We start from the raw sequence: 72,089 nt of genomic DNA, 5'->3' as shown, positions 1-72,089 counted from the left end.
GAGAAAATTCAATAAACCTACAAAAGAAATGAAGAAAAAATTCACAATTAATGAACTTAGCATCCATTTTAATATAAAAGTAGACAGCAGAAAACAACGAAAGAAATTTAAATAATAATAACTGGCAATTAGAGAATAAAAATACAGTTTGTTTTTTTTTTTTGGTAAAGACTAAAACAATACTAGAAATATCCAAGTGTAAAAACCCAAGAGTAAGAAAAAATAGATAAGGAACAAGAAATATATTTTATGTAATATAGGAGACTTTTACTTCTAATTTGTGAAAAAAAAAAATTTAAAGCTAAGATGGAAAAAATATATTACTTATCTAACCTGATTCAAAATGAAATAGTAAAGAATAATAATCTTGTAATCATTAATGAAATTGCACCTATAGTCAAAATCTTTTCACAAAGAAGATGACAGGCTGAATAATTTTAAGGGCAAGTTCCACCACACATTCAAGCAGCAGATTTTATGTGATCTATTCCCCTAGAACTTCTAAAGGGGGAAAGAAAGATAAACAGAAGTCTAAATAGTTTACATTTGTATCTTGTCATATTTAAGATTAGGATCATATACAAATGCAAACTATTTACACTTCTCTTTATCTTTCTTTTTTTCCTTAGGAGTTCTAGGCAGTTTACTAAGAAATGAATTATATGCATAAAACAAAATTCTAGTTATTTGCAATTGGATTGTTATGTCCGTAGCAAATGCAACAAATTTATAAATAAATTATTAGGGTTAATAAAAAAGTTTATAATGGCTGATTAACCAAAAAATATACATGGCAATAATTATTTCTTTTTTTTCTAATTATTTCCAAGGAGGTTTCCATATCGTGTCAACATCAATATTTTTTACAAGAGCAAATCAAATTCTGAACTATGTTAAATGATGTAAAAGGCCTTTTGGAACAGAGTTATAAAATTTCATCAAACAATATGGGTGAGCTATACCATCAAATATTATAAAGATTCCAATTCTTTCTAGTTGAATCAAAGGATAAGTGAATGAATATAATTTAATACATTTATATAATAAAATATCATAGGGGAATAGAAGTGACTAAACTATAGATGTTTGCATGGAAAACTTCCAGGAGAAATAATAATAGTTTTGAATAATAAAAGCAAATCACAGAATGATACATATTGCAACTGTTTTTGTAAAGTGCAAAAACAGGCAAAATGTTTAAAATAAACACTTTTTTAGGGATATAAGTCTATATTGTTTGTGTATTTTTAGCCGTTTTCAATACTCAAAAGTCCAAATTTTAGAATTTATTTATTTTTCTCATGAAACTCTCTAAAACACGTGGAGCTCCTTCCATTTAGAGACTCCATTACCTCCACAGTCACACACTTCCTCATCCATCTAGCTGAAGGGAAAAAGAGCAAGGAAGAACACGCCCACATCTGGTCCCAAAGTGCGACATATCACTTCCATTCATTTTCCAGTTAAGCTAGAACTTTTCATGTCGCCGCACCTAAATACAAGGGAGCTCGGGGGCAAGTTCTCACGGAGGCAGCTGCTTCACAGTGACCACTTTACAATAATCCAGGGAGCTTACGTTTCTCGTGCAAGTTAAGCAACTCTGTTATAAGATGCAAATGAAGAATGAAAAACATAGGAGGGGATCTATATGTAACCTTAGTGTTATTTTGAGACAAAGTGAGAAACGCAGTCATGGTAAGAAGAGTGGGCCTTTCAAAGATACAGATAATATTATACTTTATGAGTTTGAGGTAAGTATATAAATGTTTATAATATTGTTATTGAAAATGTGCAAAATTTGTATGACTATCATATCTCTATATACAGCCACTCCTTAGTGTTTGGTTCTAGGACCTCCCATGGATGCCAAAATCTGTGGATGCTCGAGTTCGTGATATAAAAAAGCCTAGTATCTGCATGTAATGTATGCACATCCTGCTCTACTTCAAATTGTCTACATTACTTATAACATCTAATACAACATAAATGCTATGTTATTAGTTGCCAATCTATACTGTTTAGGGAATAATGACAAGAAAAACAGTCTGGACATGTTCAGTACAGATACAATCTTTTTAAAAAATATTTTTGACCCAGAGTTGGTTGAATCCTCTGATGTGAAATCCTCTGATGTAGAGGACTGACTGTAAATATGCAAATATAATACACGTATACATATATGTTTGTGAGCTCTGTGTGTGTGTGTGTGATTGACCACAAAAGATGAAAAACAAGATAGAAGTGAATGCACTTGACCCTTGAACAATGCAAGGATTAGGTTCCCCATCTTCACAAGGTCCACACACATGCTTAACCTTTGACTTCCCCAAAACTTAACTGTTTTTAGCCTACTTTTGTCCAGACACCTTAATGATAGCATAAACAGTTGATCAACATATAAAAAGACTAGTATCTACATATATTCATGGGATACCAAACTTTTTCTTAATTATTTTTATATTCCTATGCTGTGCAGTTTTGCAAATTGTCACAATCTTTAAAAGTTGTTTCAATTGATTCATTGAAAAATACCACATGTTAGGGGACGTGAACAGTTCAAATCCATGTTGTTCTTGGGGCAACTGTACAATGTTAATTATGATAATCAATAGTATTTATTGAGTACTACTTAATATGAACCAGGAATTGTTTGAATACTTTAAATGGTTACCTTTGCTAATCATCACAGCACATCTATAATGCTAGCACAGTTCCCACCATCTAAAACATGAAATGATACATAACCTGCCAAGGTCACACAGCTTGGGTGAGCCAAAAATTGCAAAGCTAGTAAGTGACAAAGATAGATTAAAAAAAAAAAATTGTAAAAAATTTAAAAGTTGAAATTCTGGTGAATGTGACTGGGAATGTTCCACATTTTTAAATTTTTATCTTAAATAATTTTGCAAAAAAGAAATACTACAGAGAAAGAATGATTTTTTTTTAGAGAATTTAGAGCAGGACAATACATAGGGAAACTCAGGGGGCTACAGCAAAATAATGAGTGAGAGATTACAGCAAAATAATGAGTGACAGATGACAGTGGTTTATAGAAATTTAGTGGCGGAAACAAAATGGAAAAAATATGGGATATATTTATATCTATATATATTTTATTGCACAAAAAATAAATTTCTGATTGATAAATGGTTATTCAAAAAAGGAATGGCAGCCAAGAATTCTAAGTCTTTCTCAATAAAAACAGGATGTAAGTTTCACTCCTACATAGACATGATGGGAAGAAAATTAATAAAGAATTTTAATAAAGAATAGTATTTGGCTATAAAATCAAATTTTAGTTGGTTCTGAGGTTATAATAAGACAGTAAAGTCTCACAAGTGATCTCAGAGGTAAGTCTGGAATCATGTGCATACACACACACACACACACACATATATATATAAACACACACACATATATATACACACACATATAATATATTTAGATATATAAGACTGGTATAACATGTGTTGTAAATTAAGGAGCCATCAATACACTGATTCTACTTAATTGTCATGGGACAAGATGTGATTTCCTATGTAGCAATTTTAAATACAAATTTTAGATTTTTTAAAGAGCACCCTGGATAAAGCAGTAGGTCATTCTTTAAAAATAGATGCCAGGACAAGAGCAGAGTTAGAAATGGAAAACTGAAAAGAGTCAGCCAATGATGTAGTAAAGAAGCCAAGAAAGTATGTTGGAAATAGAAGGAATATAAATAAATGTTTTCAAATTGTGGTAGTGCTAAAGTATAACAAGTGATACTAAGTGACTGAGTGGGATGACAGCAGAGACTATATTATTAAAGTTGGCAATTGGAAAGTTCTTGGTGACTTTGATAAGACTTTTCGTAGAGTCGTCAGCAGAGAAACCTGACTGTAGTGAGTCAGAGAGTAGGAGATGGCAACAGTAGAGATAGAAATAAAATATGACATCTTCAAGAAATTTTACTGTAAATAACATGGATGCAGCTGTAGGCCATAATCTTAAGCGAATTAACACAGAAACAGAAAATCAAATACTACATGTACCCACTTATTAGTGGACTCTGAACACGGAGTCAGCAGGGACACAAAGACGGAAAAAATAGACACTGAGGATTATAAAAGAGTTGGGGGAGGGAGGATAGAAAGGATTGGGAATCTACTCAGTAGGTACTATGTTCACTACTTGGGTGATGGGACCATCAGAAGCCCAAACCTCAGCATTATGCAATGGAACAAACTTGCAACAGGTGCCCCCAAGTCTAAAGTAACAATTTTAAGAAATATAAAAACAGTAAGTTGTTTTTAATTAGAAAAAGAAAACCAAACACCGCATGTTCTCACTCATAGGTGGGAACTGAACAATGAGATCACTTGGACTCAGGAAGGGGAACATCACACGGGGGCCTATCCGCGAGGAGGAGGAGGGGGAGGGGGAGGGATTGCATTGGGAGTTATACCTGATGTAAATGACGAGTTGATGGGTGCTGACGAGTTGATGGGTGCAGCACACCAACATGGCACAGGTATACATATGTAACAAACCTGCACGTTATGCACATGTACCCTAGAACTTAAAGTATAATAAAAAAAAAAAAGAAAAAGAAATTTTGCTGTAAATTGATATAGAAAATTACAGCAAAATAATTAGCTATAAATGGACAAGCAAATGAAGGTGGACATTGGTTGCAAGGAAGGAATTATAGTTGTCTGCAAGATGACTGGAGTACTGAACTAGGAGGGTGAATTCAATGAGTCATAAAAAAAGAAAGGGTGTTTGCGGAAATGAGGTCATTCAGTAGGCAAAGTGCATGGGATCCCAAGCAGAAGACCTGCAGGCCAGAGTTAGGAAGACTGAGGCATTTCCTACATCATGTGGAAAGACAACTGTGGGCAGAGAGAACGTGGCTTCAAAGATTTAGTGTTAGCTTTTGTCATCTTCCTGCTTCTATTTTCTTGGTAAAGTGAAATTTGAGGAAGGGTTATCAGATGGCAAATAGGAGTATAGTGGAGGCAAATGGATGGGCAGTGAGAATAATTTGCAAAATAATCATCTAAGAAAGTGTGAAAGCAAATTTTGCCAGGAAATATAATAGTCTGTGTGAGAAATAACTGCCAATCTAAAATCTGTGTTCATGATTTTTAAAGTGAGAACAGCCCACATTGTTGTGGGATTTCTTCATCTTGGGTTGCAAACATGGAATGAAGGTGAGTTTGGTTTCACTAATAATCGTTTTGCCAGTAATTATGAAGGTGAGAGAAGGGGACAAGGGAGTTGAGGGTATTTGCAATGACTGATTTTAACAAAGGATCATGAAATCTAAACTGAGTAAGTGAAGAAACATCCAAAGATGGATGAGTACAAGTTAAAAAACAAAAAGAGTAAGATGTATAGATTGGGATGTCCAAATGTATTAAAGAGTAAGTGAAGCAGAGCTATAAAGAGCTAAAAAGATAAGAAGCATTATTTCTAATTAGACTAAATGAAAAAGACAATCTCTTGCTTTGTCTTGAGTTATGAACATTTTATCAGGCAATTCTGCCATTATCAGTTTAAAAGCAAACTATTTGCTGTAATTGTTTTTTAATTTTTCTTCCTGGTTTCTAGTTGTGATTGACCCTCACACCACTCCCTCAAAAAATGTCAGATTCTGTCTTTCAAAGTTGGACAACAATCCTTCTTAGAATTTCTACACATACAAAAGTTCAAAACAGAAAAGGAGGCAACATTTTAAAATTATACTTTAAAGTCGTTTCTTCCTGGTGTATTAAGGGTAGAGATTCAAGCACAATACCCTTAAATAAAAATGTGCTGTGATCGCATTTAACTATCTGAAAGAGGAATTTTTTTCTCTATTTTAATCATCTTCAATGTCCACATGAATATTGTGTCTTTAAGCAATATGTCTTTATGCTAACTGTGAAAATAAATTTCATATTCTATATTGACATGTAGAGCTTTTAGTAAATGGACTAAGAATAAAATTTAATACTATGATTTTAAGAATTGAAGAAGAAAGAAGCATGAAAGGTGGCTTGCCAGTTATGATAGGTTTATTTTAGAGAAAATAAACCTGAGAGGGGCATCTGGCTGAGTTAGGTTAGAGGCACAATCTCTAACGGACTAACAGTTTTTCAGGATTCAGGGTGGGAGAGTTTATTAGAAACTTGCATTGCTTCTGTGTTTTGTTTTTTTTTTTCTGTGTTTTGTTGTTGTTGTTGCTGTTGTGCTTATCTGGGAGGGAGAGTTGTGTGTTTGTTCCCATACGTCTTTCTGCAGCTGCAGGCACACCCCCCAAGTCTGCTTTTAGCTTCCCTATCTTAGTGCACCTGAAGAGAAACAAACGTGCTTATTAAGGCCCACTGTTCTACTGGGGCCCGTTGTATGAGGGTGAAGTTTGACAGTTACCCAAGAGACTTTCCTCCCACCTTCCTCTGTGCCTGACGTGTCTTATCTGTGTTTTACTGTCTGCTCTTTACGACTGCTTGTAATTAGAAGAGAAGTGGTTTCCTTGAAATGCATGAGGCTAGAAAGGGAGCTGGAATTCAAAGTGGCGGGGTTTGTCCAAAATGACAGCGCCCCTGCTCTAACAATAGTAAGTGTGAAAAATGTTACTTTTTTTTTTTTTTTTTTTTTTTGAGATGAAATCTTGCTCTATCGCATAGGCTGGAGTGCAGTGGTGAGATCTTGGCTCACTGCAACCTCTGCCTCCTGGATTGAAGTGATTCTCTTTCCTCAGCTTCCTAAGTAGCTGGGCTTACAGGCATGCACCACTATGCCTGGCTAATTTTTGTATTTTCAGTAGAGATGGGGTTTCACCATGTTAGGCTGGTCTCAAACTCCTGACCTCAGGTGATTCACCTGCCTCGGCCTCCCAAAGTACTGGTATTACAGGTGTAAACCACTGCACCCATACACATCTGCTTATTAAAAGCATTTCAGCTTTCTTTCAATATTTGCTAGCTTAGGTTTAGGGAGAAACAGTGATGATTTAATTGATAAAGAGATCACATAAATATTGTATTATTGAATTGTGAAGATAAAAGTAAATTTGTAACTTATCAAACAAAACTCCTTTATTTATAGATAAGGAGTCAGAAAACAAAAACTTTTCTTTAAGGGGTTTGTTGAAAGGCAGTGAGTGCTTACATTCCTACATCCAAGTCCACTGAACTATCTTCTATTTTATGATGTTCTTATTTGGTACTTATTGTTATTTGTGGGGATAATATGGTGTAAAAGAATAATAAGTAACATGACCTATTAATTTTTAAAGTTGGACTTTTCTTCACAATATAATTCATAAAATAATTTTAAGCAGAGATGTATCAGTATAGAAATTTGTTTTCCAAGAAAATTCAATACATAATACATTCCTTACTTGAATTTTATCACAAACTTTGCAGTCTGTCAAGCTGTCATTTAAAGGCATACCTCATAGATATTGCAGGTACAAGTATAGACCACCGAGATAAAGTGATCATTACAATGACATAAGTCATACAAAATTTTGGTTTCTCAGTGCATATAAATGTATGCTTACTACATACTGTAATCCATAAGGGTGTATTAGCATTATGTCTAAAAACATGTACATAGTTTAATTTAAAAATATTTTATTGCTGAAAAATGCTAATGATAATCTGAGCCTTCAGAGAGCTGTAATCCCTTTGCTGGTAGAGAATCTCACCTCAATATTGATGGTTGCTGACTGATTAGGGTTCTGGTTAGTGAAGGCTAGGGTATCTGGGACAATTTCTTAAAATAAGACGATGAAGTTTGCCACATTAATTGACTCCTCCTTTCACAAAAGGCTTCTGGGTAGCATGCATTGTTGTGCGATAATATGTTATCCACAGCAGAATATTTTTTCAAATTGAAGTCAATCTTCTCAATCCCTGCTGCAGCTTTATCAAATAAGTTTATGTAATGTTCTACATTCTTTTCTGTTATTTCAACAATGTTCACAGCATCTTTACCAGAAGTAGATTCCATCTCAAGAAACCACTTTCTTTGGTCAGCCACAAGAAGCAACTCCTCATCCACTCATGAGATTGCAGTAATTCAATCACGTTTTCAGGCTCTGCTTCTAATTCTAGTTCTCTTGCTATTTCCACCACCTCTGCAGTTGATTCCTCCACTGGGGTCTGGAACCTCTCAAAGTCATTCATGAGGGTTGGAATCAATGTCTGCCACACTCCTGTTAATGTTGATATTTGGACATTGCCCCATGAATCAAAAGTGTTCTTAATGGCTTCTGGAATGGTGCATTTTTTCTCGACAGCTTTAATTAACTATGACCATATTAATCAGAGGAATCATTATCTACGAAACTTCTAGCATTACGAAATGTATTTCTTACATAATAAGACTTGAAAGTTGAAATTACTCCAGGATACATCTGCTGCAGAATAGATACTGTGTTAGAAGGCATGAAAACAATGTTAACCCCTTGTATATCTCCATCAGAGCTCTTCCGTGACCGGCTGTATTGTCAATGAGCAGTAATCTTTTGAAAAGAATCTTTTTTCCTAAGCAGTAGGTCTCAATAGAGGGCTTAAAATATTCAGTTAACCATGCTTTAGACGGATATACTGCCATCCAGGCTTTGTTTTTCCATTCCTAGAGCACCGGACGAGTATATTCGACATAATTCTTAAAGGCACTAGGATTTTTGAAATATATAAGCATTGTCTTCATCTTGAAGTAATCAGCTGTATTCACCCCTAACAAAACAGTCAGCCTGTCCTTTGAAACTTTGAAGCCAGGCATTGACTTCTCCTCTGTAGTTATGAAAGTCCTACATGACATCTTCTTCCAGTATAAGACTTAGTATATATCGAAAATCTATTGGTTTTGCCACCTTTATCAAGTATCATAGCCAGGTCTTCTGGAAAATTTGCTGCAGCTACTCCATGAACACTCATGGCTTCATCTTGCTCTTGTGTATTATGGAGACAGTTTCTTTTCTTAAACCTCATGAACCAACTTCTGCTAACTTCAAACTTTCCTTCTGCAACTTCCTTACCTCTTTCAGCCATCATAGAATTGAAGAGAGTTGGGGCCTTGCTCTGGGTTAGGTTTTGGTTTAAGGGAATGTAGCAGCTGGTTAGACCTTCTATCCGGAAGACTCAAATTTCCTCCGTATCAGCAATATAGCTGTTTTGCTTTCTTATCTTTTGCATGTTTGCTGAAGTAGTAAACTTAACTTATTTCAATAACTTTTCTTTTGCAGTCACAGCTTAGCGAACCATTTGGTACAAGAGGCCTAACTTTCAGCCGATCTCAACTTTCGACATGACACTGTGTTTAATGATTTCTAGTTTTTGATTTTTGAATTAAATCAAGAGATATCCTTTTACTTAAACACTTAACAGGTCATTGTAAGGTTATTAATTAGCCTAAATTTAAAATCATTGTGTTTCAAGGAATGGGAAAACTTGAGAAGGACAGAAATGGGAAAAGGGTCAATTATTGGAGCAGTGAGAACACACATTTATCCATTAATTTTGCCATTGTGTATGGGCTTGGTTTGTGGCACTCTCAAAACAATTACAACAATAACATCAAAGATCACTGATCACAAATCACCATAAAAGATACTATAATAATGAAAAAGTTTGCAATATTTGGATAATTACCAAAATGTGACACAGAGACACAAAAAAAGCACATGCTGTTGGAAAAACGTCAGCAATAGACTTGCTTGATGCAGGGCTACTACAAACCTTCAATTTGTAAAGTGCAATATCTGTGAAACACAAAAAAATGAGATATGTCTCTACTGTACATGTTTTAATATAGTCTCAATTCAAATACATTAATTTGACATTAGATGAAAATCCTATTTTCCAATTTGAAATCAAATTTTGAACAGCGGTTATCCCTTCCTTCAAATTTTATAAAACATAGTCTACCTTATTAACAAGGACATTTTCAAAGGTTATTTACTAATGACAACTTAGATACAGAGCTATGCTTCAGTAACAGGTATGTTCGTATAAAGCATCTCATTAAAATGTTATCACCATTTGTGTTATGAATTATGACAGTAGTAATATTTTGGGATATTTTAAGATATTATGGCTGATATGGTTTGGCTGTGTCTCCACCCAAATCTCACCTTGAATTGTAATAATCCCCAAGTGTCAAGGGCAGGGCCAGGTGAAAATAATTGAATCATGGGGGCGGTTTCTACCATACTGTTCTCGTGGTAGTGAATAAGTCCCATCAGATCTTATAGTTTTATAAATGGGAGTTCCCCTGCACAAGCCCTTTTGCCTGCCACCATGTAGATGTACCTTTGCTCCTTGTTCATCTTCGACCATGATTGTGAGGCCTCCCTAGCCATGTGGAGTTAAACCTTTTTCATTTTTAAATTGCCTCATCTCAGGTATGTCTTTACTAGCAGTAGGAGAACAAACTAATACAGTAAATTGGTACTTGGAGTGGGGTGCTGCTGTAAAGATCCCTCAAAATTGGAAGCGACTTTGGAACTGGCTAATAGGCAGAAGTTGGAACCATTTGCAGGGCTCAGAAGAAGATAGGAAAATGTGGAAAAATTTGGAAATTCTTAGAGACTTGCTGAATGGCTTTTACCAAAATGCTGTTAGTGATGTGGAATGATAAGTCCAGGCTGAGGTGGTCTCAGATGGAAATGAGGAACTTGAGAACTGGCGTAAAGGTCACTCTTGCTGTGCAAAGAGACTGGTGGCATTTTGCCCCTGCCCTAGAGATCTGTGGAACTTTGAACACGAGAGAGATGATTTAGGGTATCTCGCAGAAGAAATTTCTAAGTGACGAAACATTCCATAGAAAGTAGAGCACACAAGTTTGGAAAGTTTGCAGCCTGACAATGCAAGAGAAAAGAAAAATCAATTTTCTGGGGAAAAATTCAAGCCAGCTGCGGAAATTTGCGTAAGTAATAAGAAGTCGAATGTTAATCACCAAGACAATGGGGAAAATGTCTCTTTTGGGCATCCTCTCCCAGAATAGGCCCAAAAGCATAGGAGGAAAAAATGGTTTCATGGGCTGGGCCCAAGGCCCCTCTGCTGTATGCAGCTTAGGGACTTGGCATTCTGCCTCCAAGTTGCTCTAGCCATGGCTAAAAGGGACCAATGTACAGCTGGGCCTTGGCTTCAGAGTGTGCAAGCCCCAAGCCTTGGTGGCTTCCATGTGATGTTGAGATTGCGGGTACACAGAAGTTAAGAATTGAGGTTTGGAAACCTCTGCCCAGATTTCAGAGGATGTATGGAAATGCCTGGATATTAGGCAGAGCTTTGCTGCAGCAGGTGGGACCCTCATGAAGAACCTCTGCTAGGGCAGTGCAGAAAGGAAATGTAGGGTTGGAGGCCCCACAAAAAGTGTCCACTGGGAAACTGCCTAGTGGAGCTGTGAGAAGAGGGCTACCACCCTGCAGACTCCAGAATGGTAGATCCACTGAGAGCTTGTATCGTGTGCCTGGAAAAGCCACAGACACTCAATGCCAGCCTGTGGAACCAGCCAGGAGTGGAGGGCTGTACCCTGCAAAGTCACAGGGGTGGAACTACCCAGGCTTGGGAGCCCTCCTCTTGCATCAGCATGACCTGGATGTGAGACAAGGAGACAAAGGAGATCATTTTGGAGCTCTAAGATTTGCCTGCCCCACTGGATTTCAGACTAGTTTGGGGCCTGTAGCCCCTTCGTTTTGGTCAATTTATCCCATTTGGAATGGGTGTATTTACCCAATACTTGTACAGTCATGATATCTAGGAAGTAACTAACTTGATTTTGATATAGGCAGAAGGGACTCATAGGCAGGTGTCGTCACTTAAATCTCACCTGGAATTACAATAATCCCCCTATGTCAAGGGCCAGCTCAGGTGGAGATAATTGAATCACGGGGCCATTTCCCCCATACTGTTCTCGTGAGAGTAAATAAGTCTCACAATATCTGATGGTTTTATAAATGGGAGTTCCGCTGTATATATGAGAGTGCCAAAATGCATTTTCAAGTTGAATACTAATGGTTAATTGTATTATTTAATATTATGAAATTTTGTCCTATAGAATCCTTGCTCACCTCTAAAACCTCTTTCACTTAATGTGCACCCGCATCCAACGAAAGAGATGCTATCCATGTGGTATGGTTATCTAGAAAGAGAAATATAGATTATAGAATGCATAAATGTAGCATAAATGAAATTTATAAATAACACAATGTTTGAAAAGCCATCAATTTAGGCAAAGTTAATTAAAAAATGATACTATCTATGTGTAAGGCAGCATATATTTTTAAAAAGTTATATGAGGTATAGTCTCAGTCTATAATCTGCTGCTATAACAATTCCACAGATTGGGTAATTTATAAACTACAGACGTCTAAGTGTCTGACATTTGTGGAGTCTGGGAAGTCCATGAGCATGGTGTTGGCGTCTGCTGGAGGTCACCCCATGGCAGAAGGTGGAGGACAGAAGTGAGCACATGAGACAGACAGGGAAGCGAGTTGAACTCAACCTTCTTATGAGGAAGCCACTCTCAATGATAATGGCATTAATCCATTCACAAAGGCAGAGCCCTCATGTCATAATCACGGCTTTAAAAACCCACCTCCCAATAGTGTTACAATGGCAATTAAGTTTTCAATGTATGAACTTTCGTGGTATATGTTCAAACTATAGCAGGCAAAGTATCCACTTTTAAAAAGAGGGTAAGCTAAAATTAAATTTTGCAAAGTCTAAATCTGCAAAACTAATATATTTTTACATGAGAGATAATTTTTGGACATAAATCTAATCATTCTGGAAACGTAAATCAAAGTCACGATGAAATATTACCTTACACTTTTTAAGGTGACTATTACAAAAGACAAGAGATAACAAATGTTGGCAAGAATGTGGAGAAAAGGGAACTCTGTTGGTAGAACTGAAAATTGATGCAGCCATTATGAAAACCAGTACGGAGGTTCCTCAAAATTTTTAAAAAACAAACTCAAACTACTATGGGATCTAGCAATGCCACTTCAGAGTACATAAAGGAAACAAAACCAGTATGTTGAAGAGATATCTGCACCCCCATTATTGCAGAATTATTCACAATAGTCACTACATGGAAAACAACATAAGTGTCTGTTGAAAAATGAATGAATAAAAACAACATGGTAATATAGACAATGGGATATTATTAAGCCATGAAAAAAGAAGGAAATTCTGCCATTTGCAACAGCATGAACAAAACTAGAGGATTTCATGCTAAGTGAAATAAGCCAGACAATGAAAGATAAATACTGTCTCACGCATATGTGGAATCTAAAAAAGTTCAAACTTACAGAAGCAGAGAGTGGAACAGTGGTTTTCAGAGGTTAAAAAGGGGGGGATGGGGAGATGTTGGCCAAAGAGTACAAGCTTTCAGTCATAAAATGAATATGTTCTGAGGACCTTATGTACAGCATGGTAGCTAGAATGAATAATACTGTATTGTATTGTACACTTGAAATTTGCTAAAAGAGTAGATTTTAATAGTTTTACCCTTCCCCAAACAATTAACTATATAAGGTGATGAATGTGTTAATTACCTGGATTATGGTAATCATTTCACAATTTTTACATATGTCAAATCATCACACTGTACTCTTTAAATATATACAATTTCATTTGTCAATTATAAACTTAATAGAACTGAAAAATTAAAAAAACTCAAAGTGCATTAATGAGCAGAAGGCTCATATCCAGACTGCAAACTGTTTCGGAGCTTCATTTCTTCTTTTACCTCACCCTTCACTTTTCTGAGAGCTTGTCCCATTCCCTCTTCTATGTATAATGCTACTCATCCCTTTACTATAATAGAATCTCTTGTCATAAACAAACACATATTATTTATTTTGAGTTTCTTGCTATTGACCTCCTCAAAACAGAAATATCTGCATTTGGAAATAAGAAATAGACACAGAGATTAGCACACTGGCATTCATAAGGTCACAAAGCCATTGTATTCTTTAGCCTAGACTTAAATACAAGCCATATTTCTGGCCAATTCAATAGTTTTAGTCAGACAGTGTTGGCCAATCTAATAATATAACCATGAAGGTGGAGGCTTAGGTTCAAACATCATTTGCATGAATGCAGGTACAGGTTGGGGAAAAACTATCATGATTGCGGTCACTTTGATAGCACTGAAGGGCTGAGTGTCCAGAATGCATAACACTGTAATCATTCTGAACCTCAAATCTGGTTTATTATCACTGGTGGCAGAATTTAGATCATTTTACTTAATTATTGAGAAGCCAGTGTTATTGGTGATGGCTTTGTCTTTCTAGCCCACAAACTGAAATACATAGGTTATTAGAGGAAGGACAAGCCCCAGAACCTCTCCAATGTCATGGGAATGATGAAAATTTAATCACCTTTGCTGATAGAAACTTTTGATTGTCTCCTTTGTTTCACCACCTTATTCCTATTTTCCTTCAAGCCACAATATCACAACAGAAACATAGCTATTTGTAAGTATTTCTGTAAGCTCTTCCAAACATTTTTTCCTGTTTAATTGGAATAATATCACTGAGTATACAGCCACCACCATCCATAAATCACAGAAGGCTTCCCAAGACATCCACAAGATATTGAATTTATTTCTTAGTGTGCTAATACTCTTTTAAACATTATAAAACTTGGACTTACTGTTCTTAACCTTTCTTTCCTATTAGGAAATCTTTCCAAAATTATGCTAATGATGGTAGAAAGAAACAGAGACACATAAGAGTCCAGACTGAGTAGTCTCGTGGCTGAAAATTCTTAATAATTAAAGCAGTCTGGCATCACTAAGTTTACATTAGAAACACAAGGAGTTAATTTTTAAGTATAGAAGATACCACTTCAAATATTTCCAGTCATCCATGAATGTCATTCTGATTACTTAACAAACAAAAGTTAGAGTATAAATGAATAATGTGCAAAATATATTTTACTGTTGATGGTAACAGCTGTTAACATTTCCCTGTAAGAGACAGCTCTGTGTATATGTGTGTAGAAACTTTTAAAAAAGAAATATTGCTGTATGAGGAATATTTCTATCAGAACTTAAATAAAATTCTTTTGAATCTCAAAAAATTAATCAAAAGTGAAGATAAACTCAATAAATGAAAACATAGAAGAAATAATGAGAAATTTTTTGCTTGTTCAATTATGTTAAAGTTTTCCCTTTGATTTCCTTTTGATTAAAGGAGAAATATTAAGATTATGTCAACTATTTGAAACATACACAGATCAACAGGCATGATATATAACGTCTTCCTCTCATTTACTGAAATGTTTTACAAATCAGATAGAACTCTGATTATTTCACAAATCAGATGGAAATCTTATTACACAATTTCTGTAAATACATTGATCAATCACTATTTGAAATATTTATTTTTAATAGACTCACTGTATATTTTATAAATCCCAGCTTTAAGATAAAAATAATTTTCATGAACTTGAAAAACATCAAATGAGAAGGTTTTAATAATGTGAATACGTTAAAGAAGGTACTTTTAAAAATATTTGCTGCTAAAAATTTCACTTTTTTTTCTTTTGAGATGGAGTTTCATTCTTGTTGCCCAGGCTGGAATGCAAAGGAACGATCTAGACTCACCGCAACCTCCGCCTCCCAGGTTCAAGTGATTCTCCTACCTCAGCCTCGCAAGTAGCTGGGATTACAGGTGCCCGCCACCAAACCCAGCTAATTTTTGTATTATTAGTAGAGAGGGTTTTCACCATGCTGGCCAGGCTAGTCTCAAACTCCTGACCTCAGGTGATCCACCGCCTCGGCCTCCCAAAGTGCTGGGATTACAGGCATGAGCCACCATGCCCGGCCAAAAATCCACTTTTTACATGAAATATTGCATTAATAACATTTAAGAAAATATTTATAACTATTAAGAATAAATTGTTTCACAGTATAAGTGAATTCCAACAAGTATCGTAGAAAAAAGAAAGTATGGCCAAGTGATCTATCTAATGATGTTAACACACATGAAAACCCAAATTTCACACTGCATTTGTGATTGTATAAATTTGTCTCCTACCAATATAATTGTTTCCATATGAAGTCAATAACATAAATTTCATTAGTTATTATATAGCTCATCCAGATCTCATAGTACTCCCTGAATATCCCTCCATGGACATTGAGATAATAAGCTATACTGACATTTCAAATATTCTTTCTTTTTACAATGACATATTTCAAAAATAAAAGCAAATATAAGGGTAACTACTCTAACTCTATATCCATCAACCAGTTAAAAACAAATCTGATCACTTTTTATATTTCTCTAAGATGTTTTTTACAAAAATGAAAGAGTAGTTAAAGTCAGCTTTTACTTCCCATATACTCTGCAATTTCATTCTTATCCATTTCCAGAGGAAATCTCCATTTTGTGTTTATTGTATGCAGTTTTTATACAGCTATATTTATACATACACACAAACACTAATATTGTATTAGTTGATTTTAATTGAAATTCTAACATAAACAGAATTACACTGAACTTATATTTTGTGAGTCTTGCTTTTTGAAATCTCCCAATGTTGATATTTGTTCATTTAATTCAAATGCAATGTTTTAATTTATTGTATAACAACATCTCCATTGAATTCCTTATTCTTCCTTTAGTGGCTATTATGATTTCGACACATTGTTAATGATATTAGAGTCAATGACATATATATGTTTGAGTATCTATCCAGAATCAGAATTGCTGACTTGTAACCTATGCATCTCTTCTGTTTCCCTAGATTTTACCAACTTGCCTTCCAAAGTGATTGACAAATTCATATTCCAATCAATGTGAGAATTCTTATATTTCTATGTATTGGGATAAATAACCTTTTGAATTCTTGTCTAAGGGAGGGATTTCATTTTCTTAAATGTGCTTTCTTTCTTTCTTAATGAGATTAAGCATTATTTATGTGCTATAGATACAGCACATAAATATTTGAGTGACTTATTCATAGTATTTGTCCATATGTCTATGAGTGCTTGTTTTTTATTATTACTCTTTTGGCATTCTTATTTTCTGTTGTCTGTTTCTTTATTAGTTACAAATGTTATAAATACATTCTTCCATTCTCCACTTATTTTTCCACTTTTTTATTGTGTCTGAATTTTAAATGTTACTCTCTAGATTTTCACCTTTTCTCCTTCTGAATACATTTATTTATCAACCTGAAATTATTTTTTAATTTGAACAATTCTCAATAGCAATAATTGCAAACTCTTTATAATAAAAACTTCAATAATTACTCTCTGACCACCACTGCTGTCTTTCCAACTCCGTCCCCAACGCCAGCTACCCTTTTTCCTTCCTGGGGATCCTTCAAGCTCTCTTCCTTTATATACTGTTTTACCATTGATACATTCTGTGATGTCCAAGATCCCCTTTTGTAATAAATTAATTGTATATATCCCTAACAATCTTGCTCCTCTCTCTTTTCATGTTGGTTGTTTGGGTAAAACACAACCATAGTTAAAATCCAATTCTCTAGCTGAATGTGGCTAGAAAGAAATGAAAAATCATGTTAAATATCCTCACTTAAATGAAAGACAAATAACTTCAAGTTGACTCTCCATGGGTTTTATATTGTTTCCAAATATTTGCAGATTTTCTAGATATCTTTATGTTATTGATTCATAATTTAACTGCATTACAGTTAAGGAACATGTTTTGTAATAGTTACATCACCTAAAATTTATTGATTTTATGGCCCATAATATAGTCTGTCTTGGTAAATGTTCTGTATGCACTTGATAAGAATGTGTATCCTACAATTTTTTAGCGGAATGTTCTATAAAATGTCAATTACAAAGTGTTGGTGGATAGAGTTTTCAAGTACTCTATATCCTCACTGCTTTTCTGTCAAATGTTCTATCAATTATTTTGAGATTAGTGTTGTGGGATTGTCTATTTATGCTTTCAGTTTTATCAGTTTTTGCTTTATATATTTGAAATTTCTGCTACTTGTAAGTAATGGTTAAAATTTCTATGTTTTCCTAATAAATTGGCCACATTTTCATTATCCTCTTTATCTCTGTTACTATTGTTTGTTCTGAAAAACACCTTGCTATTAATATAGCCACCTCAAATGTTATTTTCATCGGTATTAGCATAATGTATCCATTTACATTCTTACACTTTTTGCATCCTTACACTGTTTCCATCCAACCTATTTGCATCTTTATAAAGTAGAAGTAGATGCCTTACAGCTAGTTATTCATGCTTGCTTTTAATTTCAATGTGACAATCTTTGTGTTTAGTTGCTTAGACCATTTACCTGCACTGTAATTATTGACATGGTTGTGTTTACATTTATCAACTTGTTTTTTGTTGTTTTTTTCTTTGTCCCATCCATTCTTTGTTCCATTTTCTCATTTTTCTGCCTATTTTGGATTAGTATTTTCTTATTACTCTGTTTTATTTCCTGCATTGACTTTGCAGGTATGAGTCTTTGTATTATTTTAGTAGTTGCTATAAAGTTTAGGGTATACATTCTAACTTCTCACAATCTATTTTCAAATATACTATGCTACTTAACATACAGTCTATCTTTACAAGAGTATACCTCTATTTAGACCTTCAAAGCTTTTATACTGTTGTATATTTTATTTCAATAGATGTTGTAAATTCCACAATACATTGTTTTATCCTTTTTGTAAGTAGTGAATTATATTTTAGTTATTTAAATAATAAAAATATATATATTTACTCATGAAGCTACTATTTTTGATATTCTGTGTTTCGTTGTCTATACACATTTATATCATATAAATGATCCATGTGGTATCATTTTCCTTTTGCTTGAAAGACTTAACATTTCTTTCTGTCTTTCTTTTTTTTTTTTTTTTTTTTTTTTTTTTAATTTTATTTTTTCGCCCAGGCTGAAGTGCAGTGGCACAATCTCAGCTCACTGTAACCCCCACCTCCCAGGTTCAAGCGATTCTCCTGCCTCAGCCTCCCAAATAGCTGGGACGACAGGTGTGCACCACCGCACCCGGACTTAACAATTATTTTGATGAAAGTCAGCTTGTGATGAAGTGTTTTAGTTATCTATGTTTGTATAAATCTTTGCTTTGCCTTCATTTTCTAAAATTTATTTTCTCTTAGTAAAGGACTATAAGGTGACTTTTCCTTCTTGCCCCAGTACTTTAAAGATGTTGTATTATTATCTTCTTATTTGCATAGGAATATCTTTGGCCATTATATATTTAAATGTATCTACCCAATTCCTCCCTCTCTATGGAACTCTAATACCCACATATTTGGTTGCTTGCAGTTGTTCCACACTTTACCAATGCTCTGCTTATTTTGTTTTCATTCAATCCTTTTTCTTTCCGTTTCCTTTCTGATAGATTTTTTTTTAAACTATGCCTTCAATTGTATTACTTCTTGCTTCTGACGTATCTCTTCTAACCTTTATCACCTTCAGTGTACTTTTCATCTCAGATATTATAGTTTTCATGTCTAGAAGTTTAGATCTTTGTAATTTATTTCATACCTCACATTAATATGTTTATTCTTTGATCTAGTTTCTTGATGGGATATAGGATACAGTTAGTTTTTAAAGTCCTGATCTAGTAATCCTGCCATCTGTATCATTTCTGAGTCAACATTAATTATTTTTTCTTCTAGCTATGGGTTATAGTTTACTGCCTTTTTGACTGATTCATAGTTTTTGATTGGGTGTCAGATGCTATACATTTTACCTTGTATGTCGCAGATATATTTTGCAGTCCTATAGAAGCTTCTGAACTTTATTTGCTAAATGCAAATGGGAATATTTTATTCTTTTGGGTCTTTCTTGTGACCATTCTTGGATCAAAGCAGCCTTTAATATAGAGTAATTTTCTCTACTACTGATACAAGATCTTAGTACTCTATTCAGTGTAACATTAATTATGGCGATTTCCACTCTGGCTGGTGGGAACAGGCATTACTTGAAACCTGGTTTGTGTGTCGGGCACTGTTCACCCTAACCTATTCAAGTGATTTGTTTGGCAGTCTCCATTTGTTTTCTCACACACCTGTAGTGATCAGTAGATATTTGGACTTGAAGGGGATCTTTTGCAGATTTGGGGAGTTCTTTCCCTATGCAGCTCTTTTTGTTCTCTAGTACTTGGTTTGCACTTTGAGGACACCCTGACTTGCCTGCATGCTCAGTTCTGTGTCCTTAAATCAAGGACTCTGTGGATCTCTGCCTGGATTCTCCCACTGTACCCCATAGCTTGAAACACCTATTTCTGAGCAGTAAGCTAGAGAATTACAAACTAACCTTGTTTGTTTATTTTCTGCCTCCAAGGGATCACGGTATTTCATTGCCTGATGTCTAATTTCTTGAGAGCAACTGGTTTACATATAAAGTCTGAATTTTCAGTTGTTTCAGGTGGGGATGGGGTGTGTGGAAATTCAGTTCCAATTACTTCATTTGCAAGGAAGTCAAAACTTGAAGTTTAGTAAAGTAATTCCAGTATATTTCTTTTAGCTCCATTCTTTTAGCATTAATTGTAGTGGTAAAAACTGTTATATACCTATGATCTTTATACTAGTTAATATATTTTGTTTCTCTGATATTTATTTAAAATTATTTCTTTATCCCTGTTGCTCAGTTTCTCATCTTGTGACTGTCTGTGTCTCCATTTATTTACCATATCAATATACTGGGTACTGTTTTAATATCATGCTTTTCTGAGAAAAGAGATTATGTTAAAAATACTGAGTTTTAAGTATTTGTGTATTATTTGTTGCTATTCCCTTGACTTTCTGTCCTTGAACTATTCTTAGAAAAAATCATCTCCTGAATTTATCTTTCTTCTACTTACCATTTTTTTTCATTTTAAACTTTTGAAGCAACATTCTATAATTTTTCTCAATTTTATATTCCAACTTACTATTTTCATAGGGGCTACAGCCTATCCCTTGCACATATTTTTAAATTTCAAACACTGATTTTCATTTGGAAATGTCATTGTTTCACTTTCAAATTCTTATTTACCTGCTTCATTTGATCATGTTTTTATATCCTCCATTCGTATTTTTTGCAGATGTAATTTCCTTATTTATTTCTTTGAAGGTAAATTTTAAATATTGAATACCACTTTATTTTTAATTCATGAATTATCAGTGCTTTGTTATAATTTTATCATTGATCTTTCATACAATTAGATTTCAAATTTCACTTTCTATTTGTTTTTGTATATTAATTTGAAATAAGAAGTTTTCACTTTTTTGGTTCATTTGTATCTTATTTTTCTCTTTTTTTCCCCTCTGTGCTCATCCTTTTTTTTAAATAATGATTATGTGGCTAGCTTGCCCAAGGACAACTATCCTCCATGCAGGCCATACTTTGCCAGTGTCATGGTGATGGTGATATTTTATAGACAGAATCTCTGTGACCGCTGAAAATTGTTGGTTTTCTCTGTAATATACTGTCCTTCCTCCCTAGGCTCAGAGTTTCCCAGCCATGGGCTACTTACTGAGAGGTGTTGCAACCACATCCCAGCTTCAAGCCTTAAGACTATCTCTGGTCCCAAATCTAGCATGGAGTACTTCTATACCTCTTTATCCCTCTAGGGTCAAACCACCACCACTCTTTCCTGCTTTCATAGCACAGAAAATCCAATGCTCATTTCTAATCATCACTTTATTTAGTCCTTCTTTTTCTAATCTACAAAGATATTGTTTCTGAATCTGGCTATTTAAAAAAAAATATTTTGCCTACAATTGCTGTTTGAAACAGGAGTTGTATCAAAATATACATTTGTTAGGCCACAATTTTTGTAAAATCTTAAGCCAAGGGTATTTTTATCCTAAAAAGGACATCAATTCATAATTCTTTGGACAACAGAATTTACAGAATTTTAGAATTTATAGGGTTTTTAGAGATTATTCATTCTAAAAATACAACAGGAAAAAACAGAGAAATTGACAATGTTGACTTTCTAGCTTGTCTTTGTGTCTTTGAGAGGAATTCATCTTGCAAACTGATAGACATTAATTTTTCTTAATTGAAATAACATAATTTCTAAAACAATTTTTAAACAGAGAACCATAAAAAGGTCAGCTGTTTTGTGAAATGCAAAAATTAGACTGAAATACCTCAGTCAAATAGATGTCTACTTCTAAAGAATTAGTTATAAAAGTGCTTCTTCAAACTTCTCACTTAGAAAGTGTGTATCCAATTAACCATTGCCTTGAAGGCTTTTATACTCGCATCTCTTGAAGTAGAGGTCAAACAGAGGGTTAATTGGAGATTTCAAAGTGGAATTTTAGGAAAAATTAAAGTATTACTCTCAGAAATTTGATTTTTTAATAGATATCTTGTAATTTTCCTGAAGCTACATTCACCAATGACTTCACGCAAGTAGTTTTGTATTGACTGAAAACACAGGGTACTAAAAGATATATTAGTTAAATTACCTCATCAAATGCATTTTCAATTCAGTAGCAGTGCTTAATCATGGATTGAAAGTGGAAATATTTATGGCATTGAGAAAAATGGTATCCTTGTTATTTAACCTTACCTACAAGATCATGTCAACCCCAAGTACAAAGTTAACCATATTCTGATATGCAGTTCAGCTGTAGGCTACTATTTAAAAGATAACTTTTGGATGCCCTAAGACTATTGTTAGCTTGAATAATTTATTACCACCAGCTTCCTGTATTTCATCATATTTTACTCTAAAAATCACCTTTTCCAGAGAGGACAGTGACATTAGCTTGCTTCCTATCATTTAGTTACTGCTAGAATCTCTCAGGGACCCTACACAAATATACAAGAAAAGCAACTGAATCCTCTTGTTAAGTGTGGACTCAGGTCAAATTGGAACAGGATGAAAAAACAGCCTGACTTTCTGTAATGGTTCTTTGGTTTTGGGGCGTACACTTTCCTTCTTACTGAAAAAAAAAATAGGGAGAACATCCCTAGAGAAGAGTCCCATTTTTATGCTACAATTTACTAATATGATTACCTTTGTAGAGTATAGCTTCCCAGATTTGTGTGGACTTATGCTAAGCCATAACTATTACGATGAGACACAGACAAGAAAACCCCAGATATCAAATTATCATGCTCATGCGCGTGCACACACACACACACACACAGATTCGTGTGGACTTACACTAAGGCAGAAGTATTACGATTAGACAAAAACAAGGAAACCCCAGGTATCAAACTCTCTCTCTCTCTCTCTCTCACACACACACACACACACACACACACACACAGACACACACTCAAAGGTATTTTTAAAATGATATTAACATCTCCGGCACTGGGATTCAGTTCAGTAAGTAGTGATGGTTCAGTGCAACTTATAGACCTTCAGGCCCAGAAAAATGTTTCTCAAAATTTCTTGCCCATTATCTTCAAACAAAAATTTACTATGTTCAAATGCCATGACTTTTGTATTTTATGCTTCCACCCTTGTTGAAGATAGACTCTGATTTGTACTTCAGGGAGGGATTTAGCAGCTAAAGAGCTTAGTAAGATAATCTTTCTCTCTGAATGAATGAAATAGATCTTTCTTAACAAAGTATTTTTTTCTTAGAATTGTTGAAAGTCCATTTTCTTATTCATATTTGTGTTTCAATGTGTGATCCTGAGGGCATTCAGAAATTATTGAAGTTCTGTGCTCAGTTGGGCTTGGTAGCTGAGAAAAAAATTATAATACTTAGGAATCAAATTTCTCTTTTATTTTTTTACAGACTGTAAGTTATATCAGTAAGATCTATGGATATTTTTGGATGCCATATAATCCATTCACTTTGCCACATAATCTTGCATTATTGACCCACTATCCCAGTGTTTATGCACCTGCTCTCCTATTTTAAGTTCTTCCATACTTTGGTTCTGTGGAGAGTGCAGCTATGATCAGTTTTGTAAATGTCTCTTTTTTTATATGTGCAAATGATAGGTGACAAAGTGCTAGCAGCCCTCACTCTCAGCGCCTCCTTGGCCTCAGCGTCCACTTTGGCGGCACTTGAGGGGCCCTTCAGCCTGCCACGGCACCGTGGGAGCCCCTCTCTGGGATGGCTGGGACCGGAGCTTCCTCCCTCTGCTTGCGGGGTGGTTTGGAGGGAGAGGCGCGGGCGGGAACCGGCGCTGCGCTTGCCGGCCAGTGTGAGTTCTGGCCGGCGCGGGCTCGGTGGTACCTGACACCCGGGCCAGCAGCTGCTGCGGTTGTGCCGGACCCCCAGCAGTGCCGGCCTGCCGGCGATGCACTCAGATTCTCGCTAGTTTTGGCTGCCTCTGTGCGGGGCAGGGCTCGGGACCTGCAGCCCAGCCCGCCGTGTCCTAGCTCCTCCCCCGGCGGTGGGCTCAAACGTGGTCTGAGCTTCCCCACCCGGCGCCGCCCACTGCTCCCTGGCGCCGGGTTCCATCCACAGCCCAGTGGCTGAAGAGTCCAGGCTCCGCTCCGGGCTGGTGGGCAGCTCTGCCTGCAGCCCTGGTGCAGCATTCACTGGGTGAAGCCAGCTAGGTTCCTGAACTGAATGGGGACTTGGAGAACTTTTATATCTATCAGGAGGATTGTATGTGCACCAATCAGCACTCTGTGTCTAGCTCAGGGTTTGTAAATACACCAATCAGCACTCTGTGTCTACCTCAGCGTTTGTGAATACACCAATTGGTACTCTGTATCTAGCTAACCTACTGGAGACTTGGAGGACTAGCACTCTGTGACTCTGTGTCTAGCTCAAACATTATAAATGCACCAATCAGCACTCTGTATCTAGCTCAAGGTTTGTAAATACACCAATCAGTACTCTTTGTCTAGCTCATGGTTTGTGAATACACCAATTGGTACTCTGTATGTAGCTAACTCTGTATCTAGCTTACTAGCACTCTGTGACTCTGTGTCTAGCTCAAGGATTGTAAGCGCACCAATCAGCACTCTGTCAAATCGGACCAATCAGCTCTCTGTAAAGTGGACCAATCAGCTCTTGTAAAATGGACCAAATCAGCAGGATGTGGGTGGGGCCAGATAAGGGAATAAAAGCAGGCTGCCCGAATCAGCAATGACAATCCGCAGGAGTTCCCTTCCTCGCTGTGGAAGCGTTGTTCTTTTGCTATTCGCAATAAATCTTGCTGCTGGTCACTCTTTGGGTCCACACTGCCATTATGAACTGTAACACTCACGGCAGAGGTCTGCAGCTTCACTCCTGAAGCCAGCCAGACCACGAATCTACCAGGAAGACCCAACAACTCCAGACACGCTGCCTTTAAAAGCTGTAACACTCATCGCAAAGGTGTGCAGCTCCACTCCTGACAGCAAGACCACGAACCCTCCCGAAGGAAGAAGCTCCAGACACATCTGAAGGTCTGAAGGAACAAACGCCAGACACACCGTCTTTAAGAACTGTAACAGTCACCGCGAGGGTCCGAGGCTTCATTCTTGAAGTCAGTGAGACCAAGAACCCACCAATTCCCGACACACAAAGATTTCTCCCAAGTATTTATTTGTGATTGAGACTGCTGAAATAACACACTGGTAGTATAATTCCAGTTCTTGATCTTGGGAACTAGAGGGACATTGAATGCTAGAATTGTCTGTTTAGGTTTTATAAAATACTCAGTAAGTTTAATTAAATGTCAATTTAACTTTTGCTGAATTTTATTACGTGCTCAAACATAGTAAGTTTTATGGATATTGACAGTGAAGAAACAGGAAACTGCGGTGCCGGGGCTAGGGGGGAGGTTGTAACTACAAATAGATTGATCAGAGGAGGCCCTGGTAAGATAACCCCTGATCTCATACTTGCACGTGGGGAGACAGTGTCCATGAGGAACCTGAGGGAAGAGGGAACAAGGCTCTAACGCAGTGGTGTGTCCAGAATGCTTGAGGAACAGCAAACAGCAGGGAAGGTAAAATGATTGCAGCAAGGTGAATGAGGGAAGAATAATAAGAGATAAGTCAGAGCGGTAACAACCAAGAGAGCTGCTAACCTCATGAATAAGTCATTGTTAGGTAGGACTTTGGTTTTTGTGACTTAGGCTTTTTTTTTTTTAATGGAGTCTGGGCTCACTGCAAGCTCCGCCTCCCGGGTTCACGCCATTCTCACACCTCAGCCTCCCGAGTAGCTGGGACTACAGCACCCGCCACCACTCCCGGGGTTTCACCGTGTTAGCCAGGATGGTCTCGATCTCCTGACCTCGTGATCTGCCCGCCTCGGTCTCCGAAAGTGCTGGAATTACAAGCGTGAGCCACTGCGCCAGGCGTGACTTGGGTTTTTAAACCACACTTGCGAAGAAATTATAGCACACAGAGTGGTGCAGAGGAGGTGGAGATGGATAGCTCCTGTCGGGGGCCTGCTGTCTCTGGTCCTGAGGGATGCAGCTGACATATCAGACAGGACAGCATGCAACCCAGAAGCTTTGCAATGCATGTTTCTAGGACCCAAGTTATGTAAGTAGGAGAAAAGTTGGGCAGATGTAGGATGAGAGACTTAGTAACAGTTTTGAGTACTGGAGTTATCATCTTCAACAAAGGATACCTTGCCACAGAGAGAACCATAAAATCTCTACAATATGGTCCGCATCATAGCAAAAGCTGCTGGTGCCGCAGATGGACTGCTGACATTGGCGTCACAGCCAAAAGCAGAAGGGAGGAAATAGTTTCACTCACCTTCTAATGTCCTGCCAGTACTTTATAGTGGAATAACCTAACTAGAAACCAGCAGCCAAGCACTGGGAAGTGAAATTCTCAGGCTTTCAGGCCCATAAATTACACAGGCAAGCACATTTAAGAGTGGCAGTAGAGCTGTGGTCTAATCCACAAACATCTAACCCACTTAGAGTTACCAGCTTGATAGCTACTGTGTCCGGAACCTCCAGAGGGAATCCTTTAATGACTCTTCTCATCTTTCTCAGAGTAAAAGTGAATGTAAACAGGATACATTTCACTATATTCTTACAGCATCATCATGATGGAGAGAAAAATGGTGCAACATTCGAGGAGGTTACTCTGAGAAGGCAAACTTAAAGAGTAAATACCAAACCATCAGCTAAAAATGCCTGCAAAGAAGTAACGCCATTAGGCTAAAAATGCTCTTAACCGATCCCATCATTCCGGAAGCGCCACACGCTATCACCCCTTCCAAGACTGTTCTCAGTCTCAGTTAAGCAAATCTCCTCTTTGTCATGAGCGGTAATCTATCTGTGCTATCCCCAGAGTCGAAGAGATATATATTAATAAAAGTAACAAAATTAAAATATACGCATCTTTTGTCAACATATTTCTAAACCGTTCATTGTAAATCTGTTTCTATTTTGCCTGAACTGCAGGTAAATCTCTATAGGCTACTTGACATTTCATTTGATAGTTTTTATTTCAAAACTGATAACTACGTAGCCAGCAAATTATGACTTGTGAACCAAATCCATCCCACTTCCCATTTTTGTAAATAAAATATTATTGGAACACAGTCACGCCTGTTTATTTACTTGTCTCCGGCTTTCTTCATCCTAGAACAGCTGAGCTGAGTAGTTGCAATAGCTAATTTCGGGTTCACATTTAGCAAAACCAAAATATATACTATCTGACTATCCAGGAAAGAACTTGCCAAGCTCTTTATCTGTGATACTTTACTTGGTATTTCATTCCGGGTAACCATTGTTGGTGACACCTTCCATAAGGACCTGGGTAGAGTAATCTTCTGCTCACTGTTTTCTTTTATCACAAATTTCCACCAGCCTCCAAATTTAGTGATTTTTAAATAAGATTAAGTTAAATCTTTAATGCTGCTTCTTTGTCTTTTTTCAAGTTGTTTCCACTCCGTCTCAATTGCTAAAATAATGTCATAGCTGAGTTATTATTCTGCCTCCAGTCAAATCAAATGCCAATAACATGATTTTTTAATGCAACTCCTTGCTATAAAGCATCTGTGCTTCCCCAATTGACCAATAAAGGTGAATCTCTTTCTCTGTCTCCCCACCAATTTCTTTTATCCTCAAACAATACCTCTCACCAGTCACCTGCAGAAATGCTATACATCATTCAGGAAACCCAAGAAAACCACATCACTATTTCCCAAGTAATATGTACTTAAAACAATGATGATTCCAATAACATATTATTGCCATTGAAAACTATAGAAATTATATTTAACTTTTCTATGCCTCAGCGGATATTTGTTCCAGACATCATCCACTGAGGCATAGGCAAGTTAAAAAAACACGAAACATCTAATTGACTGGGACGTGCACATTCGAGAAGATAGTGGAGTTTCACTTTATTCCGTTAGAGGGAACAATCCATTGAAGCTCATATTTGTAAAAGAAATTAGAATCCTATTTTTATAAAAAGTATTTAATATATAATGTGATTTTATTAAAAATCTACCTTAATCATAAAACTATTTTTCATGCCTAAAAGATGACCCAAGAGTATTTAGGGTTCAAACATATTGTTATCTGATGATTGACTGAAGATGTCCTTGGTCATGAAAGGGGCGAATATTGAACTGGGAAAAATGTGGTGTAATCTTCAAGTTCTCTGAATTTATTATTGCAGTGTAAAAAATCTCTATTTTGCTTCTTAATCTAGGTGATATTTTTCTCCAAGGTCTGAGAAGAAAAGCATTTCCTGGACTCTCATACCTTTCCTAAAGCATTTTTCTCTTTTCTTTTCTTTTTTCAGAGGTCATTGTCAAAGTTTTTGTCCTTGAAAGGTTAGCTACGTCTATAGATTTCTATTTGAAGTTACAAGTGCTCTTCAGAATTTCAGCTATAGGTGTCTACTTCTGCAATGGTATGAGACATTGCTCTTGTAAAAATTTCAATCTGTATGGTGGAAAATTTTTGAAAAGTATTGTCAAGTGTATTACTTTCTGCCAAAGGTTAATCAGATACTGCTGAATGATGAAGTTGATTCTTTGAACAGTTAATGCTATTCTCAAGATTCTATTTGATACAAATAAAAATTACAATAAAAAGTTTAAAAAACAGTTTGAGAAGCCGAAAGTGTCAATCTATTCTTTTATAATTTAATGGAAAGTAAAAAATATGCATACACAATCTTTTAGGCAGTTTCATGAGCTATTACAAAGTGGAAGGGAATATTACTATTTATTGAGTAGTCACGAAGCTAACTTTCTTTAAAAAATATTAGGAAAGGGTAGAAAAATTAATATCACTTTAATAAATAACTGTTCTGTGATATTAGGTACTTACATTTCCCAACTATCATCTCTCTCTCTGTCTCTCTCTGTCTGTCTCTCTCTCTCTCTCTCTTTCTCTGTGTCTCTCTTTTCTTTCTCTTGCTTACATGCAGGATATAGACATGAGGAAAAAAGTAGATAGGGACCCTCAGAAGTAAAATCCATAGAAATAAGCAAGACTTTGAAACTCTAAGTAGGACCATTGGTTATTAAGATATTGCCCGTATTAAAAAAATAAGAAATACCTATAAATGATTGGATGCCATGCTGACATAAAGAAAGCACAGATGTTAGATATACCTGGCACTCCTTCTGTGTTCCTCAGGCAATAGTCACAGAACTGCTGAGACCCTGAACAAAATCCCGAAGTTCTGTCCAGAAAAGAATGAGGTGATACTAGGCAACTGCTGTCAGCAACCAACACAAGGGATTTAAGTATCAAGCAACTCTTCATCTCTCCCTTTTTCTTTTTTCCTGTTTAACAAAATTCTGTAAGTTAATTACAAATTTGACAAACAAATGAAGGAATGATCACACAGGCATTCTAGGTGGCCATCTAAATTCACCACAAATTTAGTATCCCCAAACCTACTGATTTGTGTGCTATGAAAAAAGAAAAAAAAAAAAAAAGAGAGAAAGAGATATATAGTTCTGGAGAGGACATTTTCTTGTACATAAGGGCTATTTCTGTTTAGAAAAATCCACACTGTGAACTTTGAATCCGGGCATCTCCTCTCAGCTAGGGCACTGGCAAAGGATAGAGAAGGAGCCGATAAAATGCCATCACCCACGGTGACGACGCCAGACGGTGGGAGACAAAGAGGCAACAGCATTAGGTTTCTTCAGGCATCTCCGTTAGAATTGAAAACAGGAGTGACATTGACAAATATACAGTAATGGCAATGACAGTAGAAGCATTCTGACCATGCTGTGCTGAGCTGTTTAACCTCTGCTTCCTGATTCTAGTGAGATTTCAGAATCTACTTCCCTAGGCTTCTCATTGTTTTTTGTGACCCAGTTATAAATTTCTAAATTCATTTTCTATGTATGTGGCCAGAGTCATTTTCTAACATCTATAACTAGCAGGCAATAAAGATGACTTATGCAAGGGGTAAGGAAAGTTTCCTAGATAGTGACAACTCTTACTTATAACTTGCCAATTTTAGAAGCTTTTAGTTTTTCAATTTAGAAAAAAAAAAAAAATCTGGTAATATAGTATAGCAATTATGCAATATTTTCTTGAATAATTTGACCCAGATTTATGATTGTATGGCATGGGTAAAAATGAATTTTATTAAGTAATATTGTATTATTCTTCAACATAACGATTTTGGGGTGATTCATTCTAAATTGGTTTCTCACAGTTAATCGAGTGCTCTTGTGAATTGTTTAATAACATATAATTTCACAGTTGGAAATTCTTTTTTCAATTTTGAGCATTTAATAAGTGAAAATAATCTGTACTTTATTTTGAGATAAATTTATTTTTTAAAAAGAGGAAAAGAGCTATTATATAAGGAAGAAATAATATTTTCATCTTCTTTCTCTTCTTTGACTTTCAAACATCTTAAATTTGTGGACCAAGTATCCACAAACACCAGGGAGACCTGACCTTTCTGTGACAAGTATGGAATAAGTGAGTGAACCTCAGGGGGCAGATTTGAAAGAAAATATCCTTATCCTAAAGATAATTAAGTACATTTTTCAAACTAGGAGAAAATGCCTGTGTGGGGCATATTTTTAGTTAAACTCATTTTTTAACCTAAAAATGCAGGAGAAAGATTACTTTTGCAGGTTTTCAATAGAAATTACCTTGAGAATCCTTCTTTTGAAGCATTTCTCTGAGTTGCATAGAAAATTTGCAATAACAAAGTGATTATTATGCTGTATTCATTTTTCATATTTTACATACCGTGTAAGTGAACCTATACCAAACTAAGTACAGTTACCCTTTAGCTAAAGTTGTACTTTCACCTTTGCTTAAACCAGAATGAAGAATTTAAATTAATGAAATGGTCAGATCCATATAGATAAAAGGAAAGGTTGGAAACTAGGGCATCTTGGATTTCCTAGTTCAAATCCCACCTGATCTCTTCTTTTGCTGTGGTACAAAAGTTGGCCTTCATATGACCAAACATAAAACTGACCCAAATCTAAGTAGAATCTAATTTGTAAAATGAATGTTAAACTAAAGCTCTTGAGTATATGAATTACAAAGTTGCCCTTATGACCACTTTTCATGGATGGAGACAGTGCAAAAAGAGATTTGGAATAGAAACAGTTACCTGTGACATACTTTGTTCATCCCATGCAAAATGTGCTGGCAACATTCAATGTCAAGATGTTCTTCTCAGAATGTTCGAAGTATAGCTATAAATATGTGCTATATCTTTTTAATCTTGATTTTTATTGCCATTATAAACAGAAGAGTTGTGAGTTCACCAGGGATTTGTGTCACGTTTAAACATGTCCTTGAAAATTTTTAGTAAAAATGGAGTTACCCAAGTCCAAGATACTGAGATGTTTCATCAAAATCTGCATTGAATTGAAATAGATTACAGCATGGCCTGTGATTCAGAAATGCCGTAAGAGAAGGTAGCAGAGAAAACGTAATTGAAAAGATATTTATCTAGTACCAAATTATCAAGGTGGTATCATATAAATGGAAATAGCTACTTTAATTAGCTGTTTGTATCCATCAAACAGGAACTCTTACTGACCTCTTAGTTGACAAAATAACCAAAGTTCTGACATTTCTTATCAGCTTTTATTAATTGGTTTATTCAAATTATATGTGTTGAGTTCCTACTATATGCAGTGTGCTGTAATGGATTGTAAAGTTGAAATGAATATGAGTACTGATTCAAAATAAAATTATATTTTGGTAATAAGCTGATATGATACTGTATATTGAAAGCCAATTTTATGCTTAATTATTCACTGTACAGTTGAGACAGCCAATCAAACTATTGCCATTTTAGTCAATATATAATTATTTGAGTATTTAAGCATTTAAAGTTAAGCAGTTATGAGGGCAAAGCTATATATCTTGAATAGAAAATATAAACCTGAAATATGTCTCACTAATAACCCACAACAAAATTTAAAATTTCCAAATATATAAATGATAGGTTTTGTTTGCTTTACAGCACACAAAACATAATGCTTGAATTAACATATGAATCATTTAATGTAAACATTTTTTTAAATTAATGTTAATGATGCACTACATATAGAAACTTATGGTCTGGTGAAAAAAAGTCTATCATTGAAAACATATACAGAATGCACATAATATAAATTAAATTATTATACATAAAATTTATTTTGATGTTCATTTATAGATTTTTATATTCTAATAATTTGAATATCTTTAAAAAGGTATAATAGTTAAAATGGTTTTGATTTTATTAATTGTACATTTCTCCTTCATTTTATAAACAAGAATTTAATTCCTTTTCTCACCACCCCTGTGAAACAGATAAGAATTATTGCCATAATTAAGATGGCAGTAGAGAAGTCCAAAGGTTTTGGCTGAGACTATTGATATAATCAGTGGCCCACAATAAGGAGAGATATTTACAAGTAACTTTGTTGAAAAGCCATAGGGCAAATCTAAGTGACTCTATCTCTTTTTCTACTTGTGAATTTTCCAAAGTTTTAAAGGATAATTGTACAATTATGTTTCAAAGTAGTTCTTTGAAATTAGCATTGTAAGAACATATGATGTTTAAAAAATAAAAAACACAGAATATACGTCAAGAAATGCTTAAAGTATCTGATCTGTATTGTGTGAATTAAAAATATATACATTCAAGCCCTTGAGTACAATTTTAATTGGGATCTCATCTAAAAATGATTCAAACATAATACTTTGGAATTACTTTTTAATAGTTCAGAAAAATTGTCATTAGGATTAAAAATATCCGGTGTGCATATATGTGTGTGTATAAAATGTTTGTGTGTGTGTTTGAAGAACATCATGAAATACATGAGATAATTCTAAAATTTCTGTGATAATTAAAGATATGGAGAAATTTATGGTGACTTTGTCTAATTTTTCTAAGTGGTTTAAAGAAATTGAGACATGTTAAATTTCTTTTTGACAAAGAATAAATTTAATCACATCACTTTTCTTTTTGACAAATGATTATTTTTCAAACAATGTTAACAATACAAATTACATTATGTCAGCTTACCTTACATCTGCTATCCAAAGCTCATTTTTAAATTAAAATTCTCATGAGCTACTGGCAAAGTGAAAATTAGTGAGTTGGTAAATTGAGGTGACAAATTCTTCCAGAAATGTTTAAGAAGGAATAGCTAGAAGGAAAATATGAGAAAAATAATTACTCTAAAGGATAGAATTAGAAGAAACAGTTTCTCTTTAACGGAGCTTTCGAAGAATGGAAATGGAAAGGAGATAGTATTTATAGAAATAATATTCAGTAGAGTTTCTGGATGTATAGAAAGACATAATATAAATTTCACAGTTTTATTTTCCCCAGAAACAGCACCTAAAACTACCACCTCATGTAGGTGATTCCACGAAGCACAAGTGAAGACTTGAATGAAGCTAAGGAGAAAATGGCTTGTTACTGAGCAATGGTGGCGGATTCCTGCTGGAGACTCTGAGGGCCCAACCTAGAACAGGTATCCACTGTCTCCAAGGATAGAGTCTTGAGGTTTATTATTGTTATTATTATTATTATTATACTTTAAGTTCTGGGGTACATGTGCAGAACGTGTAGTTTTTACATAGTTATACACGCGTCACGGTGGTTTGCTGCACCCTTCAACCTGTCACCTACATTAGGTATTTCTCTTAATGCAAGCCCCCCGCCCCTTGGCAGGCCCCCGTGTGTGATGGTCCCCTCCCTGTGTCCATGTGTTCTCATTGTTCAATTCCCACTTACGAGTGAGAACAGAGGCCACAGAACAGAGTCTTGGGTTTTAACTCCTTCAACTTTTGTCTGCTCCAGGCACCCTGCATAAGCTAATTCCTGACGGCAGAAAAGCTGAGAGATGCAATTGATATCTGAGGTGAGATGCTGCCAGAAGGCCCAGGACACTGTCCACCACTGTGACTGCTGAAACACAGGGGATGCGGAAATGTAGAGGAGGACGTGCAGGGCTCAAAAATAAGTCTAATGCAACTTAGACTGAAAAGACTGGTTCAGAAACATCCAAAACGAAAAACAAGAAATTACCGGCACTAAACACATGCTAGTGACATTTAAGACTATCGGTGACCATCTCCCAGAAAGAAAACAAAAATAGTCCTCATACAAGTTAGGAGCATAAGATCAACATAAGCTTTTTCAACTACAACACCGAATGGAAGAAAAAAATGAAATAATCTTCCTAAATTACCACAAGTAAAGCATTTCACACGATCATAAATGCCAAGGTGCTACATAAAAGACTCCAGGCATTCAAGAGCCAGAACATTTATTGTACATACAATACATCTGGAAGAAAAATATTTAATAAATAGACAATGACATAAAAATAAACATGAGATTTTGGAGGAATACTAGAAAAATGTACAAGTTTTGCTAAGTTTTTAAAGTTACTTGGGGAGTGAACATAATTGTTAAGTTTTAACATTGATAAGAAAAACGTAGAAACACAGGTCAAAGAAGATAGGTGTAAGCATTAGGAGAAAAGCATAACATGTATAAATATACCTTTCTAAGTTTAAAAATTGCAACTATTCTCCAGGTGTGGTGGCTTAGGCTTGTAATCCCAGCACTTTGGGAGGCCAAGGCGGGAGGATCATTTGAGTTCAGGAGTTCAAGACCAGCCTGGGCAAGAGAACAAGACCTCGTCTCTACTAAAAAAAAAAAAAAAAAGTATCCAGATGTGGTGGCGCACACTTGAGGTTCCAACTACTTAGGGGGCTGGGGCGAGAGGATCGTTTGAGCCCAGAAATTCAAGGCTGCAGTGAACTATGATCATGCCACAGCACTACAGCCTGGGTGACATAGGGAGACTTGTCTAAAAAAAAATACTAATGTTGTAAAATTTGTCATATTTTTAAAAGAAGAGCTAGCCATGGTGGCTCACACCTGTAATCCCACCCTTTACAGAGACTGAGGTGGGAGGATCACTTGAGCCCAGGAGTTGCAGATCAGCCTGGGCAACATAATGAGACACAAAAAAAGAAACAAACAAACAAAAAGACAAAAACAAAGACAAAAAAACTGCATGCACACATGAATACACATTTTAATACAATTAACACACACGTACTCCACTCCCAGATGATGAGCTAGAACATTAAACCTTAAATTCATTTGATCCGGGTTCATTCCTCTTCCTCCCATCTCAACATCATCATATCATGAATTCTTCTTTTCTTGGTTTCAAAGTTTTATTGCCAATCTATTTATCATCTGTAAATTGTTTTTCTGCCTTTTTGTCCTTTATACAAATGGAATTGTCTATTTTATAAAATTTTAAATTCATATTGTATTTTCAGAATCGATAATGTTTATGCATTTAATCGTTTGTACTACTAAATAATATTTTGTAGTATGATTCTACCATAATTTAACCATTCATTCTACTATTCTCCCATTAATGAAAATTTAGGCAGCTGATTTTTTTTTTTATCTATTCTGATTGATGTGTCTATGGGAACATCACTCCTGGTACCCAGTTGTAAGGTTTGTCCTTGAAATTTTATGATCAGAAGGTACATATAAGTTCAACTTCACAAGAGATTTGTAAATTGTTTTACAATATGGTTGCACAAGTTTACACTCTAAAACCATTAGTGTAATGACAGTATGACTATACCACAGCCCTTCTGTACATGTTTTTTAGTGAAAAGAACTGTGTACATTTTAATACTGACAGGGCAATCAATATTTTCATTGTGCTATTTACATTTGATTTAAGAAATCCTTACTACTCAGGGAGAAGAAAATACACTCTTACAACATCTTCTGTCTGCTTGTTCTTGCCGCAATGCCACATAATCTTAATACTGTTAGTAACTCCTGTTCTTTATTTTTCAGGAAAGTTTTGGCTATTTCTTGTCCTTTGTTCTCTCATATAAATTTTAGACTATGTTTAATAAATTCTAAAGTAAAATACTATGAGGTTTTGATTATGAATGCATTCACCTATGATCAATTGGAGGAGAACTGACAACTTCACCCTATTGCAATCACAATCATAACCTTCTCCCAATATTTACAACTGCATCAATGTCTTTTAATAAAGTCTTATTTTCTATAAGTAAATAATCTGTTTGGGAGGCCGAGGTGGGAAGAAAGCTTGATCCCGGGATTCTGAGGCTATAGTAAGCTATGATTGCACCACTGTACTCCAGCCTGGGCAACGAAGCAAGACGACCATCTCTAAAATAAAATATAAAATAATAAATAAAATAATAAAAGTAATCTCTGTTATGAGTTGGCATATCTTAATTTTTAGTATAGGTATTATGATCATTTTTAGTTTACATTAAAAATTATTTGTTGTGTATAAAACTGTGATCGACACATTGATCACCCACCCGGAAAAATTAGCAAACTCATATATTAATTTTAGAATTTCCCCGTGGTTTCTTTGGAGTTTCTGAATAGACAATCTGAAAATAGTCATGCTTTTGTTACTTCGTTTTTCAATCAATTTTCTTTCTTTTTTCATTTTCATGGTTAGGCCTCCAAGTACAATGTTGAAAAGAAGTGATGACAGTGTATCTGGTCTAAAAGCAACTGCTTTAATACTGTACCATAAAAATTATATTTACTTTATTATTTTATGATGGCCTTAGTTGACGGCATTTTGCTTTAAATTTCTAGTAACTTAATCACAAATTGATAAAGATTTTTACTAACAGTCTTTTTGTCTATCAAGAAAATAACATATATTATGTTTTCCTCCTTTTGTCTGTTAATAGGGATCAACCCAACTATGTAAGCTTTGTCTTTTCTTTAAGTTTACTACTGGATTCATTTTGCTAATACTGTACTGCGTATTAACGACTAGCATGGTAAGTAATTTTCATTCTCCTATCACTTACCTTGTCAGGTTTTGGTATTAAGGTTTTGTTAACCTTATAAAATAAGGTAACAAATGCTCCTTCCTTTACTTCTGTAAGAGTTTATGTAATGTCAGGTTTATTTACTATTTGATACAACTTGCTTTTAAGGTCACTTGGATCTGGTGTTTCATTTGTGTAAGGATTTTAAAATACTGACTGAAATTTTTAATTGGTAGAGAACTATTAAGGATTTTGAGTCAATCTTGACTCAGTCTTGCTAGAGCCTTTCTAATTTTTTTTTAATTTTATAAATTCACTGGCATGACAGTCATTAAAGCTCTTTAAAGTATATTTTAATATCTGCACCATGTATATTATTTCTCTTTCTTCCTTAAAAATATATCCATATATTGTTTGTATGTGCACGCTTGTGTGTATGTGTGTGTTTATGATTAGCCAAGACTGTCTGATTTATGATTATTTTCAAAGAACCAACAAGATAGGCTGAGTTATGTGGCAGATATATAAAATCTCACACTGTTAGTGATTTGAAATGTGTCTTATTTTTCCTTATACCTCAAACTTAGTGTGATCCAGAGTTTTTGTTTGCTTCTTCGTTTGTTTTTTAATTGTAGATCCTCTCATCAGGTTGCAAGCTGATGGAACACTCTCCATTGGTGACATCTTTGTTGGCCACCAGGGTTCGACTGGAAAAGTAGGCCCCAAAGAATCCCCACAGAAATCCTAAGTTATTTCTGCACACAATTTCTTGGTCAAAATAAGTTGCAAAGCCATGCTTGAATTCAATAGGGTGGAAAATGCCTGGAAGCAGAATAAGAACAAAATGTGAAAAGCTCTGATGACATCCATGCCTATGCAAACTTTTGACTTTGTTCACACACTCTGTTGAATATATTTTTCATTGATCCTGGCTTTAATCTTTATTAATTCCTTTCATCTTTTTCAAAGTTTTTATTGCCGTACTGTTTATGAACTGCCTAAGGCAGATATTTAACACAGTAATTTGCAGCTTTTCTTATTTTTAGATAAGTATTCAAGGGCACACATTTCTAAGTTCTGCTTAAGCTTCAGCTCACTAATTTTGATATCACATATTTTCATTATGATTCTTTTCAAACAGTCCTCCAATTTCATTTTGATTTTTTCCCTGGATATCGTATTTTAAAAATCACAAAGCAATTTTTATTGTGTTTTGAAAAAATTTGATTTTCATTTTGCTATTTTTGTATCTACATCAGTTACTGAAAGGCCTGTTGAAATACCTCAATATTTGAGTGGGTTAGTCATTTTCTCCATAAAGTTCTATAAAATTTTGATTTATATATTTCATACCATGATATTAAGGGCCCCTCTGTTAAAATATTACATATTTCTGGTTTTAAAAGGCCTTATTAATACATAGCAAATAACTGTGAATCTACTAAGACATTTGCCTCAAATTCCCATTTGTATGATATTAATATGACTACATCAACTTTCTTTTAACTAGTATTTGCCCGGTTTATTTTTTCTTTGTTTTTTTTCCTTTCATATTTGCTGTATGTTTACTTACCAGTAGGTCTCTAAGCAGCAGAAAAAAACTGTATTCTTATTTGTTAACTCAGTCTCATAACCATTCACTGTAAAGAGCATTTAGACCATATAAACTGCATATGATTACTGGTAGGCTGACAGTGTTTCTATGACCTCAATATGTACTATTTGTCTAAATTGTTTTGTTTCTACTTTTCTTAAAGTCTTTATTAACTTTACAATGATATTTTTCACATTCCATTTTTTGAATTTTACATGCATATTTTGCACATGCATATCTACATTTTGTGAAGAAAACTAGATCCTTTAGAACCCTTTAGCTTGATCTCATGGCTCTACAAATATGCATTCTAGGTATTTCTCTCTTTTTTTTTGTTTTTGTTGTTGTTTTTGGTCTAGGAATCTTTGCTTTACCCAATCCCTGCACTTAAGATCACTTTCTTTATATCTGCAATACATTCTTCATATTTATTTTAAGTGAAAGTTTGTTGGTAGTAAATGCCATCAGCTTTGTTTGCTTGGTTTTTTTCAATTTTTCTTTTGAACTTGAAAAGCTATTTTTTTTTAATGTAGAATTTTAAATTGACAGCTATTTTTTTCTCAGTTCTTTCTTCACAGTATCCTAAATGGCTTATGGCTTCCAAATGATGTTGTTAAGAATCAATTCTCAGGCCAGGTGCAGTGGCACTTAGACCATAGCACTTTGGGAGGCCGAGGTGGGCAGATCACTTGAGGTCAGGAGTTTGAGACCAGCCTGGCTAACTTGGCAAAATCACATCTCTACTAAAAATACAAAGAAATTAGTCAGGTGTAGGGCACGTGCCTGTAATCCCGGCTGCTCGAGAAGCAGAGGCAAGAGAATCGCTTAAACCTGGGAGGTGGAGGTTGCACTGAGCCAAGATTGTGCCATTGCATTCCAGCCTGGGTGACCAGGTGAGTTTCTTGTCTCAACAAAAGGAAAGAATCAACTCTCAGACTAATTTTTGTTCCCAGGTGATCAACATTTTTATTTGACTGTTTTAAAGGTACTCTACTGTTTATGTTTTGCAGTTTTACAGGGGAAAAAAACAATAAAAAAAAAAATCGGTAAGCAAACAAAACATTGGAAAAGAATCCCTAAAAAAATTGGAGCAATGAAAAAAATAGAAACATGAATACATAAAAGAATGAAAAATTAGAGATACATTAAAAATTGGAGTAAAACTAACACATAATGCAACGTTAATCTCAATAATTTTAATGCTCATCCATTGAAATACTAAAACTGGAAGACGGCACAAAAATTACTCCTGCCATCCCAATAACAACAAGCAAGCAAGAGCTGCCCAAAAGACAAAAATACTTAAAATAACACCATGCCAAAAAAGCAGAAGATAAAGTTATAAAAAAAAATACTACCCCAAGTCACTATGAACCAAAATCAATCAAGGGTTGGAATTTTTTGTCAGATAAAGTTAACATCAGAATAATAGAATTTAATAAAATAAGAATTTAGCCAAAAGAGAGGCATACCCAAAAGATAAAACAACATAATGAAATGATATTACAATTGAATGAGCCATTTCTTCGATAATGTTCTATATCCAACCATCCCAGCCTGTCAATGGCTAAGAACAACAACGTATACTTGTCTTACTGACTGACACAGGTCAAGTGTGCCTCTGCTGCACTCAGCTGAAATCAGCTGAGCTTGTCATTGTTTACAGGTATGCTCTTTGGGTATCCTCTTTCTGGTTTCAAAAACTACCCAGGGAGACATTCTTCTCATCAAGGAATTCAGAGGTATGAAAAGGCAATTCCAAACCGATCAAGTTCATTTAAGCCTCCACTCACCTCATGACTGCTAATAAATATTGATAAAACCATGTCAAATGACTAAGCTCAAAGTCAGTAGGTAAGGGGCGCATTTTCTACTTTCTCTCCAACAATGCCTCACCAGCAAGGCTAGGGATGTATAACTCTATGACAGGGGAGAGTAAGGAATTGGAAAAAGAATTCAGTCAACTTCAAGGATCTGGAGCAGCCAAGCATAGTAGCCCATACCTGTAATCCACACTTTGGGAAGCCGAAGTGGGAAGATCGCTAAAATCCAGGAGTTTGAGACCAGTCTGAGCAACATAGTGAGACCCTGTCTCTACAAAATAATAATAAAAATAAATAAATAAATACATAAATAAATAAAAATTAATTAGCTGGGATGGGGCTGGGCGTCTGTGATCCCAGCTAGTCAACAGGCTGAGGTTGGAGAGTTGCTCTAGCTCACGAGGTTAAGGAGTCACGAGCATCACTGTACTCCAGCCTGGGTGACAGAGCGAGAACCCGACCAAAAAAAAAAAAAAAAAAAAAAGTAAAAGAGAAAGCATATTTGGGATTGACTTTAAAAAATACATATATATGTATATGTATGCACACACGCACACACACACACACATTTTCTTTTTCTTTTTTATTTTTATTGTTTTAGGGAGAAGGGGACAGACCTGTGTTAAATTTGGTGCCAGTTATTCCATCTTGGTCAAAAGTAGATTCCACTGTTTCTTTAATTTGCATTTTCCTCCCAATTGTAGGAAATTTGCAGTGTACATATATTCTTATTCTTTCATTTATTCCCCACCCCCCCGGAGATAATACCAGATTCTTAGTTTGAACAATCTCTTTCTAGATGTAGAAAAAATGAAAACCTGAATAAAAGTGTAATAAAGATAAAAATGTGATGAAATGGTCCTTACAGGGCAGGAATGCGGAAAGTATGAATCTTAGTTCTTACTTTTGTGTTTAGTTATTCATTAAAATAAGAGAATTTCTTTCAAGCAAAATGAAAGCTACCTTGTCATCCACCCATTCCCATTTTGCTCCTATTGATACTACTCCACAGTATTCCTTGACCTCAACTCCCCTTATTCATCACCTTCCATTTCCATGCCTCCATATTTATATTCAGTGGTTAGCACATGTTCCCAAACTAATGGAAAATTCTTATCAACATTCCAGTCAGAAGAAAGTTTCAAGAAGGCCTGTCTGCAGTATAAACCAGACATTACTTTACAGCGAGTGCCAACTACACCATGTGGAACTGTAAAAATTTCCTAAGAGTAATGGAAGAATTCTAAGAGTAAATGTAAGAATGTAATCATGAGAGAAAGTGAGCAATATGAGATTTAACCTTCTGTTTTGTCCTAAGTTGATTTTACTTTATATGGAACATATTATTATCTTTCATGAGATATGAGAAAAATGTTTAAGTTACCTCTTTCTGTTCATCTTGTAAGAAACAAGAGGGGAGATATTTTATTGGTCATGGTCACCTTGACAAAAACTAATCATTTGGATCTAACTATCCATGCTTGAATCATAGCTTTGGTTCTGAGAGGAAACAGGAGAGAGTGAGCGAGAGTTTAAGTGATTTTTGAGGTGATGAGATATGAGATAAGCAAAGGTATTAGCATTCTTCAATTCTTAATATTAGACACTACTAGGGATGATATTTTTAGAGGAATTTGACAGCATAGTTAATCCTCTGGTCACATAGAGCCACCAGCTGAATGATTGTATTAGGTGTTAATTACTGCATAACAAATTACCCCAAAATGTAGTGGGTTGAAACAACAAACATTTTTCACATTTTCTGTGGGAGTGACCTGGATTTGAAATTTGCTCAAAATCCATTTGTTAATTTTCACCTCTTTTGCAATATGGAGAGGCTGAGAAATTTCAAAACCAACCCCTAGTTACCATTAGTTAACAGTGCTTCCCTCAATTTCTTTCTCTCCTTCCACATTTTAGAATAAGCATCAAAAAGAAAGCAAGTAGCATTTTGAATACTTAGCTTGGAAATCTCCTAAGCCAGATCACCCCAGATTTTTTACTTTCCATGTTAATGGAGGTAATACTGTTTCTAAGCCTTCTACCCCTTTAGAACAAAGATCCCCCATCCTCCAGTTTCCAAAAACATGTTCCTCATTCTTGTCTCTTTTTGAACTTCATTGACTTCCTCAATGTCAAGATTTCTACTGAATCTGTTCAAAGAAACAGGCTTTTCTTAATATGCTTCCCAAATTCCCTTCAGCCTCTGCCCAATGCTAATCCCCAAAATACTTCCAAATATTTAGGTATTTGTTATGTCAACACACTACTTTGATGTACCAAAATATATATTAGCTATTTATCAATGCATAGGAAATGATCCCAAAACTTAGCAACGTAAACCATAGCATTGATTATCTCACAATTTCTGTGCATCTGAAATCTACATGTAGCTTAGCTGGGTCCTCAGGCTCAGAGTTTCTCCCAATGCTGCAATTAAGTTGTTGGCTAGAGGTGCAGTCATCTCAAGTCTTGAATGGGGGAGTGACTCAATTCCAAGCCCAAGCCCACATGGTAAAGACCTGAGACCACAAATGGCCACAATCCACATGGCCATTGGTAGGCTCAGGTCCTTGCTATGTGGGCCTTTCCATAGGACAGTTCACAACATGGCAACCGACTTCCCCTAGGTTGAACCCAGAGAGAATGTTGGAACAAGTAAGATGAATTCACAATCTTCTTGTAACACAATTCAGAAGTGATGTTCCATCACTTTTTGTTGTATTCTCTTTCTTAAAAGTGAGTCACTAGGTCCATCCCACATTCAAGTAGAAGGGATTACACGAGGGTGTGAATGTCAAGCACAATGGAAGAGACGAGACATTTAATGAAACACAAGGGTTTCTAATCTATTTTTATACACATAAGCTTCAAATTATGTAAAGTCAAATTCATGTTTCCTTTTTGTTATGTACCAAGAATTGCAGATAAGGAAGTATGAAAGAGTAATATCTAGTGAAAATATCAAGAAATTTTTATAACATATATAATGAAACATTTGGAAAATTGTGCTGAAGTAAATACAAGTATGAAAGGCAATGCATATAAATCTTGTATGTAAAGACAGAAATTTTGGAGAAAAATCTCCATTCTGTCCTAATTATCCTATACATTTGTCTAAACTAACTTTATAGCAAGTGAAGAATGACAGCATGGTTTAATTCACATTCATATTTAGAACCACTGTGGTTCATGTATGGTTTTACTGCATGTGTCTTCACTGAGGAGCCCAGGTTAATGGTGCTGTTCCTATCTGGAACATTGCTGTTCTTGTGACAGACAACGCCTAACAAAACATAGTAGAAATGTGATAGCTTTTAAGCTTCTTGGAGGGGCATTGAATTTCTGCTCATGTTTTACTAATTTAAGCAAGTCACATTGTCAAGAAGGACATCATATGGTGGGGAAGTAGAATTTACCATAGGAAGGAGAACGGAAAGTCGTATTAGTTTTCCATTGTTATAACACATTAACACAATCTATTTTCTACACACTCAGTATTCTACCATTCTAGAGGTCAGAATTCCTAAAGTCATCAATAGGGCTGCCTTTCCTCTAGAAAGAGGCTCAAGGGGGCAACACCCATTTTATTCTTTATGTAGTTTCTAGTGGCCACCTGCATTTTTTGACTACTGTCTTCTTCCTCTGTCTTGGAGGCAACAGAATAGCATTTTCAAATACCATTCTCTCTCCCCTTTCTCTTCCCTCTCTATCCCTCTTCTTCCCTTTCTCTCTTTTTTCTCTGTCCCCTCCTTTCTACCTCTCCCTCTGCCCTCTTCTCTCCTCCTCTCTCTCGCCTCTCCTCATTTTCTCCTCTCCCTCCCTGCTCCTCTCTTCCCTCTCTCTCCTCTTCTATCTCATTCCTATGTCTTGCCCACTTTTTCTCCTCTCCCTCTTGCCCTTTGTTTTCTCGCTCCCTTCCCCTTCAGCACTCTCTTGTCTTTCTCCTCTTCATTCTCTTCTCCCTCCCTTCCTCTCCCTCTCTCTCTCCCTCCTGCTTCTCTCCTCACATATCCTTCTGACACTCCTGCTGGCCTCCCTATTAAAGACCTTTGTGATTACAATGGGTCCAACTAGAAAATTCAACATTCTCTCCCCATCCCATGATCCATAAGTGAATTATATCTGCAATCATATTGGAAAGTGAATAATATCTGAAAAAAGTTTATTTTTCCATGTAATGTAATACAATCACAGGTTCTGGAGATTACAACATGGACACCTTGGAGGTACCATTATTTTTCACCCCCATAATTATAACACCAAGCTTGAGATCAATGGGACAGAGAAAATGAAAATTTGAAAATAAAAATGATAGATAGAAAGATAGATGATAGATAGATAAAAGATAGGTAGATGATAGATAGATAGATAGATAGATAGATAGATAGATAGATAGATAGATAGTCCTATTGGTCATGAGTGTCATTTCCTTTCCATTTACATGCAAATATTCTCAGACCCCTCCTGCAGGAAGTACATCCATGAGTCCCAGTGTAACATCAGGATCAATGTCCAGAGTCACAAGACATTTTCCAGGTCAGACCTGCATGTAGCTTATCTTGATCTAGGGACCACATAATTCAAAGGACACATGCAATAAATAGAGGATAACCTTGACAAGCTGTCTTGTTCACAAAGGGGAGGAATGACAGTTTCAGAACAGATACTTTTCCATAACAATTATGAAATCCCTCTGGGGGAGGGTAGTATCCTTGACCACTCTTTTCTATGAACCTTGCCTCTGCCTTCTGGATTATTTATTGATATCCTCCTCAGTCCCATGAAAAAAAGGCAATAGAGAAAGTCTCTCCTTGGGACCTAAGCATATTTTCCACAGGAATTTGGTGTTCAAGGCCAATCACTGGTGAATGGTTTGAGGATTTACATCTCTCCGAAACCTTTATCCAGTCAGTTCCATGTGCCACTAGCCATACACAAAGTTTTGTAGCAAATGTCTCTTTCTAGTTTTAATTACAGACATTTTGAACTCAAAAATATGGTATGTTAGACTTTTTCCTCTGAACTACTTTTATCAATTGGAAGCATTTACTGGATAGCAATGTAATCAGAGTTAGAACATTTAACAGAGGAATGGTGGCCATAACGTTGATTCAGTCTTTACCATGAGACTGATTTTATTCTATTTTGCCCCACCATGGTCTTCTCTGTTTTGTTTTCACAGTTAGATGGTGATTAGCTACATCTCTTAAATGTGCAAGTTCCAAAATAGAGGCTCATTGAATTTGTTTTAAAATTGTATTTGTAAGGGACTTGTTTTTCTGAACTCATCTTGTAGTACCCTTTGAAATTCAGCCAATGTTAAGAGACATTTTATTTCCTAACTTCTTCAATGAAAACCAAGGACTCATTTCTCAGTTGCATGGGAGACAATTTTATGAAAATGACCCACCAACACATTGCAACTGATTGATGATTTTCCAGTCTTCAAATAAAGTTTCTTACTCTTCAATGCTCACCACAAGAGGCTATGCTACATTTTTTTGATAAATGTAGAACCCCAATGGTGGTAATGATATCTTTATTAGTACATTTGGGCTAGGAGTAAACTATCCCTAAATCTCCATAAAATGTAGCTTATGTCTATTTACAGCTTATGTTATATATCTAATTTGGAACAAGACATAAGTATGTACATACTTATGTATGTAAAAACTAGTAATAGGTATTGTATCTACACTTTGGACAACAGTAATAAAATTACTAGAAATTAGAAATAAAATCAAAGGAATATAGAAAAGTTTCTCTTTTCTATATTTCTTCATTCTGCACCTAGGCTATAGAACTCACTACACTATAAATTATTAATTACCATGTCTCATTTGTTACCTAGCACAAGTTTTGGCACATAAGGGTACATATTTATATACATACATATTCAACCTTTACGTAAGAGATTTTGTTAGCAGAAAAATGGCAGTTGAAAACAAGAAACATACTACTATAAATATGTGAATGTGTATGTGCATTCACATATGTGTATATATGAGTTAACACAAAAAAGTTCGATTTGTCAAATCAGATTCTCATGAATCAGATTCCTTATGAAATACTTTCTAGTAATTCTAAAGTAACAAGTGGCAATTCACAGAGGAAGCAGGGAGTTGGCTGGGATATCGGGGAGCCACCACCCATCTTCTCTTTAGGACATGTGATTTCTGGTTGGAATGATGGACGAAATCTCTAAGATTTGTCAGATGCCTCACAAAGAGAATTTTGCTTGTAACTCGTGTAGTTGTAGCTTACAAGACATTTTCCAAAGAGAGTGTCTCATAAATCCAATGATTCTAGGTTTGCTTTCCAAAAGCAATCCTACACTGCAGGCAGTCTGCTTAAGCATTTCATAGATAAAGACTCTCCTCATAGCAATATAATTAGTCTATTTGCCAAGAGGTCCAATTATCAGCATGTTTTCAGGAAGATTAGCCTGGGTCATCTGCCTTTCTTTTCCGGGAATGTCCCATAGGTAAGGGGAGAAAAATGAGCTACATTCCAGTTGCTTTAACTCCTTAAAACATTGCTGAAATCACAACATGGGAAATAAAAGCCTCAGGACTAACTTATACTTGTAGAAAGAGCATGTTACAAAAGAGGCTAAGTACGTTTCATCTAATTTCATAAAATATTCTAGACTGTAGACAAATGGTATAGAAAACATATTGTAAAATTAAAACAAAACAAAATATATACCTTAATTCAAGTAATAATAGATTTTGTTTGCTACTGTCATATAAATAAAAGTAACAATAAAATATTGAGAAAATAATAAACATGTTATCATTTTTCCTTTGCTCATGTCACTGCAAACTAATAAAATGGCTGTATTAACCAATTTACCAGTAGGTTAAAGAACTAGAATCTATATATAGTTTTTCACCATGAAATGTAATGATTGCTAATATATCTTATGGAGCGAATAAGATAGGTAAAAAGTTATAAATATAAAACAAGAATATAAATGTTATAGTATTATTTATAATTAAAACTCATTATAGTTAAACTATATGAGGATAGGTGAATATATGGAAGGTAGCAACTCCATGGGAACATAGAATGGACTGCTGTGGCCTTGTCTTTGTAAATGAATTCCAAGTCTACATCTCTGGCTCTAGATGTAGTTGACTATCTTTATTCTCTTTACTGTAAGATGTCATAAACATTGAATGTTTTAAAATGATTACTTATGTATGTAAAAACTAGTAATACATATTGCATCTAAATTTTGGACAACAGCAATAAAATTACTAGAAATTAGAAATAAATCAAATTTTAGTGCCAAGAAATACCCAGAGTAAATACTCCATGGGACTGTAAGTACATACTCATGCCAGAAAAATGGGTGACCCCAGAAGGATGCAATATATGAATGACAAGTATTTGCTTTGCTCAAATTCCTTTATCATATATTTGGAATACAAAGTGAATTACAAGTCAAAATTCATTTAATCATTAATAATAGAAGTGCATTTGATCTCAGTGTTTGATTTAAACATTATTGATTTATAATAGCTTATATTCATTTTATTATCTCAGAAACTCCTAAGTACACAGTAGGCCTTGCTTGTTTGATAGGCCCCAACTTAATGTTAAAAGAGTAGCGATTTGATTATGATGTACTTTGAGGAGTCCAAGCATTTTGTCACAATCAGCAATTTGTGTTGAACAGGATTAAGGTTTTTATTTAAATAATAGCACATTTTATACTCTGATTAGAATACATTTTATTTCAGCATTAAAGGAAATAACTTGAAAAGCTTTCTCTTCTCCATGTTAATATAAATACATTCAAAGACAGTGAGTAGATATAAACATGGTTTTTACTGTCAATTCTTTTCATATTCCTCTATACAATCAAATCCCAAGGGCAGACTCTTAAACTTTCAAATGTAAATGAGTTGATGTACTGTAAATATGGAGGAGTTTCAATGCAAGTAAAGGTTTTCAGAATATTTTAATTCATATATAATTACTATAAACGTATGGTATAATTCATCCTGCTTTTACTTTATTACTCTTCCCACATGCTGAAAAGGTAAAAAACTGTAATCGTCACTAAAACACTAGAAATAGAGCTACACCGACCTAAATTGTTATAGCACAATCAAAACTGTGAAATACGGCTTCAGAATTTTAAAAAGAAGAATAAAGCTTTCTGTATATTGGGATACCCAATTTAGGATTCATTTTAATGCTACCCACTTAAATTGTTTTCTGTTTGGTATAATTACTCAAGGGTTGCTCATGGCACTCTCCAGCCTGGGGTGAAGGGGAGAGGGATGTTGGTTGGTGTGAGCATATTATCAGCAAAATATGTACAATGGCAGAATATAATCTCGTATGACTAAAATAAGCAACTAGGTTTCCAAGTTGTGATGCTTACCTAACAAGCTAGAAAACCAAATTTTAATATCGCAAATCTATAGTTTCTTTCTCCATACAAAATGTTTATTATCACCCTCTTGGTAGCATTTCTGCAGCTTTTGTTTCAGCATTAAGGTTATTACACTTGCCTTTTCTGTTCTCATTACTAGAATATTTTATAGGTAAATCCACTCAAGGAACCTATTGTGCTTTCTGATCAAAGTGGAAAGTGATGCCAGGCTATAATAAGCAATTTAATTTTTAATGAGCTTATCTGTGCCCAAGGTCATAACAAAGGTTAAAAAAAGAGTGAAAATAAGACTACAGCAAAACACTAATGATAATGCCCAAATATGACCAGGGCATAATAATATTTGGCAGAGCGCACTCTCAAAGTATCTCAGTGGTATTCTTTGTTAAAATTTTTGTTTCAGAAGAAACTTAGCTCAAGTAAGGTGTAGAATATTAAACAACACAGACATAGATAAAAATGCATGAGACTTTTCTCCTAAAAGAAGTAAGCCAAGTTGTTTTCAGAATTTAAATTTCTAAGCTAAAAATGTTTAAGTAGTTTTACAAAACTCTGTGTTGTTAACCCATTGTTATTTCTGAAGGAGATGAAAATTTAGTATGCTGTTTTATTATCTTTTCCTGCACTTTAAAAAAAACCTTACAGCAGGTAGGATGTGGGGGTATTTTAAACACTCAGTTTGACTTACTATTTGGATAATTATTAGTAAACACTTGTGGTGTTGCAGAAAAAATTCTTTTGATTAATAAATATTTAATAAGCTAGGCAATTGTAAAATAATATTGTCTATTTTAAATGATGATGATCTTTAGTTTGCACTTTGTTGTTTTCATTTTAATCTGAATATATTGCATGGTAAAGACAATAAAAATTCTTAGTTAAAATTTCTTTTGGGAAAAATTAAGCTCATTGCTGCATAATAGATATGCAATGCTCTGGTTTTGTATTTGATATCTTCAGGAGCTATTTTAATTATTTAATGCTAATAGATAGTAAGCAATGGAAAGGCTTTAAAATTATCTTTGGTTTAACAAAGATTCTACTTACACTGACCCTAGAGTTCCGCTGATAAAAGATGAAAATTAACTAACAAAATATGGAGACAAATGGCTGGGCACCATGGCTCACACCTGTAATCCCAACAATTTGGGAGGCCGAGGCAGGTGGATGACCTGAGGGCAGGAGTTCAAGACCAGCCTGGCAAACATGGTGAAACTCCCTCTCTACTGAAAATACAAAAATTAGCTGGGCATGGTGGCGGGTGCCTGTAATCCCAACTACTTGGAAGGTTGAGGCAGGAAAATCCCTTGAATCCCCGAGGCAGATGTTGTAGTGAGCTGACATTGTACCACTGCACTTCAGCCAGGGTAACTGACAGAGAGAGCCTCTGTCTCAAAAAAAACAAACAAACCCAAAAACAAACAAACAAACAAAAATATATATAGAGAAAGAGAGACAAATAGGACAAAAGTGGATACAATTTTTGTTCATTAATACCCCTTAATTCTAGTACCCATTATTTTAACATTCAGTAAATTTATATATTAATCTTTTATCTACTTATAATACAGTAAAACCTAATGATTTTGGTTGAAACCAAGACTTGCTCCTGATATGCCCAGGTAGAAAAAAAATGAGCATTAAAAACATCGTGCTTTTTTTGTTTTATAGGAGACTTTTCTATGTTTCCTAGAAAGGAGGACAAAAGTTAAACATAAGGATTGTCCATTGACTTGACAGTTAAATCATCACAAGAAGCCAGAAGATAACTAGGGAGTGATTTTGTTAAATAGGATTAATAATTTTTTGATTCTACATTATAATTTAAAAGTTAGTGACAGTCTCCAGTATTTAAATGTAGTAGGATTCATTGCAGCTAAAATTTTATATTGCTATAGCATGAGCAATGCTACAAGGAGTCAAAAACCCAGTGAATCTTTAAGGACTCCATTCCTACTTTTCTTTACTATTAATCAACGACCCTTAAATTTTCAAATCAAGTTGGGACAGTAGAATTTCCTTAAAGTATTTAGATATAAAAATTAAAAAATCATAAAAGTTTTAAAAATATAATTTTATGAATATATTAATAGATTACAAAACCATCCTAGCATTGAACAAAAATAATGCTATAAAATATATTAAATGGGAATCACAATTTTTCACCAATTCGTTGTTTTAATTTAATCATCATTTTTAGATTGGCCAACTTGATATAATACATCATCTGACAAAGTTTTATTTTATAAGATTTTTGAAGTTTACCCTGCAAGCTTTCTTTTTCCTCTTGTACCATTTTCCTATTACTACATAACAAATTACCACAAACATAGAAACTTAAAACAACCACCATTTATTAGTTTCAGTTCTGAATGTCAGAGGCCTAGGCAAAAGCTAGCTGTTTTCTCTGCTTCAGGTCTCACAGGCTGAGGTATTGGAAGGCTTGCCTTTCTAGAGGCTATGGAGAAGAATTTGCTTCCAAGATTATTGAGGTTGTTCGTAGATTTCATTTCCTGCTGATTGTAGAACTGGTGTCAGTTTCCTTGCTGGCTGTTAGATGAGGCCATTCTCAGTACCTAGAGGCTGCTCTCAAATCCTTGGGATCTTCTGTCTTCAAAACCAGAAATGGAAAATCTTCCTCTGGCTGAATGCTTCTCATGATACTCATCTCTAAATCCCTCTGTGATCAGCTGGAAAACGAATACTCTACTTTCTTTAAAAGCAGAATTCTGATTAAGTCAGGTATGCATTAGAAAATCTCCTTTTTTCAAAGCCAATTGTGCCACATAACTTAAAACTATCATGAGAGTAAATTACTCATACTCAGTCTAGAATAATTTTGTGGGGTTTGTACACCAGGGGCCAAAAATCTTGGGGCCTATCTTAGAATTCTGCTTACAACAGTTTGTCTTTTGGCTATTTTCCTAATGGTAATAATCCGAATCAAATAATATTATATATAATAGAGAAGTGAGAGTTATGTAAACTAGAATTAGTTAAGACAATTCCTAAATGATTGTCTGATTCGTTGTAGAAGTATGTCTTTATTTGTGTGTGTGTGTGTGTGTGTGTGTGTGTATAAGTGCCTGGGTGTGGTTTGTGTGTTTCTTTTTTTTTAAAATTATGTTTTTGCAAAGACCAAAAGTTTCAGAATGCATTTAAGATACTAGGGAAGCTGAGCTTACAGAAAAGAATCTACATAGGTTTATTTGTTTCTTGTTTTGTTTTGTTTTGTTTTGTTTTTTTTACCAGTTGCCAAAGATAATTAATGGTTTACCTTAACACGTAGAGAAATTTATTTTACAATTACAACAATCAGATGTTCATTTTCACGATCTTAAGATATCATTAGTTAACATTTATTAAATGTTGTAAAATCTTCTAATGAGTTTCTCACTTGAAGTATAATACTTCTTAAGTGTGAATATGTAACTTCAAATAGCGGTAGCAAATATTTCATTATGTTTATGTTTATTTAAAATGCAATTCTCTATGTGCTTAGGTGTAATGTTGCTGATTAATCAGCAATGGCATTCATTCCCTAAAAACAATTAAAGGATCATTGGAGAGTAAATACAAATTTTATTGCCAAGATCGTTGCTTACAATTTGAAAAACTAAGATCAATGCAAAATAACAACCTGTTTTATAAAATGTGTAATACATATATACTAAAAAAGTAACAATATTTGACTTAAAGAACATTACTAAATCTTTCTATCATTTCAGAAAATTTTCCCTGATTTGTTTCTTAATATAATGACTTTGTTTCTATCATTTCAGAAAATTTTCCCTGACTTTGTTTCTTAATAATAATATAAGCATATATATACATTATTTGAGTGGAAAATAATTTTAAATAGCATCTAGTGAAAACTTCACAATTTTGTCTAGTCTAACTATACAATTTCTAATATCAGGGACTACCATGAAGCCCAAACCTAGAATTTCATAAATAAGTCACAAAAAATAATCCTATAGAATATGACCCACGGTCATGTTCTATATGGGTCATACGTAGAGTCATATTCAACATGGTCTAGGGTCATGACAGAGGGAGCATAACTGGAATTCCATATTCTATTTCTGGTTCTATCTTTTTGCAGACATTAAAAGTATACGAGTATTTCCTAAAATCCACAGGAAAATATATATCTATATCAACAGGAACATTTATGTGACTCCACATAGGTTAGCTCAGGAAATCTTGCGAAATATTTGGAGAGGGAGTATATTTGGCTCCCACATCATTCTTTGTTTTGTTTTGTTTTGTTCTTTTATTCTGTCTCTCTCTGCTTCTGTGCATACACACTTATTTCATGTGTCACAAGTGAAAATGGACAAATTGCAATAAATTATTAGTAAGTTTAATTTCTACTTTGCCATTTTTATTTGAATCTTTTAAGTATAAGGCAAGTCACGAGCAAAACAATCTAAATAAATGACATTCATTGGTGATATTTCAAGCAGTAAGATAAAACAGGGAAGAATGGGAAAAAGTGGGGTTAGTTTGTGACCACACATACCTTTATTTATTTATTTTTTTATCTCCAGTAAATGGTTTTTGGGATTTAATAAATACTTCTAGAATTAATAAATTAACAGCTAACCTAAACTTTCACTGTCCCAATTCAAAATGACTAATCAAATATCAAGAAAATTCACATTTAATTCTCTTTTTACCTCATCTAAATATATCATCTCACAGAGTTGTTGAAACTTGGAAAAAAAAAATCTCCTGATTTTACAAGAAATTTTTGATCTATGATAATATAATGCCATTTATTTCATATTAAACTGAATGTATATTTAATTTCAAAGTTTTCAAATGAAAATACCAGAAAGTTAATCCCAATATTCAAGTTAGAATAAAGGAGTCTTCAATCAAAAATGGATCCTATCTTTTTTAGAGACCCCTATGATACAGGTACAGTTAAGACATTGTTCATAAGTATAAGAACACATTTTCTTATGAAATAAATATGGACAATATCAAATGAGGAAGATTTCCTATGATGCTGAGAGAATCTTTCACCTTTGATCTTCCATTTTCTCAACTATTTTATGATACATTTTTTACAATAACTATTCTTATTGTGCATGTAGAAAATATGGGCCAACCTTCATGTATAATAGTTGAAAAACTAAGTGTTATTGGTTATCACTTGGTAATGTGATTTGTTAAACCTGAGTCATCCTTTTTCTATGAGCAATGTCTCCTTTTCCCATTTTCAGCTTCGTGTACATACTGAAGCCTACTTTTGTGTAGTTATTTTCTTTCAATTTCATTTTAAGTTCCATAATCCTGCTGCTATTTAAGGAGTGTCCGCAAGATGCTGTGGTTTACGCTCTAGTGCCCTATCCTCTTTCAGAAGAACTCCACTTGGTTTGCTCATGTGTGCACTGTCTTTTAAGTCAGGGCTTCCAGTATGAAGTACAAGAGCTATTTGACTACTCAAGTGTAACTCTTGTTTCTTAGTATATCATTTGAAGACATGTCTCTAGGCTTCTGGTTGTATTTCTACAACTTACAATCTACTTCTATCTGTGTGTATGCTGTATTATTTACTCTGCACTTATTTGTATACAGTAGACTGAAGTAAACTATTTGCACTCACCATAATGATGTATTTTTATACATTCAAAAAGTATGGCATTAGTGATAATGTAATCATTTGAAGGTATTCAAGGTTTATTTGCTTTAACTTTTCTTCATGTCAAATAAAGCTCTTAGTGAAATGATAAACTGGCTAAAATCATGGAAAAATGGAAATTTTAACTTAAAATGTAAGAGCATTTTCATATTCCATAGTATCCTGAAGATCAAGAGGAAGAATACATTGGATTATATAAATACAAAATGTTAAAAACGGAGTGGATAAGCACAAACATATTTTACTCAAACAATATTTCCTTTTTCATATTATAAGTAAATTGCTCTTGACATTTATACAGCTAAATTATATATTTGTATGTTATTCCCCCCAAACAAAACATGAGTGTTTTTATAAAAATCACGTAGTAATTGCATAGGTACTGAGATTAATGGAACTAATGGATTAAAATATTTTATTAAATACTAATATGGCAGTTAAAACTGTAAACTTCAGCATTGGACTGCCCGTGCTTACATTCCAATTTAATCATTTATCAACCGTGTTATTTTAGGCAAGTTACTTAACTTCTCTGAGGCTCCTGGATATAGACTAATACCTGCTACTAAGACAGATGGAAGAATTAAGTTGCTGAATACATTTCATACTTAACATCTAGATTTGGGTTCAAATTTATAATATCCTATCTGTGTGGTTTTAAATTACTCTAAATCTAGAAATTTACATAAATCAGTCTCAGGTCAGTAATGTCCTGAGTATCTTGGCAGAGACTAATTTGATGCTTCTCTGGTGGGGCTCGTCCAAAAATGCCACATATAAAGTCCTATTAAGTATAAAGTATCACTTCAAAAGTAGAAAGTACACAAGAACAAAGGTCCTTTGTTTCAGTGCTACCAGAATCATTCCTAGAATTATCAGTACCACCTAAATTCACATAATGTAATTTTCTAATACTTATAAGTAGAAAATATTCCTAAAATATTAAAATAGATAAGAGAAGAGATATAAAACATAAGAAAGGAAAAGATGCCATCAGCAATGACAGGAAGAAAATGATAAAGAGCAAAGTACAACATTCCCAAAAGGAAAATGTAATCAAGGAACTTAAAAATAGAGATAAATGTGGTACAGATACACTGTGGAATACGATGCAGGCATAAAAAGAACAACATCATGTCATTTGCAGAAACATGGATGGAGCTGTAGACTGTTATCCTTAGCAAAGTAGCACAGGAACAGAAAACCAAATGCTGCACGTTCTAACTTATAAGTAGGAGCTAAATGATGAGAACACATGGGGCATGTAGAGGGGAACAACACACACTAGGCCTACCAGAGGGTGAAAGTTGGGAGGAGGGATAGGATCAGGAAAAATAACTAATGGACACTAGTCTTAATACCAGGGTGAGGAAATAATCTGTACAACAACCCCTGTGGCACGACTTTACCTATATGAAAAAACTTGCACATGTGCCCTTGAAATTGCAGTTACAGGTAGGTTCAACTAAACAGAAGTGAGAATTACTAGAAGTGAAATAGACCTGAATGCAAAACAGAGGGATAAATGTTTGAAAATATAAACAAGATTAACATTTACTGAGGTTACAAAAGAAAATACACAAATGGCCAACAAACATATGAAAAAATGCTCAACATCACTAATGATCAGGGAATTTCAAACTAAAACCACAGTAAGATACCACCTTACTCCTGTAAGAATTGTGACAATTAAAAAATAAAAAAAGAATAGATGTTGGCATGGCTGTGCTGAAAAAGGAACACTTTTAAACTGTTGGTTGGGTATGTGAACTGGTACAACTAATATGGAAATCCGTATGGAAATTTCTTAGATAACTAAAAGTAGAACTACCATTCCATCCAGCAATCCCACTATTGGGTACCTGCCCAAAGGAAAATAAGTCATTATATGAAAAAGTCACTTGCACACACATATTTATAGCAGCACAATTCACAATTGCAGAAATATAAAACCAGCCTAAATGCCCATCAAGCAACGACTGGATAAAGAAAATGTGGTATATATACACCATGGAACAATACTCAGCTATAAAAAGAAATGAAATAATGGCCTTTGCAGCAACTTGAATGGAATTGGAGACCATTATTCTAAGTGAAGTAACTCAGGAATGGAAAATCAAATATTGTATTTTCCCACTTGAAAGTGGAAGCTAAGCTATGAGAATGCAAAGGCATAAAAATGATCTAATCGACTTTGGGGACTCAGGGCAAGGATGGGAGTGGGGTAAGGGATATAAGACTACACACTGGTAAAGTGGACACTGCTTAGGTGATGGGTGCCTCAAAATCTCAAAAATCATCACTGAAGAACTTTTCCATGTAACCAAAATCCACGTGTTCCCCAATAACTATTGAAATAATTTTTAAAAACCATTGCTCAAACAATCCCCATAAAAAAGGGTTATTGAGATTACAATGAGAATAAACAAACTTCCAATTAAAGCTGTAGAATTAGAGAATAGATAAGAGGCAAACAATAGAAAAACATATATTGGCTGAGAATGTGTCAATAATCATGAAAGAAAATCTAAATTCTCAGATTTGAGAATCATAACAAATCCCAAGCCAGTTAAAGATAAAAATACCCATCAGAAGATTTATCAGGCTATAGTTACTGAACCCCAAGGAGAGAGACTGATATGGTTTGACTGTGTTCCCAGACAAATCTCAACTTGAATTATAATTCCCATAATCCCCACATGTCATGGGAGGGACCCGGTGGAAGGTAATTGAATCATGGGGGTGGTTACCCTCATGCTGTCCTCATGATGGTGAGTGTGTCCTCACAAAATCTGATGGTTTTATAAGGGGCGTGTCCCCCTTTGCTCAGCAGTTCTCCTTCTTGGCATCATGTGAAGAAGGACGTGTTTTGCTTCCCTTTCTGTCATGATTGTAAGTTTCCTGAGGCCTCCCCAGCCATGTGCAACTGTGAGTCAATTAAACTTTTTTCCTTTTTAAATTACCCAGTCTCGGGCAGTTCTTTATAGTAGTGTAAGAACAGACTAATACAGAGAGTAAATCTTAAACAGCAGAAAGAAAAGATATTCTCTACACAATGAGGACAAAAACAAACAGCATTTTTCTTAAAAAAAACAATGCAAGTTAGAAGACAGAAAATAGAATTTCAAAAAACAAACAACTTAGGACATGCACACACACATATATATACTTGGAGATATAAGATAACATTTACTGTATTTATGGAAAAATTTATAGAATAAATTGAATCATTACAAAAACTTAAAGAATATACATATTACATTGTTAAAAGTTTCCACAATAATCTATAAGTTTAATTTGGTGCAATTCCAATTTTTGTGCCGTTGGTGGTGGTCATATTGTTGGTGGTGGGGGTGGGGTGGTGTTAGTGAGTATGTGTGTGTATGTGCATGCAACTAAAAAACATTTCCATTGCACTCCTGGACTAAAAGCAGAAGGCGGGAAAGTTGGCCAAGAAAAAATCAAGGTTTATTAACAAGCTATAATAACAAATACTTTCTGGTATCAACAAATGAATAGATAGGTTGTCTAAAAGTTACAGAATAGAGAGTTCCAAAACAGAACCATGCATATATATATATATATATATATAAAACATATATATGTAACATATATATCATCTGTGTATATATACATGTTAGTATTATATATACATATTAGCATTATGTTCAGAATAATGGGTTTTTAGACAGCAACTTTTTAATATAATCCCTATTTCCTGCCATCCGAAAGTATATCCAGATTGACTAAAGTCAATACTTTATAAATGAAAATTTCAAAATGTGAAAAAGTAGTAGAAGACTCTCTTCATGTACTTGAGATAGAAAATTATAAATAAAACCTACATCAATAAGAAATAAACAGTGAAATAGAAACAATTTTCAAAAGACATGAACAAGCTATCCACAGAAACATACACAAATGGTTAGTAAACCTATGGAAGTATGCTAATGCCTCAGTTTTAAACAGGGAGTAAATGCTAGTGCAGGGAGATACATCTTCACACTAATTTTAATTTCAAAAATTAAAACCAATATCAAATGTTAGTAATGGCAAGGAGGAAGGAAACCTCAGATACATTACTGGAAATCTGCATGACTCGCTGGGGAACAATTTGCCAAAATCTAGGAAAGTTGAAGATGTAGAATTTTCTACCAAGATATTTTACTTCTAATCACTTATCCTAAAGAAATGTTTATATAAACAAAGAAACCATACTAAAATATGTTCACCACAATGAAAAAAATTAGAAAAAAACCCTAAATGTTCATCAAAGATTAAAATAGATAGGAAACTATAGACTGACTACATCTTCATTATATCTTAGATATGAACAAATAGGACCCCAAATGAATATTGGATGAAATCATGTTTCAGTAAAATGAATAAAAATTGTTTCCATTTATATAAATTTGAAAATATACAATCCAAAATGATGGTGAATACGGTAAATTGTCTTACTCAAATAATCTCCTGTGTGTTGTCTTTCAGTACACACACTGGAAAGCTAAAAGCATATATAGGATTTAATATCTAATTCTGCTTCTGCAGTTAAATGCACTCCTGTGTGAACTGAATTCACTATTAAAGTGTAGAAAAATTAAACAGTGGTAGAGGTATCTATACTGCCAGTGAATGATTATCAGGCGTCACATAGCTTTGGAACAGAAAGTTCTGGCAGCAGATTCATTAAGTCCCTGATTCTAGCCAAAGCAGTGTGCTCCTGGTGCCATCAGTTCTGGTAGAAGCTGATATCCAGAAATGAGTTAGGTGCAGTGCTCTGGATGCAACATTGCAGCCAGGTCCAGGAAGGGGAACATGTTTGAAAATTCCCCAAATCTACCTCTAGATATGTCTCCTAGATCTGCTGTTTTAAACACTTCTCATATGATGATGTGCATTCAAAATGGCATTCTGTGTAAATGAATGAGGCTGCTAATCATGAGAGGAAATCAATACTATTAAAAATATTAACCATAGGGTTGAGTGAATGATACTCAGGGCTGTAACCAAGTCATGGCGCACTGGTTAGAAAACGTTACCAATACACACAAGAGATTTATACTTGGAATTCTCATTGCAGAATTACTTGTTACTAATAAATATTTGCAAACAAACTGCATGCCCAACAAATGAATTAATAAAATAGAGGATTTTATACAGTATAATCCTTTAGCATTTGGTGAATAAACTAGAGCTACACATGTCAATCAAATAGAAGATGACTGCAAAGAAATATACAGTACATTGTCTTGGTTTTAAGATATTACACCTACCAAAATAATGTATGATTTATAAATTCATAAATATGTGATGAGATTATTTTTGAAAAACATATATGCAAATACAAAACTGCACATTCAAAATAGTGGTTATGGGCTGGGAGCAGTGGCTCTCACCTGTAATCCCAGCACTTTGGGGGGCCGAGGTGGGCGTATCACTTGAGGTCAGGAGTTTGAGACCAGCCTGGCCAACATGGTGAAACCCTATCTCTACTAAAAATACAAAAAACAGTCAGGTGTGGTAGCATGCACCTGTAGTCCCAGCTACTCAGGAGATTGAGGGCAGGAGAATAGCTTGAACCCAGGAGGCGGACAGAGGTTGTGGTGAGCCAAGATCCAACCTGGGAGACAGAGCGAGACTGCGTCTCAAAATAAATAAATTAATTAATTAAAACAGTGGTTACATCTGGAAAGAAACAAATGGAATTATTATACACCTACTATGTACCCACAAAAATTTTTTAATGAAAAAACAAAGGAATCAGATTAAGAAGAAGGCATCAATTTATCCTTTATATTTGTGTCTTTTAAATATTCTACAGGAAGTGTTGCAAAACACTAAGATGATGTTTAGTCTAGGGGCTGGGACACCAGTGTTTTAATATATTTTAAAATTAAAAATAACCTATGGTACAAAAGGAATTTGTTGGATCATGAAATGATATTGCTAGCATCTGCCTGGACCCTATCTCTGGTTCTTGGTGATTCTTCCAGTGAGGATATTCCTGTTGGGTTTGTCTTCCCTCATAATTTCTAAATTATATCCAGGAGCAAGCACAGCTATGTGGTCCCTTACTTATATACAAAGGGGAGATTGTTTCTCGCCAATCAGTCACCATAAATTCCTGATTTTCTTTGCGAGTGGAAAATCTAAGACAATTACTGGCATGCGGAATAGTGTGTGCTGGTTAATTGCAGGCTTCCCACTGTATTTCTCCCTTTCAGTCACTATAGGAGGAGAAAGAGATAGCACTGATGGGCTTATACTAACCTCTGCTAAACCTCAGAGTTTGGAGGAACATTAATACCACCAAAATCTCAGGGCTCTAAATAGAGAAAATGTGAAATTCATTAAGGAAAATATGGGTGTTTTCCAGGAGATGGAATGGGGGGACAGGAGGCTAGATAAGCAAGCAGTGACTGAATGTCTACACCAAGTGTGGATCCTCAGGGTGTTAGAACATGCTAGTATCTGGGTCAGTGTTCTGAGAGTGTGGCCCCTGGACCAATAGCATTAGCATCGCCTGGAACCCTGTTAGAAATGTAAGATCTCATGTTATAACCCCAACCTACTGAATCGGAGTGGCTGGGCCCAACCAGCTTTCCAGGAGATTCTGATGCCCACTAAAGATTGACAGTCCCAGTTCTCCTGTAGGGACATGGATGCAGCTGGAAACCATCATTCTCAACAAACTATCGCAAGAACAGAAAACCAAACACTGCATGTTCTCACTCATAGGTGGGAACTGAACAATGAGATCACTTGGACTCGGGAAGGGGAACATCACACCGGGGCCTATCACGGGGAGGGGGAGGCGGGGGAGGGATTGCATTGGGAGTTATACCTGATGTAAATGACGAGTTGATGGGTGCTGACAAGTTGATGGGTGCAGCACACCAACATGGCACAAGTATACATATGTAACAAATCTGCACGTTATGCACATGTACCCTAGAACTTAAAGTATAAAAAAAAAAAAAGAAATAGCTCAAAAAAAAAAAAAAAAAAGAGATTGACAGTCCCTTCTCCAGGCCCTTATAACCACACACATCTCATATTGTGAGTACCTCACTTTGCTGCATGGAATACTACTGTTCAAAAAAATGCATTTTCAGCTACACAGCCATGTACATCATGTATATTTTATTTTCAGGAAAATAAAGAGAGGATTTTAGAAGGTAAATTTGACTACATGTCAAGTTCACCAACATGCTGGCTTCAGAACCTGCACGGGAAGATAACATCTCACTACATATACAATATTAATAACTCAAATCTGGAATGTATCTAGGTTTCTTGTGTTTCTTTTTATCTTACCTTCTTTTGTGATATTATGAGTTGCCTCAATCCTAGGTTTCTTGTGACTCATTAAGATTATTTTCCATGTTCTGGAGTGGAAAACAAAAACTTGTTAATTTTGATAAAGTCAATTTTTATTTTCTTGCTTGTGAAACAAAATTTTTAAACTTAATTTTGATAAAGTCAAATTTTTCTCTTGTTGTTAATGCTTTTGGTGTCACAGCTCAGATTTTATGGCCAAATAGATATTCATGATGATTTCTCCCCATGTTTTCCTCTTTATCCCCATGAATAGTTTCACGGTTCCCACTCTTATATTTAGGACTTTGATCTATTTTGAGTTATTTTTTGTACATGGTATGACATAAAAGCAGGTCAACTTATTCTTTTGTTTTCAGAAACACACTTGTCCTTGCATTATTTGTTGAAGAGACATTTTTTTCCTCTTGAATGGTCTTGGCACTTTTTTGGAAAATCAATTGAACAAAGACGTTTGCTTTTAGTTCTGGACGCTCAGTTCTATTCCATTAGTCTCTATGTGTATCTTTATGCCCACACCACACTGGTTTAATTATTGTAGCTTTATAGTAGTTTTGAAATAAAAAACTGTGAGTCCTTCACCTTTGTTGTTTTCTATGTCATGATGGCTATTTGGACTCTCTTACAATATTACATGAATTTGACAATTTGCTCTTAATATTATCCCAAAAAAAGGGTTGTTGAAACTTTGGTAGGGATTGCATTTTACTTGTACTTTAAGTTGTTTTCACACCTTAGTAATATTAAATGTTCCAATCTATGGATAAGGGATGTCTTTCCTTTTACTTGAGCTTTCTATATACTGTATTTCTAATTAAGAAATTTATTTTAGGTAGAATTAAGGGTGTACATTTATATGATAAAATAACTCATATTAAGGTAACAAGATTATATTTCTAAAACCATTACTTTATTATTGGCTTTTAGAAATTCTATTAATAGCTGAATATATGTTGAAAAATAATGTTTTTGTTTGTTTGTTTGTTTTTACCAGAAGACATTGGCTAATATGCTGGAACTATGATCAACTTACATGTAGCCATCTGTACTAGTGGAGACCTGACATATTTGCAATTTTTTTCCATGATATTTAAACATTATGCATTTTTTCATACAACAAAGAACAAACTCACTGAATCACTCTTTAATTCATCTCTATTTCAAAGTAATTCAATTATTCTGTGGCTTTTATTGAAGTGGAATGCATAATTAATTGAAAACATGCCATTGATTTTACACCACCAGAAAGGAAACAATTGCTTCCTATTTCAATGTTAAGATTCACCTTACAATTGTAAGCTGATTTCCAATGAGGCAGAAATGATGATTCTCTTAAGGAGAAGAAAATCCTTCATAAATTATGGAACAGTGTAAAAGGGACAGGAAATCGCAACACAAGCTAAAAATCATTAAATAATAACATTCTAATTCTCACAAAAATTTGCCTGATTTTGACATGAAAAAAATAGGAGTTAGAATTATTCTATTAAGTCAAACTTTTTTTAGTTTCAAAGGAATCTAGTGTGCTACTTTAAGATAAGGAATTTCATTGAGGCTTGGAAATTGACATTAAAATAATTAAAATTGGCACATTTGAGGAAAAAGCCTTTAAATCAGCAGGAAAAAAGTAATTTAAACTAGATGTGCTTCATAAAGGGAGGTATATCTGCTTGAGGATCAGCAATGATTTTTCCAGGGGAGAAAAAATAAGTCATTACTTTTTATGATTTCATGTTAGTTTTTCATATTACCATAAACATTCCTCAAACTACAATTTTGGCTCTGCTTTTTAGACTTACATGGAAAATTATTTCTATTAAATAATTAGGAAGTTTTTCATGTTAAGTAGAGTTGCTACTTCCCAATCTTTAATCCAACGGGTATATACAGAGCACAGAATATGGGCCACATGGTGCTCAAGGTTTTGGGATACTCGTCCTCAAAAAGAAACATCTGCCTTCTCAGGGTTTTCTAGGGCAAAAATAAGGATCCTGTAACCAAACAAAATGAATAATATCACTTCAAATATTAACAAGGGCCATACATTGATAAATCAATCATATGATATAGATGGTCTAGGGAGTGTAGGTGAAATTATACAGGATTTATAAGAAAGATCGACCTATCAAGGTGATAACTCAGTCATTAAAAAGGTAAATTAAAAGATAGGGGGGAAAGAATTTCATGAAAAGGGAACAGAACGTGAAATGTGTATAGATTTGAGTCGGTCTTGTTTGAAGAAATAAAAGAATGTTGCAGTATTTGCTATACAGAGAGAAAGGAGACAAATGACACAAGACAGGATCAAATCTTGCACAGCTTATTAGTGGATGGTTGGTTTGTGTTGGTGGTGGTGGTGGTGGTGTTTTGTCTACCCTATGTCCAAATCCTGCCTTCTCCTCTGGGAAACTCCGTATACCCTGGCAGCAAATAGGAGCACATTACTTAAGCTCAGATGATGCTTTTAGAAAAGGATTGGAGCATTGGGCAAATATTTAGTAAATTTAAAAAGGATGTGCAATTTATCTCAAAGCATTACTCTAGTGGCAGGAGCCTCAAAATCTAGAGTCAAGAATAGGAGCGTTCAGGGAAGCTGCTAAGTAGGGGGAGAGGTGTCAGACTCTCTATGCTGGACAACCTTGGAAGTGGTTCCTGCACCAGAATCTTTTGGTTACATCAGTTCTCCAAGCTTGGTACTCTAGATCTTGCTTTCTACCTAAGCACTTATCCTGTTGATTTTTTTAAAACTTAAGTTAACTAGAATCCGTTTCTATTACATGCAGCCCCAAACTCTTAGACATTGTTATAGAATATTCTTTACTAGGATCAATTTCTTCTTAATATTCTTTTCTTTCCTAGCATCTACAATAGTTGTCTCTATGATCGTTTATCATTTCCCCAATGTTCTAATTATCTTCACACCTTAATGTCTGCACCTGGTCTTCTCTATGTCTACCTGTGAACAATGCTCTTCCAGAAATCCCTCCTGGCCTCTACCAAACAAAGTCAATTCCATTTTCTGTGCTCCCTCCATATTTTATTGGTAGCATAGTCCATGTTATGCTATATTTAATAAACTAACGGAACTTCTCAGTGGTTTGCCTACTTTCAGAAACCCCACAATAAATCATGGTTATGGCCCAAGGCACTGCTCCACGTTATGACATCCAAGCGATTTTGAGCTTGTGACCCCACAGGAGACTTCCGTATTGCCCCTGCAGAGGAAGAGAGAAACTGGACGATGGCACAGCAGATTTTACAGCTTTAACCTTGGAGTGGCCTGCTTCTATCTGGCCCACATTTAACTGGACAGATTAATATTCAAATGGCCTTGGACAATTGCAAGAAGCTGGGGAGGAGAGTTTTCAGGATGCTCATAGAATAGGCATATGAGAATTTGATGAAAACATAACATCATTTTGGACTCATGTATCCTGTTTTCACCTAATTTTGCATATATAACATTGTACTATAATTTATTCACTTACAAGTTGGTGTGTATCTTCACTATGCATTGGTCCTTAAGAGTAGGGACTATTACTTATTCCCCTCTGAAGCCTCAGTACTGAGTAACGTGCTTGTCTCTCAGGAAACACTGTTAATGATTATGGAATGAGAAGGTGATAAATGGATGTTATTTCTCCATAATAATTTTCTCTGTATTATAATTCCATGATACAGTATTAGCCACCATTCACTGAATATTAAGCATCAAAGTGCTCTGGAGTACTGTTTCCATCAACAGAGTGGGTTAAATTCTCTGGGGGCCTTCCTGCTACCTAAAATCTGCATAAAACACAAATTATGCTTCATTTCTAGACTGCAGGATATAACTGAAAAACACTACAAAATCAAAAGAGAGAGAGAGAGATTAAAAGCATGAGCTTGAACCTAAGTGGTGAGCACTGAAAGCAAACAGAAGTCAGTTATGTGGACAGAAATAAAATCAGTATTGCTTTGGGGCCATGGGGCTTTTCCCCACATTAGTAAGGGAGACCTTGAACCTGGCACTCACATACAAAATGAAGAGTTGGCAAGGGATAGTTGGGGTCCAAATCTGAAGTTATTTAGGCTCTGGGCACATCAAACTTAACCACTGTCCACAGAAAAGCATCCTTCTACTTGTCTTCAGAGTCTGCAAATAACACTATCAACCACATACAACTCATAATCAAATAAGACCAAAGAAACAATGAGCAAACACTTTCACTGAGAAGTGGCAGAGTCAACAGAAAGTAGATTTAGGCCAAAAATGACCTGCTGGTAAGTATGTGAGCTGTATCCAGATGGATAATAACTTCCAGTTATCCTCCCTTAGTTGCTCAATTCATTTTTAAATTATAAACGGATTTTAATAAATACCAAAACTGACACATGTGAGAAATGTCATACTTTTTTCTCACATTTGTACTTCTATCAAATAATTTTTGTAAAAATAGAATGCATAGAGTATTTAATGTCACGGTTTATATTAGCATTTCTCAAACTGTGCAAAGACTTTTTCATATGTCATATTTAAAATACATTTAAAATAGGTAAGTGACATAATATAATTATTATACTAAAACGTAAAAGCCTTTTTTTCTAATGTGACCTTATATTCCTGATATTACCTTATTTATCTCTATTGATTCCCAAACATAATTTCATTTATATTCTGGTTTTGCCTAGTATTTGTTAAGATGATCCTATTATTTTAAAAACGGTAAGACAATATTTAAAGTTGCAAATTTTGACTTATTATATTCCCAACATAATTCCCAGTAAATTTAATTACTATATCATATTACACAGAAAGAGTTAACATAGCAACCCTGAACATATTATCCTTAGAAAGCCTTGCTTGCATTGCTGCCTCTTGGTTGGCATTTAGAAACATGGATTTCAAGAGTGTTTCCACATGTGTCAAAGTTCTGTGCATTTTAAATAAGAATAAAGTGTCTCGATGTGCCTAAACAGTTTGTGCATACAACATAATTTATACTGAACAACTGCTTCCCTACTTGGAAAATAGAAACTTAATATATGATAGAGAGAGGTATTCCCACAAACCCGTTTCATCCAGGGTTCATCCCACACTGAATTTCTAGTGCGCTTCCCTGGTAAATGACATTTCACACAAGTTGTCACAACTCATTGCTGGAAAAATTAGTCACGTCTATGTACTAGGAAATGACTCTTGGCATCTTGCACTTCGTTTCCTCCAAACTTCACCCCATGTTCCATTTTCTTTTGTTGATATTCTTTTATTCTTTTTGCTGTAATACATCATAGCTGTGGCTGGCTAATTTCACTTAATATAATGTCTTCAAGGTTTGACCATGTTGTGGCAAATGGTAAGATTCCCTTCTTTGCTGATACTGAGCAAAATTCCATTGTATGTATGTACCAGATTTTCTTTATTCATTTATGAATCAATGGGATTTTAGGTTGTTCCTATATTTTATCTATTGTGAATAATGCTGCAAAGAAAATGGGAGTGCAGATATCTCTTTGAAATTCTAATTGTAAATCTTTTGAATGTATACTTAGAAGTGGAATTGCTGAGTCACATGGTAGTTCCATTTTTAATTTTTTGAGGAAACTCTATTCCCAACAACAGTGAACTGCATGAGCTCCAGACACCTGTTGTGCAACATGGGACTCATGGTTAACACACAGTATTGTGCCCTTTTATATATATTCAGAGGACAGGTCTTATCATAAGTGTTCTTAACAGACACACAAAAACACAAAAGAACACAAGAAAATTGGGGGAGGTGATAAATATATTTGATACCTTGATTGTGGTGATAGTACAATACAATGTATGCATATGTGTAAACTCATCAAATGTCTATCAATTATATGTCAATAAAGCTTACAAATCATAGCTGTGGGTACAACTGTATGTTAATTCCTGTGAGTCTTCCTAGCGAATCAACATAGCTGGGAGTGGTCTTGGGAACCAGTAACACACTGATGCAAAATATTAAATATTTGAGTATGGTGTTGTTGTAATTATCTAAAGATATTTTTAAGTAAAGTATAATAGAGATTTAGTCACATCACAATAGGGAATGGGAGAATAAGAATCATAATTGCAAAGACTGACCTTATTCTCTTTTCACCAAGACAGTTACAGATTATGCAGTCTTTGAGTGAACTGGGTTCACTAACTAACATGTTCATTAACCAATATCTTCAAAAGTTCCTTTTCAGGGCCATCCTCATTTGAATGGTTTCAACAAAAAGAGAATTACATAGCATGCCACCATTAGAGTCATCTTCTATTTTGCATTGTGTATTGCTATGAATAGATTTCTATGGAAATAATACCTTATTATCATCTCTAGTTGTCTATTTATATAAATTCATGATCCTTAAATTAAATTGAGATACAACATTAGCAATGTACATTGTTACATTATAATCTGTATTTCTTTTTAGATGCATTTCAATTTCTTTTATTTTCACTTACTTATGGTCACAATAAAGAAGTTGTAACTTGTTTTATATAAGATACAGAATGATGATAAACTGCAATTTCAGAGAAGATTTTAAATTCTATTGCAAAATAAGCAGAAAAAAATAAAGATTTATGGGATAATCGTTAAACTTTATTTTCAAAGACAATTTGAAGGTTATTCCAAAAATAAGTGTATTCAATGATGTAAGTTGGCTAGTGGTTCAATATAAATTTGTTTACATATTTACTATTAAATTTATTTGAATATTTTGTTGCATTTGCCAAATGCAATGAAAGTTCCAAATTTTAAATTCTTTTAAAAATTGTTCTAAAGCTTAAAATCTGTAACATATTAATTATTGCATTGTATATGGATACTTGAAATAACTTTTTGTTTCTTCACATAAGTCTGTTGTGTATTTGATCATACACACAATTTCCAATTTTTTCCATTTTGCAGTAATGGAAACTATTCAGTTAAAAAACATATATGCTATGGCTTATCAATTTCAAATTTAGAAAAAAGTTTCATTTATCTTAGAATCAAGCATCTTAAGATATATCACTTTATAACAGTTCTTTAATAATATCTTATTTTGATAATAATCCTGTGAGTTAACTTTTTTAAATTTCAGAAACAAAAGGATCAGTGTTTTAAGTAATTTTTGAGTAAACTTTTTATTATTATATATTGTTAAGTTGTAAAGATACAACGTATATAGTATAAAACAACTTTTTAGAGCGGAAATTCTCAAGATAGCTGAATAAATTAACTAAAGTGGGGATAAATATTCAGTTTGATGATCAGTGGTTCAATATTACTTTGGATGAGGCCTAGCTTATTGTAGGACATTGCAAAGTTGGTAGCAACAATTAGGCCCAGATATGTTAACTTGAAACCTAGGTAGTTTTATCTGATTACAATATCATGGGTTCCTAGTATCTTCAAAATTATGCATATTTATATGTTTCTCATCAAAATATGTGAAAACAAAGAATTTAAATTGCAAAAGCAGCTATTACTAAGTTGACACTTTGTGAGAAAACCCATTTCAAAAAGCTGTGCTTTTCTTGTTCCACAATCGATTACAAATATTGTATTTTCAGAATATACTTAAACTAATAGAAAACAATAATACGGTTGATATTATTTTAAGTAAAGATCTGAAAATATAAGAAAAATGAGAAAGTAATTATAATGCAGGCAATATATTAAAGATATTTAAATGCAGTTATTCAAATATTTTAACATTTTGAAGTATTTTGAGCACGGTTCTTTAAAAAATGTTTACAGTTTTCATGTGACAAGTCAAAGTTTAATACTAATAAAAAATCTCCTTAGAAACAGGGAATAATTCTAACCTTCATTAAGTATAAAATAATTAAAGAAATGTTAGAATTACCCCCTGAATCAATTGTATCTATGTCTATCAATATGAAGGTATACCATTGAGACAGAGCTAAGTGATAAAAATAGTTTTTGAAGTAATTTATATAGGATGCAATTTTATTTTATTTTAGGGATAACAAGAAAACAAACATTATACCAAAAATAATTCCAGAATAAATATTTTTGTGACAATAAATGCATGGAATAACATGAAAAAGAATACCCATCAACAAATCCTAGTAATATACCAGTATTTTCAATCAAATATCTATTTTCAAATTGTTTTCTCTTTATGTTTTATTTTACAATAAAAAATACATTTTTATTGAAAAGAGTCCATTATAAAAGACCAAAATTTCAAGTTTTTCTTTCCCAGTCCCCTTGCCAGTTTTTGCCTTTCCCAGTCACACAAGAATAAAATACCTATGAATACAACTAACGAGGGAGTTGAAAGATATCTACAAGAATTACAAAACACTGCTCAAAGAAATCAGAGATGACACAGACAAATGAAAAAAAAAACATTCCATGCTCATGGATAGGAAGTTTCAATATTGTTAAAATGGTCATACCACCCAAAGCAATTTATAGATTAAATGCTATTCCTATTAAACTACCACTGATATTCTCAGAACTAGAAAATGCTATTTTAAAACTCATATGGAACCAAAAAGGAGCCCAAAAAGCCAAGGCAATCTTAAGCAAAAAGAACAAAACTACCTGACTTTAAACTATACTGCAGGGCTACAGTAACCAAAACAGTATAGTACCGGAACAAAAACAGACACAAAGAACAATAAAACAGAGTAGAAAATACAGAAATAAGACCACACACCTACAACTATCTGATCTTCGACAAACTTGACCAAAACAAACAATGGGAAAGGATTCTCTGCTCAATAGATGGTGCTGGAATAACTGGCTAACCATATGCAGAAGATTAAAATTGAACCCCTTCCTTATACTATACACAAAAATTAACTCAAGATGGGTTAAAGACTTAAATTTAAAACCCAAAATTATACAAACTCTGGAAGACAACCTAAACAATTCCATTCAGGACATAGGCATGCACAAAAATTTCATGACAAAATGTCAAAGCAATTGCAAGAAAAGCAAAAATTGACAAATTTAGTCTAATTAAACTAAAGAGCTTCTGCATAGCTAAAGAAACTATCAACAGAGTAAACAGGTAACCCACAGAAGGGGAGAACACTTTTGCAAACCATGCATCTCACAAAGGTCTAATATCCAGCATCTATAAAGAACGTAAACAAATTTACAAGGAAAAACCAAAGACCTCATTAGAAAAGTGGGCTAAGGACATGAGCAGATGCTTTTTGAAAGAAGACATACATGTGAAAAATAAGCATATGAATAAAAGCTCAATATCACTGATCATTAGAGAAATGCAAATCAAAACCACAATGATATATCATATCACACCAGACAGAAGGGCTATTATTAAAATATCACAAAATAACAGATGCTGGTGAGATTGTGGAGAAAAAGGAACACTTATACACTATTGTTGGGAGTGTATATTAGTTCATCCATTGTGGAAGACAGTGTGGCAATTCCCCCAAAGACCTCAAGGCAGTGGGAGACAGTGTGGCAATTCCTCTTTAGGTCTTTGAGGAATTGCCACATTATCTGTTCCACAACAGCTGAGTCATTCGACCAGCAATCCTATTACTGGGTATATATCCAAAGGAATATAAATCATTCTACTATAAATACACATGCACATGTATGTTCATTGCAGTCCTATTCATAATAAGAAAGATATGGAGTCAATCTAAATGTCCATCAGTGATAGACTGGAAAATACGGTCCATATATACCATGGAATACTATGCAGCTGTAAAAAAGAATGAGATCACATTTTTTGGATGGAGCTGGAGGCCATTATCCTTAGCAAGCTAACACAGGAACAGAAAACCAAATGCCACATGTTCTTGCTTATAAGTGGGAGTTAAATGATGAGAACACATGAACATCTAGAGGGGAACAACACTCACTGAAGCCTTTCAGAGGCTGAAGGGTGAAAGGAGTGAGAGGATCAGGAAAAATAACTAATGGATACTGGCTTAATACCTGGGTGATGAAATAATCTGTACAACAAACCCCCATGACACAAATTTACCTATGTAACGTACCTGCATTTGTACCCCAACTTAAAATTAAAAAAAAAGAGAAACTACCATTCCAATTTCTTTTATAGATTCACACACACACCCCTCCCTTATATTTCTGACTCCTAGGCAATTCTC

General features: G+C 34.7%; 1 long non-coding RNA gene across 1 annotated transcript; it reads right to left on the bottom strand.

The window, feature by feature from the left end:
* Positions 1–33,230: 33,230 nt before the first annotated feature.
* LOC103884813 lies at positions 33,231–62,022 on the bottom strand. The gene is made up of 3 exons (XR_002522318.2): positions 61,958–62,022; positions 37,731–37,976; positions 33,231–33,478 (listed from the first exon to the last, which is right to left on the bottom strand). It is a non-coding gene; the product is annotated as an uncharacterized LOC103884813 (long non-coding RNA).
* Between the last annotated feature and the right edge of the window lie 10,067 nt (positions 62,023–72,089).

The sequence above is a fragment of the Papio anubis genome, chromosome 3 (assembly GCF_008728515.1).
Source record: "Papio anubis isolate 15944 chromosome 3, Panubis1.0, whole genome shotgun sequence".
Lineage (NCBI taxonomy): Eukaryota > Metazoa > Chordata > Mammalia > Primates > Cercopithecidae > Papio > Papio anubis.
Note: the sequence above shows the minus strand (reverse complement) of the source record. Positions and strands in the feature narration are given on the sequence as shown.